This window comes from Cynocephalus volans, chromosome 1 (assembly GCF_027409185.1).
Source record: "Cynocephalus volans isolate mCynVol1 chromosome 1, mCynVol1.pri, whole genome shotgun sequence".
NCBI classification, from domain to species: domain Eukaryota; kingdom Metazoa; phylum Chordata; class Mammalia; order Dermoptera; family Cynocephalidae; genus Cynocephalus; species Cynocephalus volans.
In genome coordinates, this window is record NC_084460.1 from 104,541,562 (window position 1) to 104,613,650 (window position 72,089).

The window sequence follows — 72,089 nt, forward strand, 5'->3', positions numbered from 1 at the left end:
ATGTTGAAGGGACACCTGCACTCCCTTGTTTATTGCAGGTCTATTTCCAATAGCCAAGATATGAAAGCAACCTAAGTGTTCATTGATGGATGAATGGATAAGGAAAATGTGGTATATACACACCATGGAATACTACTCTGCCATAAAAAAGAATGAATTTCTGCCATTAGCAGCAACATGGATGAGCTTGGAGAAAATTATGTTGAGTGAAATAAGCCAGGCACAGAAGGGATAATATCACATTTCTTCACTCACAGGTGCGAGCTAAGAGAAAAATAAGGAAAGAAAGAAAGACCACAGTGGTGTGTTGGACTTGCAGAGGGAGAGAACATACCTAAGGCTGCAGGGGTTGGAGGAGGAAGGAGGTCAGGGATTAATTGGGTGTGGGACATGGGAATAATTGCAATTTGTGGTAATGAGCATGCTGATAGTATTGATTTGATCATCACATCTTGGGTACACGTGGTAATGGTCAGCTTTGTACCCCATGAATATGCATGATCAATAAAAAAAGAGTAAACCTTTACATGTAAAAAAGTGTCAATCTATAATATTTAAATATGAGTTTTAGAGTTATCCAAATTTTTTTATTTTTATTTTTTTGGTAGCTGGCCAGTAAGAAGTTATCCAATTCTTAACTCATTTATCCTCCATTCATTTGTAGGGTATTAATAAAGTCCCAAGTTACAGGCAGTTAGAATCATGTCTCGGATCCAGGTTTGGGTCCTGATCCTGCAGCTATTTCTCCTCTTATTTCTAACTTCAAATGCATCTTATTCAAAATTTAAGGATATTCAACAAGTACTTTCTGAACAGCAGACATGCTCCTGGCACTGTTTTGTCCTCTGAATCACACTGCTGTGTCGTTTCCTGCATTTCTTCATCTACAATATTGTTCATGCCAGACTAACTAATCCTTTCTGTGTCATGATTGAAACAAGAGTTACAGACAACTCTTTGTCAGTCTGTAAATACTCTAGGTTGAGGTGACAGAAATAAATGTGTGTTTTTTTTGTTTGTTTTTTCTATGTCTATCTTATCTGAAAGAGCACAGCAGCAGCTCTTAATCTTTTTGTCATTCCTTTTACGAATATTGCCCTATCCTGGCTCCACGTGGTCTTAATACCCTCTCTGCCTCGCTCTCCCCTTCATCCGTCCCTTCTCATCAGCCCCATCCCTCCACTGTCTGCTATCATAGACAGATTCTGGCCAGATGGGTCCAATGGCCCTAGGCAGAGCCCTATCACCCTGCCTCAGGAAAAATCAAAGAGCAATAGGGCTGCTGCTTAATCAAGTTCTTACTCGAGGAGGCAGTGTTATTCTCTTATGACTATTATGTATTGGTTACATTTTACAGCTTTAAAATACAAAATCAATGCAGTTTTTATCTTAGAATAGCAATCAACTCAAACTTTCACTTTGAAACTGAAGCTTTCATAATGGCCTGAAGCCCATGGCACTAAATTAAAAACTAAGAAGAGCCAAGGAAGATAAAATCTGCAAATTTAGCAGATAAAATGGATTACTGTGAAGTCATGCCAAACATCTATTCAATATGTGTTACAAATTAGAAGGGAGCCTACTCCAATAAATTCATACTGAGTAGATTGGGAATAATGAAGAAAAATAAGGAAAGGAACATTTGGCTTGAGATAAATGTTCAACGCAGAGTACTTTGGTGGTTTTTGTCTTCTTTTTCTTTTTAAAAAACATCTTTAAACCTAGATTAGCAAGCCTTGACACAAACTAATCACTGCCTCTAGTGATGATTCTGATGTCTGAAGACAGAGTCTCATTTACTCTTTTGTTAAAAAGATATTTATTGAGCTTTTTATCAATCCCTGTTTGGGCCATGGAGATACAGTGACGAAGCAGATACAGCCTCTGCCCCTGGGATGTGTTCATCTTTGGGGATTGTGTGTGCAGGGGGAAGCATGGAGTGCTGGAAGAATCACTGGAGCACGCACTCAGCCAAGGCTTGGGACTTTACCTGGTGTTTCCCATAGGAAGTAACATCTAAGCTAAATCCTGAAAGACTAATAAATTAATCTTATTCTCAGATCTTTGAAATTCCACAATCTTGGCAGTATTTTCCAGACATTTTAATATGTAAATAAAAGTTTTTATCTTTCCCTCATCATCACACTGATCAGCCCTAACCACTTTCCTTTTCTTCCTCCAAAAGTAGGAATAAGAAAGAAACAGAGATAAATGTGGGGAGAAGATTGGAAGTTTCTTGAACAGCTTTCTGAAGCAGATTGCACCTAACTATAGAGGAGCTCTGTACTAAACCACACAAACACACACACACACACACACACACACACACACACACACACACACACACACACACACACACACACACACACACACACCCCTTACTAATAGTCAAATGCCCATAAACTTACAAAGCTAAAGAGAAGAAATTCAACATTTAAATTGAACACTGGGTTCTTTGAGAGAATTATGTAAATGAGTGGTTGATCTCACAAATACAAACTATGATAGTTAATTTTATGCGTCAACTTGACCAGATGCCCAGATATTTGGTTAAACATTGTGCTGGGTGTGTACATGAGGGTGTTTTGGGATGAGATTAACATTTGTATTGATAGACCGAGTAAAGCAGATTGTCCTCTCTAATGTGAGTGGCTGTCATGCAATCTGTTGACGCCTGAATAGAACAAAAGACTCAGTAATGGAGACTTTGCTCTCTCTGTCTCACTATCTTTAAGCTTGAACACTGGTCTTTTCCTACTGTCAGACATAGACTGAGACTGGAACTTACACCAACAGCTCTCCTGATCCTCCGGCCTTCAGACTTGGACTGGAACTATACTCAGTGGGCAGAACTTTTAGCAGAGCACTTGGTTCACTTTGCTTGGAAGGAGAAATGGTCACTTGAAGTGAGAAGGAGGTACAAGATGTTGCCACCACTCTCCCATGAAAATGCCTTATATACAACATAAAACTCATCCTCTTTCTCCAAAAACCTGATATTCCTTTTATCCCTATCATTTTAAATTATTAAAGGCTTACTATGTGACAGGCACAGTTCTGGGCAGTGCAGACACAGCAATGTATTAGAAAACTAGCTGATATAACAACCAGCCCAAATTTCAGTGGCTTTAATCAATGAATATTAATTTCTCACACATTTAACAATCCAAGGAAAATCAATGTGGTAGGATAGTGGGGAAGTGGCTTTACCTGTCACTGTCATTTAGAGACACAGGCTTATTATATTTAATGGCTCTGACATCCCCTGCAACTGGAAGTTGAAGGAAGAGAGAGCGAGAGAAAGGAGCATGGTCCAGAAGTTTGTCACATCACTTCACCTAACTGAAAGGGAGGCTGGGAAATACAGTCCAGAGTGCCCAGGAAGAAGAGGAGATGGATGTGCTAGGTATCTAGCCAGTGCCTGCAAACATTCATGAACAAAACAAAGCTCCTACATGTAGCTTAAACTCTAGTGTGGAGATAGAAGACAATAAAGAAAATGTACAGCATCATATAAGATAGTGATGACTCCTGCAAAGAGAAATGATTCAGGAACACTAGAGAGAGCTAAGAGGTGCTATTGCATTTCATCAATTCTAAAAACTTTTTCCCCCACATTTTAACATCTCCAAAATAAGGATGCATCTTACAAAATTGTCATGTCTTTGATTAATTGCCCCCATCGTTTTCTTTGTGGTGCCCAAAATAATGGTGCATTTTACTAAAATAGCTTATTGTCTTAATCCATTTGTGTTGCTATAACAAAATACCATAAACTGGGTGGTTTATAAACAGAAGTTTATTTCTTACAGTAAGACAATTTCATTGCTCTTCTTTCTGTACTCTTTATGAATGAGATCATTAAACTATAGACAGATCTATCCCAATCCCACAAGAAGCAGAAAATGAAATGCTGTAATGGTCAGAGGCTGGGAGCAAGGAAGCCAGGGACCCCGGGCTGGCTCAGTGAGTTTAATCACTGTGTATCCTCTGGCAAGCTGTTTAACCCATTAATTTCTGTGCTTTTAAAATAAGAGAGTTAGACTAAATGTTACCTAAGGTACTCTCCAATAATTTTTGACTTTCAGCTCCTAATGGGTTGTCTTAGTGCTGAGAAGGGGTTAGCTGCAGAAGGCTTATGGGTCCTAGTAGATCAGTCATTACATCGACATAAAAGCTTTTTTAGTTGTGTATAAAAGATGAGGGTGTGCACATCCCTATGCACAAATGGTCAATTTTATAAGCTTGTTCATCTAAAAAAACAGTCCTATACTTTGCCTTACTAACCTACTTTGTGTAGGCTTTTTATAAAAAGATTTAGAGCTGTTAGAATAAGTAGGAATCCCTGTGTGCTGTAAATCTTTCATACAGATCATGTTTTAGAAAAAACTTTCAACTTAGTCTATGATCACAGGCCAAACTATGATCAAATATCAAACTCAAGTTCAGCAACATTACAGCCTTCTGGCATGACTGGTCAGAAATCATGAGTAATTTTATGAACCAATTTGGACATCAAATTGAAATAATTTTTGACTGACTATCCTCATAAATGAGTTTAAGATTTATACTACAAGTGATCATATATTCAATTTCTATTCTAATAGAGGCTAACATTTATTTCAGATATAGACATTCCAATCTGATTAAAGGAATCATCTGATTATGATGCCCAGAAGCAGGCAAGAAACAGAGCACACCTGGGCTCCTAGGTAGGAGCAGCAGCCTGCACCTGGAAGCAGGTAAGGAGCATGCCAAAAATACCACTTTTGCACAGGTGGCCCACCACAGCCACTGCCACAGGCATGGCTTCCCAAAAAGCAGCTCAATGCCACAGCAGTAGCCACAGCCACCATGCAGGTGGCCCACCAGACACTCAACTGTATTAATACAAGGAGAGTCACCAGTGGAGACCAGAAAAAGAAGAGGATGTCTCTCTCCTCAAAGCCCCCTCCAGAGTGATAGAATAAGCAACTACTCTACCAGATGAGCAGACATCAATGCAGGGATACTAGAAATATGAAAATCCTAGGGAATATGGCATCACCAAAAGAATACAGTACTTCTCAAATACCAGACCCTATAGAGCAGGACACCCTTAAAATGACTGAAAAGGAATTACAAGCAACCATCTTAGGAAAACTCACTGAGATAGATACAAAAGACTCAGACAACATAATCGAATGAGAAAAAAAAAATCCAGGATATGAAGGGGGAAATTTACAAAGAGATTAATACCTTGAAAAGAAATGTAGAAGAACTCATGGAACTGAAAGATTCTCTCAATGACATAAAAAAAACACAACTGATAGCTTAAGCAGCAGGCTAGAACAAGTAGAATAAAGAATTTCTGATCTCAGAGACAGTCTTTTGAGATAACTGAGGCAGACAAAGGAAAGGAAAAAAGAATTGTAAAAAATAAAGAATATCTAAGAGAGCTAGCAAACAACCTTAAGCACACAAACATTCAAATTATGGGTGTTCCAGAAGAGGAGGAGTAAGGAAAAGGCATTCAATGAAATAATAATGGAAAACTTCCCAGGTATAGGAAGAGACAAGAACCTTCAGATCCAGGAGGCTCAAAGATCCCCAGACATATTCAATACAAGATTCTCTCTAAGACACATTACATCAAGGTGGCAAAGCTCAAAGACAAAGAGAGAATCTTAAAAGAAGCAAGGGAAAAGTGTCAAGTCACCTATAAGGGAGCTCTCATCAGAATAACAGCAGACTTCTCAACAGAAACTCTACAAGCTGGAAGAAAATGGGATGATATATTCAAAATACTAAAAGAAAAAAACTGCAGGCCAAGAGTACTATACCCAGCAAGGCTATCCTTCAGTAATGAAGGAAAAGTAGTGTATTTTCCAGACAAACAGAAACTGTGGGAGTTCACCACCACACAACCAGCCCTACAAGATATCCTCAAGGAAGTCCTGCATCTGGAATCTGAAACAATGATCATCATTACCACAAATACACAATAAAGAACAAAACCCACTGGTAGAACAAAAATGCAAATGAGAAAGAGAAACTAAATCTTAACACCTCAAAAAAATATAATGACAATGTGTTTACAAGTACAGATTTTCCTCTAAGCACTGCATGAGCCCTGAATCCTATAAGATTTGATATGTTGTGCTGTGATTTTTGTCTCAAAGTGCTCTCTGGTTTCCCTGTGGTTTTTGTTTGACCCATTGTTTATTTAGGAGAGTGTTGTTTAATTTACACATATTTATGAATTTTCTAAATTTCCTTCTGTTATTGTGGTCAGACATCGTATTTCCTATGATCTTAGTATTTTTAAATGTATTAAGGTTTGGGTTTTGGCCAAAATAAACATAAAAAAATAAAAATAAAAATAAAATATCTTACCATTCTCTGACCTTTCCCCAACAAACTATATTGTGAAACATGTCTGTGGATACATTTATAGAAATGTTTATAAACAAAATTAATGTGACAGAAAACAATAATAAATTCGCATCCATGTACTGTGTTTTATTTATTTATTTATTTATTAGGGGTTTTTTAAACTGTACTTTTAAATTTTAACTTCACAATGTACAATGTAGTTGATTTTCATGTTGCTTTACCCATTCCTCTTTTCCCCCTCCTCCCCCATTCCCCCATTCCCCCATCTACATCATATCTGTTCCCTTGTCTTAACAAGTTTAAGGAATTGTTGTAATTGTTGTGTCTTCTTCCCCTACCATTTATTTGTTTGTATATTTATTTATTTTTAGCTCCCACATATAAGTGAGAACATGTACTATTTCTCTTTCTGTGCCTGCCTTGTGTCACTTAATATAATTTTCTCTAAGTCCATGTTGTTGCAAATGGTAGTATTTCATTCTTTTTTATAGCACAGTAATATTCCATTGTGTAGATGTACCACAATTTCTTTATCCACTCATCTGATGATGGACATCTGGGCTGGTTCCAACTCTTGGCTATTGTAAATAGTGCTGAAATAAACATGGGAGTACAGGTGTCCCTTCAGCATGGAATTTCCATTCCTCTGGATGTATTCCCAGCAGTGGAATAGCTAGGTCATAAGGTAGATCTATCTGTAATTGTTTGAGGAAACTCCATACCATTTTCCAAAAGGGCTGAACCATTTTGCAGTCCCACTAACAGTGTATGGGAGTTATTTTTTCTCCACAACCTTGTCAGCATTTATCATTCTCAGTCTTTTGGATATTAGCCATCCTAACTGGAGTGAGATGGTATCTCAAAGTAGTTTTGATTTGCATTTCCCGTATGCAGAGTGATGTTGAGCATTTTTTCATGTGTCTGTTGGCCATTCATATATCTTCCTTTGAGAAATGCCTATTCAGTTCCTTTGCCCATTTTTTAATTGGTTTATTTGGGGTTTTTTTTGTTTTTTTTGTTTTTTTTTGCTGTAAAGTTGTTTGAGTTCCTTCCATATTCTGGATATTGATCTTTTGTCAGATGTATACTTTACAAATATTCTCTTCCACTCTGTTTGTTGTCTTTTCACCATTTTAATTGTTTCTTTAGATGTGCAGAAGCTTTATAGTTTGATATAATCCCATTTTTCCTTTGGTTGCCTGTGCTTATGGAGTCATATTCATGAAGCCCATACCCAATCCTACTTCCTGAAGTGTTTCACCTATGTTTTCTTTAAGGAGTTTTATTGTTTCAGGATGTGTATTTAATTCTTTAATCCATTTTGAATTGATTTTGGTATACAGTAAGAGGTACAGATCTAGTTTCATTACCCTACATATGAATATCCAGTTTTCCCAGCACCACTTGCTGAAGAGGCAGTCTCTTCCCCAGTGTGTAGACTTGGTGCCTTTGTCAAAAATCAGATGGCTATAGGTGTATGGGTTGATTTCTAGATTCTCTATTCTATTCCATTGGTCTGTGTTTCTGTTTTTATGCTAGTACCATACTGTTTTGGTTATTATAGCTCTGTAGTATAGTTTAAAGCCAGGGAGTGTTATGCATCTGGCTTTATTTATTTTTGCTCAGGATTGCTTTGGTGATTTGTGGTCTTTTGTTATTCCATATAAATGTCTGGATAGTTTTTTCCATTTCTGAGAAAAATGTCATTGGAATTTTGATGGGGATTACATTGAAATATAGATAATTTCACAATGTTACTTCTTCTGATCCAAGAGCATGGGATATCTTTCCATCCTCTTATGTCCTCTTCATTATCTCTCAACAGTGGTTTGTAGTTCTCATCCTGTTTTATTTTTCCCATCCTGTTTAACTTTATTCCTAAGTATTTTTAAATTTTTTTGGTGTCTATTGTAAATGGACTAGCTTTCTTGATTTCTTTTTCTGCATGTTCACTATTAGAGTATAGAAATGCTACTAATTTTTGTGTGTTGATTTTGTATCCTGCAACTTTGCTGAAATCATTTATCAACTCTGTTTTTTTGTAGAGGCTTTAGGCTGTTCAATACATAGGACCATATCAACTGCAAACAGGGACAGTTTGACTTCATCTTTTCCAATCTGGATGCCCTTTATTTCCTTTCCTGCTCTGTTTGCTCTGGCTAGTACTTCCAACACTCTGTTGAATAGGAGTGGTGAGAGTGGGCATCCTTGTCTAGTTCCTGTTCAGGAACTAGATGAAATTGGCAGTAGTCTTATCATGTATGGCTTTAATTGTGTTCAGATACTTTCCATCTATACCTAACTTGTAGAGAGTCTTTATCACAAATGAATGTTGAATTTTTTCAAATGCTTTTTCAGCATCTATACAGATGATCTTATCATCTTTGTCTTTGATTTTATTGACATGGTGTATCACATTTATTGATTTGCATATGTTGAACCAACCTTGCATCTCTGGGTGAATCCCACTTGATCATGGTGGATAATTTTGGTATGTGTTGTTGTATTGCATTAGCTAGTATTTTATTGAGGATTTTTGCATCTATATTAAACAAGGATATCAGCAGCCTGTAATTTTCTTTTTGTTGTAACTTTGTCTAGTTTTGGCATCAGTCTTATGCTTGCCTCATAGAATGAGTTTGGGAGAATGGCCTCTGTTTCAATATTTTGGAATAGTTTGTAGAGAATTGGTATCAATTCCTCTTTGAAGGTTTGTAAAATTCTCCAGTGAATCTGTGTGGTCCTAGGTTTTTCTTTGTTGGGAGACTTCTGATAATAGCTTCAATCTCTTTTACTGTTATTAGTCTGTTCAGATTTCCTGTATCTTCTTCAGCTCAGTTTTGGTAATTTGTGTGTGTCCAGAAATTTCTCCATTTCATCCAGATTTTCAAATTTATTGGCATATAGTTATAGTAGTCGCTAATGATTCCTTGTATTTCTGAAGTATCAGTTGTAATATCACCTTTTTCAATTCTAATTTTTGTTATTTGGATCTTCTCTCTTCTTAGTTAGCCTTTCTCTGACCTTTTCCCAACAAACTATATTGTCAAACATGTCTGTAGATACATTTATAGAAATGTTTATAAACAAATTTAATGTGATAGAAAAAAACTAATAAATTTTCATCTATGTACTGTGTTTTAAAAGACTGTAAAAAGGTATATATATGTATATTAATTTTAAATGTACATTAATTTTAAATTTAATCCCAAGCTATTTTCATGACATGCTGAGTAGTCAAGTAGATTAGATTCCTATTTTTTACATTAACATGGTCAACCTCAGAAGGACACCCTTGAAAATGAAGAAAAAATTGTTCCAGACAATGTATACAAAAGGGGAAAAGAAAGTGAAAAATATGGAAAAATGAACTGGGTTGGTTTATCAGAGAAAATGTAAATAAATAAGTGGCTAACACTAAATTAACTGTTTCCCCCTGCATTTGATCATATGAGGGTACCCAAAAAGTTCGTGGAAAGACTTGTATTATCTCTTAATTCTATTTTCTTTCCATGAACTTTTTGAAGTACTCTTACATTTCTTGACTCCCTACCCCCATTCCCAATTCAGCAGCAAAAGTTTGAGAAGAAAAGAAGGGAAAAAAATAGTATTATTTCTGGCTTTTGAATTTCAAAACCTTGAAATCAGAGGACAAAAGGAAAGGATTATCATGAGGAAACAATTCATAAAAATCCTAGTAAAGCTCAAAGATTAAAAAATTACCTAGAGAATAATAAGTGTTTCTAAGATTAGAGAGATCAGAAGGAGGAGGCTCTGCCTGAACACCCAGGTCCAGGCAAGCATGGGTGATTCTGTGCCCCAATTACTGGGCAAACCCTGGAGAGGCAACAAAACTCCAAGGTCCTCACATCCCCCTGGGGGCACGAGCAGAAGAAATGGCTATGCAAAGTAGGTAGGCAGTCTTCAGATGGTCTCCTTGAGATCCCTATGACAATACAGGGCCCAAGAGCACAGACTGTTTCCTCTATTCCCAGAGCAGTACAGAAATGGTCCCAACAACCAGCTGCTTGGGGTGAAAATGAGGAAGGACCCGGCAGTTTCCACTGAGACCAAAGGGGAATAAGGTCATTCCATCAAATATTGGTGTGGTCAACTGACACTGTACAAGACCAGATGTGCTCTCCCAATGATTTGGTCCTATGTAAGTCGCCAAAAAGGAAAGTCAGATTGACTAAAATTCTGTTTCTACCTTTTCATTAAATTGAGTCTTGAATTGGAAATTTTAATTCCCACAGAAAAGTTGGTATTTCTTGTACAATTGGGTATTTTGGACTGAGATTTGTACCTGCTATATGGGATCAACCCTGTCTGATTCTGATTTAGTATATGCATTGTCCTCAGATAAGTGCCTAAATTGGTGGGTGGGGGCACCGGGCGGGGTGTCAAAGATTGGAGCAGAGGAGTAAAGGAGAGGAGCAGTGGTGATCCTGCTGTGATTCTGCAGATCTCATTCTGTCTTGATCTCAGAGCTTCTGCATGTGACTTTCATGTGTCTCTCGTTGGGCAGTAGCCAAATTTTGGCATAATCCTTTTACAGACCTCATCTCTTTCCTCACTGTAACCCTTTCCTCATTAATAGGGTAGAGATGAGGAAGAAGGTTCAAAAAGTTATATAATTATTTAAGTTCTCACCATTACTGAAGATTTGAATCTGATTCATCCTGGCTCTGAAGCCCATGCTATTTCTAACCCCCAGGTGGCCTCCAAGAGCAGGGTGCAGAGTCAGTTTTCAAGAAAATGTGACTGAGGGGAAAAAAAATACTGGAACTAGATATAAGGAGAATATCCTCCCCACTCTGCCCCCAAAAGTGTATAAAAAGGGACTTCTGATTTGTGGGTGTGATAATGCCAGGGAAGGGTTTATGTTAGTCCGTTTTCTATTACTTATAACAGAATACATGAAACTGGGTAATTTATAAAGAAAAGAAATTTATTTCCAACAGTTTTGGAAGCTGGGAAGTCCATGGTTGAAGGGGTGGGTTGCATCTGGTGAGGGCCTCTTCTTGGCAGGGACTCTGAAGAGGCCTAAGGCAGTACAGGGTATCACATAGCAAGAGGGCTGAGCGTGTTTGTGTGCTCTCCTTATAAAGCCACCAGTCCACTCCCAAAATAACCCATTAACCAGTATACCCATTAATCCATTAACGGACTAATCCATTTATTAGGGCATAGGTCTCATGATTCAGTCACCTCTTAAAGGCCTTTCCTTTCAAATACCATATTGGGCATTAAGCTTCAACATGAGCTTTGGAGGGGACAAACATTCCATAACAGAGTTTTTTTTCATCCACTCATTTATTCTACAAATATTTTTGAGCACCTATGATAAGCCAGGTACCATACACCAAAGAGAGTTACAACTGTAAGTCCCCTCTATGGAAGACACTGTAGTGCCAGACCCCTATTCAGAATGCATATTAAAAACCATGCACATCCCTCTTTCTCTCATTGCTCTGTTTCTGGAGACCAGAGCTGTTTTACAACACTTAGAGGGAGCAGACAGGGAGGAAAGGAAGCAGACTTACTGCTCTGAGGAATGAATATCTCCTAACTAGTCTTCCTGCCTCCAGTCTCTCCCTTTTTCCCATCCATTACTGCCAAGATTTTGTTTCCAATACATATATTTTACTAGTTACTCGCTTGCTTGCCAAAGCCCGTGTGATGAAGGTCACAGTCTTTAGCATGGGTTCAGGGCCTTCACTACCTGTCCTGACCTTCCTCCTCCCACCTGTCCTGCACTTCAGCTATACTGTACTACTCTCCATTTCCTCCAACTCTTTGTGCATGCTGTTCCCATTGCCTACAGTGCCCTTCTCAACCTTCTATTTTAATGACTGCTCAAATGTTTCTCAAATGCTAACTCATCTAGGAGATCTTTCAGGATCCCTCTCTTTGCTTATGAAATCAATCATTCCTCTCTGATTCCACACAGCAATTTCTTCACACTTCTACCACAGCACTTAGCACATTGGTTATGTCAAATAGGCAGTACTGATCAGAGGGAGAATTGGGGGAAAATCCACGGCACTAGAAGAAGAGAAAGTATCAGGGTTAGGAGAAATGGAATGTGTAAAGTCATTGAATTCAGAGGAACACATATAGGTCAACAAGACCTTGTGGAGGAACAGATCAAAAATTTAAAAAGAAGGAGAAGCTAAAGAATGTTTACAAATATATAACCAGAAGGTGCTCTAAGAACACTGTTGAACCTCATGGAGCAGCTGGGGCTAAAATTTTCAAGGTCCGTATTTATTCTTCTTGGTAATAAACTCCTTCACCATGTTACGGGTACTATAATGGAAAAATATATGCAAATAAATTTGAATTAGAGGTGGAGGTATATATGGTCTAATTATCTTCACCTTTTGGCAAAGGTCCAGGGAGAGATTTGAAAGAGATTTGTGCCAAAAACAATAATAAGATCATGAAGGATGAAATCTGGATTATATATCACAAAAGGGCTCACTTCAGTCTGAATACTGAAGATATTTTCTGGGAACAGTGCATAACTGTTGTTTTTCCATGCACATTTGTTGATGTGGATAATAAGTAAGCTACTTCTTCCAACCATAGTGTCTCACCTATTCTATTCATCTGCCCCAATGTCTACAAAAAACTTGAAGCCAGGTTGCATCTTAAGCATTTTACAGACATTATTTCTTTCCTTCCCACAACTGGGAAATAGCAGAAGTTCATTCTCCTGGTGACCTAAGTTACGTTGGGAAATGAAACAGTTACATCAGCCCACCACTTAGATTTCTCAAGGAGTCAATACATTGCTGGCACACAGGAAGGGGTAATTTGGTCTCTGCAGAGACACTAGTAATACAACTTGACCTGCAATGAGGGAAATGAAGGAAAACTAGAACAGGACTGGCACAAAAATGCAGGAATAGACTATCTCCATCATGGGATGTCAGAAAGGGATGCAACATCTAAACAAGTAAACATTTGATTTACTACAGTGACAGATTCAGAAATGGAGAGATATTTTCACACCCTGAAAGAATCCGAGACTATACAAATATGCATGAATGAACAGAATTTGGAAGTGAAGGAAAGGGTAAAAATGCCCAAGGGCTAGGTCCAGGGGGTCCATAAGTAAGGCTTGGCCAAGGCGATGAGTCCAAAAGGACCAAGGGAGAGAAGAAAGCTCGCAGAGATCTAGCAGATTCTTACAGCAAACTCTGCCCAGGACATTTTGGTATTGGAGACAACAGCGAAGTAGCTAGTGTAGAGAAAGTGGGAGCCATACCTTGTGTCAATGAGACTTGCAAGGACAAAACAAGAAAAGGGCTTTCCTCTTTTGTTCTGAGTCCCTAAGAAAAAGAGCAGTTGTAAATAGTAGTGTATCAATTATGACAAGCAGAAAATAGCTACCTTGTCTTTATGCCATGGCTGTTTCTGGGGTATCAGGATGATGAGTCAAAGATGATAACCAGCATGTCTAGCAGATGATGTAGTTTTTGTGTCTGGATTACTGGGCTTCCCTAACCAAAGACATCAAACATGAGGGTTTTGCTAAAGAGGATAGAAGGCACTTCAGAAGATTATCTTCCTGTTTGACAATGGCCCTGCCTTCAGAGGAACGTCGAAGAAGTCTCTGAGAATTGTCGGCCATAAAACGACTAAAAAACAAGGGAACTGGATGGATGCCAAAGGTTTTAAAAGGCGAGAGTAGAGAAATGCTGTGCTTTTATTGATCCTCTCCTAAGGAACAGCCTAAAAAAAGGTTGATTTCAAGTAAAATATTTCAAAGTAAAAAGTTTTGAAACTCCAAGTATAGTGATAGCATAAGACAAAATTTTAGTCTTTTTTAAAAAATTTTTTGAATGTGTGTGGCTCAAATGTCTGTCCTCACAGATAACAAACTCTAGCCTTCGAGACTCTGTGAATGTACTAAAGAATGAGAGCTAACTGGGTTCAAATTAATCTTCAGGATTTCATTGCTTTTAAATGGAAATATATCATTTCCTTTGGTAAAACTATAGCCAAAGTGTTTCTGAAACTTCTCTGTACAACAAACCAGGGAGAAAGAATAAGAATTTGTAAAGTTATGTATTTTTTCGTTTTCATGGACCATTTACTCTCAAGGACACTAAATTGAAATGATCTTGAAACAACTGATCTGTTGTTACAAATTGACTTGTGTTTTAAATCACTGTTTCTTTGAGTGTTTGGCTTAAGTTTGTTTTTAGAAAGGTGACCTAGATTAAAGAGGATATATTAGTCTGTTTCTGCTGCTTACAAAATACTTGAAACTGGGTAATTTATAAAGAAAATGAAATTTATTGCTTACAGTTTCTGAGACTGGGAAGTCCGAAGTCCATCTGGTGGTGGCAACAGTGACACAGGGGTTTCATATTGCAAGATGGTGGAAGCAGAGCAGAGAGGGCAGAGAGAAAGACAGACTCTCCTCTTCTTTTAAAGCCCTCAGAACCACGCCCCTGACCACCATTTTTAATCCATTCACTACAGCATGGTCCTACAATCCAATCACCTCTCCAAGGCCCCACCTTTCAATTACCATAATAGGATTTCCCACCCTCTTAACAGTCACAGTGGGGGCCCAGTTTCTAATACATAAAACTTGGGGAACACAATTCAAGCTTCAGTGAGTTTGGGGGGTACACAATTCAATCCACTACAGAGGAGTAACAAAAATTGGTAAAGGAATCATTGCATGTCATTATATGTTTAACAATTCTTATCCAAGAACTGTTCTTCAAGGCAGGGGAAAGTTATCTGGGGATTACTTTGGAATCTTGGTTTGAGGTTACAGAATCTTAGCTTCTGGCTGAAAATGGGTCCTGGACAGCTTTCTCACCATCTCTAATAAAATGTGATTTTTAAAAGATTAATAACTAAAAAACGGAAAGGTCCTTATTCGGAAAATTTAAACTATTAAAAATTTAAAACCTTTAAACTTAAAACCAAAGAATGTAAAGTTGGTAGAAATGTATGGTTCAACAAAATTAGATAGGTTAAATTTTTTCTTTTTAATTCGAAGATTTCTTTAGCTGATTTCCCAAGTTAAATAGATAAGGATCTTTTGGAAAGGGCAGAATAGATTAATTTGTACTGACTTTAATTTTTAAAGGAAATTATATAACTAACTTACACAGCAAACAAAATGACATAGACTGGATAATGCTGTACTCTGTAACAGTTTTGATTACAGCATACTCAATATAAATTAATATTCTCTGGTCAGGTTGCTTGAGATCAATTCATCTTGGTCTCCAGAAAAAAAAATTAAAATAAAAAACAATATAATAGAAAATCACTTTTAAAAAAATAATGATTGGACTTCTTCCAATCTGGAAATCAGATTAACAAAAACAATAATTCAACTACCACAATGGTCTCTTTAAGAGACCACAGAAGCCCACTCTGCATTGTCTGTACCTGTTAGTGGACCTTGGATTCCTGTGTTCTCCCAGTGGGAAGAGTCTTAAACTCAGCAGCTCAAACTTGTGACTCTCCTCTCTCAGCAGAAAGGTCTGAAACTTCCCACAGGTTCCAAGCTCTTCAGGTGCTGGGCAGCTGAATTTCACAGCAATCTGAAAACAGCTGCCATCTAAACTCAGACTGTCTGGCACCCTTCTAGTCTGTCCTTCCCCCGCACTCCACTCCCAACTGATAAGATTGCTTTCAGGGGTCCCTGCCCTCAAATACAACCCTACTATATCTTGCCCCTGGCTCCAGCTTGCTTCTCTCTAAGATGATGAGAGCATGGGGACTCTGTCCCCAACTTACGATATTCGACTTAATTTTTTGACTTTACGAGGAAGTGAAAGCAATACTCATTCAGCAGAAACTGTACTTCAAGTATTCATACAATCATTCTATTTTTCACTTTCAGTAAAGTATTCAATAAATTACATGAGATATTCAACACTATATAAAATATGCTTTGTGTTAGATGATTTTGCTCAACTGTAGGCTAATGTAAGTGTTCTGAACACATTTAAGGTTCAGAAACTAAAAACTCATAAAGCACAGTATTTATTTAGCCAATATTATGACTGCAACTGGGGAAATGCATAGATTAGGTAGGTCTCCCTGAGAAATGAACTCTGACAAAGGCCAGCAGAGCTCAGCATTTTATAATCACAAGAAGGGGGAAGAATCAAAGAATAGAGAAAAGGACAGCCACTTTCTAATCACAACTTCAGTTTTTCTATTGGTTGTACATGACGTATAGGTTGTTACTAGGTTACATTCTACAGGCCGGGACCTAGGATAAGGTTTACAAGAAGCATTCTAGGTTATTTTATGACCTCTGGCACCAGTCTGTCTGCTTCTAAGTTAAAATGGTCTTATGATAATGTCTTCCAGAACATGGGACATGACTACTCACTCATCCCAGGTCTCCCAAGGCACTATATATTAGCTGACTTGGTCAGAGCAGATTTCTTTTAGTTATCACAGGTAGGCTAGACTAAGCTATAATGTTTGGTAGGTTAGGTGTATTAAATACATTTTTAATTTATGATGAGCTTATCAGGATATAACCCCATCATAAATTGAGGAGCATCTGTGGATTATTACCCCGTCGTCACCTGCACAACTGCAATTGACCCTCATTATTCACAGATTCCACTTTTACAGATTCACCTACTGCTAAAATTTATTTGTAAACCCAAAATCAGTGCTCAAGGCTCTTCCCATGGTCATTCATGGACACGAACAGGATGGTGAAAAATTTGAGTGGATTGACATGTATGTTCCCAGCTGAGGCCAAATCAGAAAACTCTCTGTCTTCTTATTTTAGCTCTATGGTGTAAACAAGTGTCCTTTCTGTGGTCTATTTAGTGTCACGTTTTTCACATTGCTTTGATTTTTGTTGGTGATTTTGCTTTTTAAAATGACCCCCAAGCATAGTACTAAATTGCTGTCTAGTGTTCATAAGTGTAAGAAGGCTGTGATGTGCCTTTTGGAGAAAATACATGTGTTAGATAAGCTTTGTTCATGCTACTGGCCATGAATTTAATGTTAATGAATCAATAATATGGTACATCCAGAAAAAGAAATAGGAAATTTGTTGATTTGAACATGAAGCCACTCTGGAAGTGCTAAAGTAGCATCTGTACTGCATAATGAAGCTAGGAAAAGATAGAAAAGTAGGTAAATGTGTGGATTCATGAGATGATGACTGATTAAAACGCATAGTAGACAGCATTGTTGTGAGGCTGAAAGCCAAAGAAATTTACAATCATATTACCCAGGATCAGAAAAATGTTAAACCTTTTTTAGCTAGTGCTGGTTGGCTTGTATGTTTTAAAAGGCAATACAGAGTTTTAAAAAAAAAAATGTTAAACTTGCAGGAGATGCAGGCTCTGCAGATCAGAAATCTGGGGAAGAACTTAAAAATAACTGCTAAGGGCTGGCTGGTTACCTTAGCTGGTTAGAGCATGGTGTTGATAACCCCAAGGCCCACGGTTTGATCCCTGTATTGGCCAGCCACCCCCTCAGCCCCCCCAAAAAGAAAAAGAACTGCTAAGTGTTATACAGGTAAAAGGTTATATGGAGGAGCAGGTTTTCAGTGCTGATAAGACTGGCTTGTTTTACAAAGACATTGTCAAACAAGCCTATATAATGCAAATGGCATTTTGGATGATGAAAATGTGACCAGAGGTTCTCAGGAACCTCACTTTGTATTTCCCCTAAAAGCAATAGTTCCACATTCGGTGATTCAGTGTTTGTAGTGACTTTATAGAACGTTAATACTGCAAATAACAAGAATAAACTGTATCTGGATCAGTAAAGTAAGAAAATGTTTTTCACTTAAATGGAGAGTTGCTGAAATGGTCAATGTTTGGGGATCAACAGAAACAGAAGAGTTGCTGGGTTTAGTCTGCCTTTATGAAATGGAAACATTCCATCAACCTTGAGCTCTTCTCTCTGTTGGCTAATGGGTGTTTTTCAACCCTTTAACACTCAAAGAGATACACACACACATATGTTCAGATATTATACATACATAATACACAAGGGTACTTCAACAAGTTCACGGTAAAATAGAATTGAAAGATAATTTGAATCTTTCCATGAACTTTTTGAAATACACTTGTATGTATGTTCAGATATTTGAGGTGAAGCACAAACACTATACACACAAACACAAACACATTGAGTCTACTGACATGTCCACAGTATCGGAAAAGATGTGTGTGTGTGTGCACGCGCGTGTGTGCGTTCCACCCTATCAGCCTAGCAACCTCACTTGCTTAGTCTATTTTGTGCTGCTATAAGTGAGTACCACAGACTGGGTAATTTATAAACAGAAATGTATTGGCTCCCAGTTCTAAAGGCTGGGAAGTCCAATATCAAGGCACCAGCAGGCACAGCAATTCTGATTCCAATAAGATGTCTTGAACACTGTGTCTTCCAGAGAGAAAGAATACTTCATCCTTATATGGTGGAAGGCAGAAAGGCAAAGAGGCAAAAGGGGGCCAAACTCATGCTTTTATGACAGCATTAATCCCACTCATGAGGGCTCTGCCCTCTTAAAGTTCCTACATCTTAATACTGTTACAATGGCAATTAAATTTCACCATAAGTTTTGAAGGTAACAAAATGCAAACCATAGAACCCACACATGGCAGAGTGTAGGTAAATGCAGACTTTGTGCACCCTCTTCTTTACATTTGGTAATAAAAAGTAGAGGAGTTCATTACTTACCATTGCCCCCCCTACCTCCTGCAGAATGAGTATATCCCCCAAATTCATCATGAATGTACTTAAAATTATAAAGTTTAAATCTATGGGCTATGGCATAATGAAAAGATAAAAGTTTTCAGTTAGAAAAAGGAAGATTTAAATAATGACTTCACAATAAGAATTTTTGCTAAATTAAGAAATCTCTGTCAATCTCGGTATTAACATCTCTAAAAATCTAAGTACTACATTTCTGCTTTTGGACATGTTAAGCTTAAGATTATCATTAGACACCCAATTGGATATATGTGGTAGGCAAGTGAAATAATGAGTCTGAAGTAAGGGAACAGATCAGGGTTTAAAATATAAATTCGGGGATAGTCAGAATATAGATAGTGATATGGGACTTAATGCATGAGGTGATAGATACATGAACTATCTTAACCCTATTATTATGCAACATATATTTATGTATCAAAACATCAGACTGTACCCCATAAGTATGTATAAATACAATGTGTCAATTAAAATTAAAAAGTAAATTATTTTTTTTAAACCTACTGTATTTGAATATATGGCAAGATAATATTTGGATGATATATCATAAAAGGCATAAATAAAAATGTACCTATACTCTTCAAAAAATATATATGACATCTGTTAGACTGTGGATAGAGAAGAGGCCTTGGAAAAGAGCAGAGACACTCTAATATTTAGGGGTTGGGGGGATGAAAGAATCCAGCAAAGAAGATTTAGAAAGCAGTCCCTAAGGTAGGAAGACAACAAAAGGTTAGTGATGTCATGGAATGCAAATGAATAATGGAGTTTCAGAAGAGTCATCAAACATGACAAATGCTGCTGAGAGGTCAAACAAAAAGAGAACTGAAAACTGATCTCTGCATTTGGATATGTGGCAGTCATTGGTGATAAGCATTGGTGATGTTGACAAGAGTAATTTTGGTGGCAGGTGGGAACAAACGCCAGATTGGAGTGAAAGGGGAGGAAATAAGATGGCAAGTATGGACAACAATTTCAAAGAGTATTTTTGTAAAAGGCTGCAGAGAAATGGAGCAGAAGTGAGGTGAGGGCTTAAGGAAAGGTTTTTAAAGATGATAGATATAACAGTATAGTAATTATCTAAAAGAGATCAACACTAATGATGTAAGAGACAGAGAAGACAACTGCAGAAACAAGTCCCTGAGCAGATGAGAGGGATTATAATAGGAGACAGTTTGGCCCTGGAAAGAAGTACTGGCAGTTTACCCATTGTAATAGGAAGCAACAGGATGTTTGGACACAGATACAGATAGCTCATTTGATTTGGTGGTGGGTAGAGAGAAATTAAAGTATGCTTGAATTATTTAGTTTAGAAAAAGGATATACATATTTATTAACTCTGAATGTTAGTATGAAATATAAATTCGAATGTGTGTGACTTGAAATTAAAAGGTAATGTAACGTTTTTTAACTAGTAGAGGAGAAAATAGTTCTAAGAAAGTTTATTCAGTCAACAAAAGACAATATAAAATAATTCACTGAAATATATGATGATATCAATAAGTTACCAACTTATTTCTGAGACAATTATAATTTTGCTACCAAACTAGATGAAGACAGCATAATGAAAGACAAATCCATGAATGCAGAGGTAAACCTCTGAGATCAAATGTTAACAAATTGAATACATCCATAGAAGAATCATAAAGAATAGCCAAGTAGTGTTTATCCCATAAATGATAGAATAACTAAACATTACAAAATTTGTCATGCAAAACACTATAATAACAAACTGAAGGAAAAAATTATATAGCAGTTTAAATAGATATTTTTTTTTAAGTTGATAAAATTCAATCCCCAAATCATATTCTACAATTCTTAATAAACAAGAAAGGAAAGCAAATTTCTTAACTTTATACAGGGTAACCATCAGAAACTTCAGCAAACATTTATTTTACAGTGAAACTTAAAAGGCATCCCATTAAAGCCAGGAATAAGATCAGAATGACACAGTCATTCTACTGTGATAGAAGCTTCAGCTAATGCAATAGGATCTGGAGCAGGGAAGAGTGAATAAATAAATGAAGAGATTGTAGAAATATAAGGAGGAGACAAAACTGTCAATTTTTGCATACAATATAATGGTCAATATAAGAGAATAAAAGGACAAACCTATTCACAATAGCAACAGAAACCGTAAAGTACCTAAGAATGAACCTAACAAGAAAAGTACAAGACATTTACGGAGCAAACTGGAAAATTTTCCAAAACATATAAAAGAAGAGTTTGCTAAGTGGAAATATAACATATTCATAGATAAAAATATTTCTTATTAGCTTTTTCTTTTTTTCGCAGCTGGCTGTTACGGGGATCCAAACCCTTGACCTTAGTGTCATAACACTGTGCTCTGACCAACTGAGCTAACTGACCCAAAATTTCTTATTGGAAGGATATCAATACTCACAGCATTAATTTATAAATTCAATGCAATCCAATCAAAATGCCATGAGAGTTTTTATCGAGCTTTTGACAAACTGTTTTTTTAAAATTCAAAATGAAGAAGAAAAGTCATAATCATTTTAAGTACAAATAAGGGAGATACCTATCTACACCCACTGGCTATCAAGACAAGTTCTAAAACTAGAGTAATTAATATAATATGGTACTGGTGCAGGAACAAATAAATTAATGGTACACAACAGAGCATCCTGAGACAGAACCATGTATGTAAATAAGGGAATATAAAATATGATAAAGGTGCCACATCAAATCTTGTTAGTTCCCAACCTTTTAATATTCCCCCAGATATAAAAATATGAGAAAAACATAAGTCAATATATTTATGACTTTGAGGTAGGGATGATCTCCTACATAACAGGAAGAAAAGTCCTAAAGTTGAAAATTAATTTCGTGTTTTTAAAGATAGCATAGAGAAAGTCAAAAAACTAGGAGTAAATATTGCAACCTGCAATAATAGCCTAAGGATTAGTATCCTGAGTATATAAAGAACTTTTAAATCAGTAAGAAAAAGATAAAGAACATCCCCCACCCCCAAAATGAGCAGTTCACAGAACAGGATACATAAATGACAATACGCAGAGGAGAAAAAAAATCCCCAACCCCCCATTCAGAGAAATGCATATTAAAACAATTTACCAAACTGGAAAAATTAAACTTTTGCTATTAAGTATTAATAAGTATGTGTGAAGTGAGTAATATTACACACTGCTGATTGGAAGCCTTAATTGGTATATCCTGTAAGGAGGAATATTTTTAGTATTTGTTCAAATATAAAATGGAACACATTCTACATCTAAGCAATTGTCAGAATCTCACCTGGAAAGTTACACATGCTCTAGAAGATGTGCTCAAAGTTGTTCACAATAGATTGTGATAAAGAAGAATTGGAAATGACTTAAATGTATACCAGTAGGAAATAAGGACCATAAGGATCTTCCCACACTATGTAATATTATGCAGCAGTTAAAAACGAATCATAGATTAATTAGTATGAATTCAAATATATCTTTTCTAAGACATATTGTGAAGTCAAAGCAAGATGCAGATAAATACCAAAAAAAAAAAAGGAAAACTAGATTTCTATGAATGCATATATATTTGGTAAGTGCTGGGAAAGGGGTACTGGATAAGAATTTAAAGGCAGGCAAAATAAAGTTCCTGGAACTTGCAAATATGTTAAGTTACATGGCAAAGGGAAATTGAGATTGCAAGTGAAATTAAGATTGCTAATCATCTGACTTTAAAATAGGAAGATTACTATGGATTATTTTGTAAGGTCAATGTAATCACAAGGGTATTTAAAAGTGGAAGAGAAAGGCATAAGCCGGAGAACCATGAGAAGGATTCTGCTCCATTTTGCTGGTCTCAAAGATGAAGGAAGTCAAGGAACGTGGGCAGCTCCGAGAAACTGGACAAAGCAAGGAAATGTATTCTCCACTAGAGCTTCCAAAAAGAATGCAGTCAACACGTTGGGTTTACCCCAGTGAGACTTGTTCAGACTTCTGATCTCTAGAACTGCTAAGATAATGAATTTGTGGTGTTTATGTCACTAAGTTTATGGAAATTTGATATAGCAGCAAAAGGAAACTAATATAGGTGGTTAAAAAAAGAAGAAGGAAAAAAAAAGATCTTTCACTGTACTTACAATCCTTCAGTTTTTAAACAAAGAGTACTTATTTATGTGTAATTTCAAATTACTAAAATATCGGAAAAGAAAACATAGCAGCTAGATGCCACTGATTCCTGCTATTATTATTATTATTTTATGCTTGTTTTGTTTGTTCATTTAATGCAGCATGATAGAAATTGGCACTAACTGTCATAAAAGAGGAAAGTCAGCCAAACCAGTGAGGAGTTTTGAGGTCCACTCTGTGCATTCTCCAACAGATTGTAGTACAGCTCACCCATTCCCAATTGTGAATACAGCTTTTTGAAACTTCCCACCTCAATAGCTACTAGACAGAATTGTGTGAGGATTGAACTGGTACTGTATCTGTTAGTTTCTCTGAGGACAAAAACAAATTACCAGAAAATAAAAAAATAAAATTTAAAAAAACACATGCAGTTAAAGAGCATGAAGACATTTTGACTCATTTACCTTTTCTCAACATGTGCATGTTAAGCAAGAAACAAAGACTAATTCAGATCCAAATGCTTTAATAAACAAGTGGTGTTGATTTTTAGCATCAGCATGATCTATCCCCACTCTGAAGCTTTAACTTGAGTAGCTGCTGTGCTTTGTGAGGCTGCAACCTAATTCATTTGATAACTACAATTACCAAATCTGGGCTTTGCTGACTACACAGTTCAAAAAAACAGCATGGAAGGAAAACCTACTGGGAACCTTAGAATCTATCTATAAGCTCTTGAAGTAGTTTAAAGTAATAAACAATTTCAATTGGAAAAGCAATACAATGTGTCATTTGTGTTTTTAAGACTTCTATTGCCTTTATTTTCGAAGAGGACTTGAGAAAGGTCACAAATATGCAATCGGACACCTAAATTGCTAATATGTAGAAGAGTAATAGATGCTACTACTATGAACCACTTGAGAGGAGTTAATTAATGAAATTGGAAGCACTATGTCTTCTCTGGATTTTCTGGCAGCTACAACGAAAAGGGAAAAACTGAAATATATAATGACAGCATTAGAAATGTTCATTTCTTTCCAATATTTTTACTGTTTGGTATAAGAAACCATACAAGTCGCTTTCCAGAAATAAAATTTCATTGGCACTAATGTTAAGAAGAACTTGTGGCATATGTCTATAAATGAGAAATACTGGATAAATTAGTATATACTTTTGATAACCAAGTGAACTTCTATGAAATTAAGAGCATATCTAATACTAAATCTTTGCTCCATGAAATTATTTCTCCAGACTGTTGAGATAATACTGTTTTCTGATGATGTAACTTTAACCTAGATAGAGAAGGTAGACAATCTAGAGGAACAGAGAACTAGTTTGTTCACTAAAAACTTTCCTTTAAACATAAGATTCACAAATCAGTTTTGAGTACTCATGGCTAAATTCCCTTATTAGGGTCTTAAGTACCAATATTATGTCATGTGGACTACATAAGGCTTCAGATATTTTAGAGAACAAGTAGGTGGGACATAGAGCTCTTACTCATCTATGGCAATTTATGGGCATAACTGATGGTAGACAAACATCAATATGAGCACACGCTAACTTTGGAAGTAATTACAGTAAGCATTAATAATTTTCTTTAAAAAATATCTTCTGAAACTTCTGAGCCAGATATCTTCAGTATCTGATTAAAATCTCCACATTTTGTGCTATTTATGGAAGAAATCATTTTTGGAATGGACGGTGAACATCCCATTTTCCTTTCCCAACAGTCCCGGATAGCTCATTTCTATACCCATGTAGTTCTTTTTTTTTTTTTTTTTTTTTTTGTCTTTTTCGTGACCAGCACTCAGCCAGTGAGCGCACTGGCCATTCCTATATGGGATCCGAACCCGCGGCGGGAGAGTCGCCGCTCTCCCAGCGCAGCACTCTACCAAGTGTGCCACGGGCTCGGCCCTATACCCATGTAGTTCTAAGGATGCTTATTTTGCCATTTCCAACCCATGTAACTCAGGCTGGCCAATAAGCACTATCCGTTTTCCTGGCTATAATGATTGTTCAGGAATAGGCATGTGACCCAAGCCAGTCCAAATAGAGTGAACCTCAGATTTGCTTGTGTTACTAGAAATAATGTGATCTTCTCAAATCCCTTGAAGCTGTGAAGTGTGATTGTGAGACTTGAAACCATGATGTTCATTCCTACCCAACCTGAAGGTAAAACTGACAGAAGGAGGACAGAGTCAAAAGAACTGTAGAGAAATGGATCTGGAGACCTGATTACATCATAGACCTCTGAGTCAAACCATTCCATCATATCAAACAATTAGACTTTTCAGTTTCATGAGCAGTATATTACCTTATTTAACAAGATTTGTTAAGTTATATTTGCCGTTATTTGCAAACAAAAGCATTCTGCTAGTTTTTACTTGTTATCAAAAAACCCACCCTATCGATTAAAAGAAAAATTAAAAAACACTTTTTGTGGCCTGCTTTTAAATTGAACTACATTCTGATGGACCCACAAGGACATGTTAGAAAGAAAAAGCATTCTCAAGCAGCTTCAGGGTAGTTGGCGTTCTTTTGGATTGCCCATTCAGATATGAGAAAATGTATGACAAAATTTACTTACAGTATGGTTAAAGCTTGCTTGCTTTGCTCTGACAATAATTAGCCAAGAAATTCAGTTTCTTAAGAAGTTAGAATAACAAAGCTATATCATCAATATAGAAAAGATTGTTTACCTTTTTTTAACCATAGCAGATAACACGGTTTCTTTGCAACTAATAAATGAACCAAAGATTTGCAATTCTTTAAGGATTAATAGCAGTATTACTAAGAAATTGCCAATTTTCCCATGCCAAGTTCCCATTGAAATAGATAATGGAATAAACAAATTGTGCATCAACTTTGTAAAATAAATGTGAAAGCTACCTACATGCATGAAGGTTGAAAAAATCTCTATCAGAAACATACCAAAAGGACTGAGGAAGTCACTGAGATACACACACAAGACTCTACATTGAGAGGCTGTGGTGTATTCAAGATAAAAGCTAAAGAAATCCTGAAAGATACCCCACCATCCCTGACATCTCATAACTCTTATAAACCTTCAGTCTGAGCAAAAACACTGAAATACTAGAGTGATACTTGTAAGACCTAAAATTTCCTATGGATGTTGATGACCAACCCAAACATAGTAGAGATACACAAGGAATAAATGAATGATTATGAAAAAAGATCATGAATAACAGATTGGACACTGCAAAAATGAAAGTTAAGATTAAATTCAAGAAATTTCTCTGTCGCAGAGGAAAGGAGATAAAGACAAAAGAGAAAAGACAAATGACAAATGACTAGGAAATAAACATATAAATATCAACAATTATTGAAAAAGAAAACAGAGCAGAAAGAGCAGAAGCAAACCTCAAATAATAATGAAAAATCTTCAACGTAATTGAAAAAAATATGTTTCAGGAAAAAATGTTATTTACAACCAATGCCCTGATGTCTTTTAAAAAGGATTCTGAATTTGTTGAATAATGAATAATCCCAGAGAAAGCTAAATTCCTCTGCTCTAGGAAAGGGATAAAGAAAGACAAAGGGATTAGAAACTTTGCAGGAGGAAGGAAAGGCTAGAGCCAGTAAAATAGGGAAAACAAGCTGAGAAGAGGGAGAAGGAAAGATATTTCAAATGGGTATCTGGGGAGTAAAATGAGAACCTTCTATAATACAATGAGTCCTCCATTTCTCCCTAAAAAGTTTGGTAAAATTTATATTGTTCACTGATACTTGGTGGGGTACTTAGTATTAGGAGACAATACATTGTGCTCATATCCTGCCTCACTTATGAGCACAATGTATTTTCTCCTAATACTGAGGAACTTTCTTGCTCTAAAAAATACTTTGGCCTAAAATCTCTATCATGCTTGTGATAAGCTAACTGAAAAGAATAATATACCTAAGCCAATCCTATTGGAATTTTCAGACTTTCAAGAAAGAGAACCTTATAAGTTTTGAAAGGAAAAAAAATCAGATTATCCACAAAAGAAAATCTTGCCTGACCCAAACTACTCCACAACTCTAAGCAGTAGACTAACAATGTAGTAACATCTGTAGGGCTGTTTTGAGGGAGAAAAGGGATGTGCCTTAAGAATGAAAGAGCTAATAAGATATTCCTGGCTAGAAAAGAACTTATATGCTATAAAATTTCTTGCATGGGGTAATCACTATGAGTCTCAGTCTGAAAAAGCTTAATACGATGGCTGGACCTCAAAAACAGGCCTTGTCAAGAAAGCAAAGCACATAGGCATTTTTAGGTATTTTGAGGGGAAGAAGTGATCTTACAGATGACAATATTTCACATAAGGGGGAATGATCAAAAAGCTAAAAAAAGTCTTGATTCAAGTGAACAGATATGATGTAGGGGGTTAGGGGAGAGAAGGAGGGGAAGAGGAACAGGTAAAGGGTCATGAAAATCAACTGCAATGTATATTGAGAAGTTAAAATAAAATAAAAATAAAAATAAATAAATACATAAAAAATAAAATAATAAAAAAAATTTAAAAGTCTTGATTGTACATTAACTAATAAGAAAATGGGAACTATTTGAAGGCAGTAATTTCTCAAGATTAAGCTACTAAGGATGAACAGGAGTAGGTACAAACATAAGGCCCAAAAGACAATTCAAAGAGCTAAGGCATGATAATAAGACCTAAACCAAGACAGTGACAATGGGGGTATTTAAAAAGAGGTACAGGTGGAAATCATTTTGACATAAGATCTGGTGAAGCTTAGTGTTAGTATATAAAATGAAATATGGTAATAAATGAAATGCACCAGTTTTAGGATACAAGGAGGGATAGGAAAGCTGGTATGTGTTTGTACTACAAGTTATGACTCACAAATTCAACTTGAGTTTGTGCACTTGTAATAAGAAACTTCAAAAACTCCAAGCTCAGTAAACTAATAACACAATTGCTACTACCAGGCCCTTGATATTCAACCATTTTGTAATAATGATATTTGAGAAAGGCAGGAACTGGGAGGAAAAGTGACAATATGTTTACTGACAAATAGAAGAGGGTGAATGATAATCTCCAAAGGAGGAGTTGGCAAAAATTTAAGAGAGTATGTGCATGTGGGAGTTGTACAGCCAGAAATTACAAGAAAGAAGATGCAAGACCAAACAATTGTAGTAACATGGGAGAAGCAGATTCAAGGGCATGGGTTCGTAGTCTGTGTAAAGAAACATAATGGAGTTGCCAGCAGAATTCTTCCTGAGTTACCTAAACTGGAGTTTCCCTTAGAAGTGACTTGAAAGCAACTACTTAGATTAGTCTATGGAAAGGGGGAATTAAAGGTGTTCTGGCTACTGAAATCACCATTTCTGATTTATGGAGAGGACTGTGGAAAACCAGGACTATAAAAGGCAGTGAGTCAGGCAGTCTACCATTTTTAATTTTGTTGACAGGTAAGAGAGAAGAAACTAAAGACATTTCTGAGGTATAAATGTAAATGACTGGAAGAATAATGACGTCATTAACATAAATAGCAAGCTCCAGAAAGGAGTTTGATTTGTAGAGTAACATAAGTTTAAATTTAAACATGCTGAATGTGAAAAGGCAGCAGGACATCCAAGTGGAAATTTATCACAGGCCATTATTAACCTAGAACTAAAGCCCATAGGACAGGCCTGGACATTAGGTTAGCAACAGAGTTTTGGAAATCAGTTTCAAAGAGGGATATTTAAAGCCACGAGATTCCAAGGGCGGAAAAAAGTAAAAATAGAAGAGGGAGAAGGGAAAAAACCTGGGGAAAGTTCTACATAAGGTGCACAAAGAGGAAAATGAGTCTTACAGGAGACTGATAAAATATTTGAGAGGCATTAAGGGAACCAGAACGAAGACATCAATAAAGAAGCTTTTAAACATAGGAATAAGTGGATATGGTCAAAATACACTAAAAAGTCAAAGAGTGAAGATTGAAGAAAGCTCACTATATTAGTTTGGATATAGATACTTCTACTGTAATAGAGACCCAAATTAACAGTGGTTTAAACAAAATAGACATTTATTTCTCTCTCACTTAGTAGCCTGGGGTAGGGCAATTCTGCTTTACAAGGTTGCCAGGAACCCAGTCCCCTTTATTGCTCCATTATTCTAGGCTATTGCTCTCTTCTGTGTGGTTCAAGGCGGCCCCTCACAGCATTCACTTTCTAGGATGCCATATGGAGAAAGGAAAGGGAAGAGGCCATGACCCAGAGGTGGCACACATCATGTTTCTTCACATTCTATTGACTAACTAATAATTCTATTATAATGGAAGAAGGGGAGGGCAAATATTCACTGCCATTGACAGTGAATTCCTTGAACTACGGTCTGATTTAGATGACCATTCTCTATACTCCCGTAAGTATCTAGTCATAATATTTACCACACTGACCCAAATTATTTTGTTTAAACATTTCCCCTTTCAGACTATCAGCACCTCGAAGGCACGGACTCTGACTTACTCATTTTTATGTTCCTACTCCCAAAGACAGGACCTGATACTAATTTGTATGCTAAACAAATCAATAATATTTGACGAATGAATGGAAGAGACAACTTAAAAAATAGATCCAATATCAGTACAATTTTTGTAATTTAAGTGATAAAGGATGAAAAATTATTTCCTCTAGAGAATGTGAGAATGTTCTGGCATTCTTTCAGATACCACAAAAGGTTTCTGTTTTAAAATTGCTTTGAAATGATTAACGTAACAAGTACTGTGACTTAGATAAGGAAGAAAACAGTTTCAGAGGAGAAAGAACAACTAAATGAATTGATTGAAACAATAAGTAAGGAAAGTACAGGAAGCTCAAATCCATTATGTAGATACACACAGTAAAAACTTATGTCTGTGACTTGCACTTTTACTCATTTTGTGCTGAAAGCTGCCCCATCCAGTGTATTCTGAGCCTAGAAGTCCCCATTAGACTAAACCTCTCTAGGGCAAACGTGAGGGTTTAAGGGTATTTAGTTATTTATTCAGATATGATAGCATTTAACGTCTGTGAGACTTTTTTTTTTTTTAGTAAATGAGGCACCATGAAAGAGATATTTGTGATTAGGTAAAGTTAGAGATTTCAAATGTAAGGATCTCTGTTTATGATAAAAGCAGCTTTTCCCTATAATTCTGAGTTGCCTGGAAATCAGGAGGTGCTTCCAGGTAAACAGCTAACATAGCCAACACTTTGTTTTCAATTATTCCTTTGCCAGTTTGGTAACGCATACACTGAGCTCAAGGACTTTAAAAACAACTTGATGCCTCAGGAAAGACCTACCAGGGGATAAAATTAGGTTAAAGCCTGAGTCTCATAGAGAGAGAAAAATTCTTCTAGTTGATGGCAAGCTGTACAATGAATAAAAACAAAATTTATATGCAAACATCATCACTATTAGTATCCTTTCCTAATATTCTGAAGATTATGTTTCTCCAACCAGCAGCCAAAATCACACCTAATGTTGAAATATTAAAGTCAGTCTCATCAACATCCATAACAAACAAGGAAGTTCGGAAAAACACATTAAAATATTGGAAGAAAGTAACAAGAGTATAATTAATTGTAGAAAATAAGATTATATATCCAGGAAAAAAAACTTCGAACTAATAAGAAAGTTATGAAAAGTGGCTATGAATAAAACAAAATATATATATTTGTATGCATACACACATATTTAGATATAAACACACAAATACTACATATATGTCTATACACACACAGAATACAAAGTACTTCAAAAAGTTCGTGGAAATATTTGTATTATCTTTTAGGTCTATTTTTCCATGAATTTTTTGAAGTAACCCTCATATGATATATGTAATTTTACAATAAACCACTAATAACAAGTTAGAGAACAATAGAAATGGGACTTTTTATATAATAAACAAAACAAAATCCAAACCATATAATATACAATATTTAGGAGCAATCTTCATAAAATATATGAGATCTATATGAAGTTGGTAAAATATTGTCAAACAAGAGGGAAAAATATACCCTGTTTCTATACGGTAAATTTAGATATTATTGGCTATTACAAACGTATTAATTCTTAATTAATTAATTAATTGGTTTACTCTGGTTTAATATAATTTGGTTTAAGATAATTCTAGTTAAACTCTCAAAATTAAAGATATAACTCTTAAGTCAATAAAAATATAAAATAAAAATTAAATTAAATTTAAAAAGGCAAATTTTGTGTTGTAGATCTATCTGAACATAACTACCAAAAACAGAAGCCATAAAAGAAAAGATAGAAATGTAAAACTTCTATGTCAGAAATACCCAAAAAAGTAATGACAAAAGACAAATTGTAAAAAAGTCCTCAACACATGACTGACAAAGAGCAATATATTCTTATAGTAGACTTTGCTAATACCCATCCTATAACTACTTTCTGTTTCTTTCCTTTAGAAAAGAATCCATATTATGTTCAGGGCAGCAAGAGCCCGATCATTTTCCTTACTCTTATAGTAACTAAGTTTGGCTGATGAAATATAAGCAAAATTCTCTGGATGGGATTTCTAAGAAAGTTGTTTTCCTTATCAAAAGGAAGAGTCTAAGTTGACATGTACTATTGCTATCCATTCTTCCTCTCTTCCTTCCTGAAATATGGATTTGATGTCTAGAGGTGAAACAACCATCTGTTAACCATAAGAAAATAAAAGTCACATACTGGTAAGAGGGAAGCATCAAGAGAAAAAGAGTCTAGGTCCTTGAGTGCCTGTACCAGCCCTGAATACCATTGCTGAACTTGTTATGCAACAAAAATATATATATATATATTTATTTGGTTAAGCCACACTATTTGGTTTCTGTTACATAGACTTTAGCTAAAAAAAAATAATAATAATGGTCATATTTTTAAAACGAAATTTTTTAAAAGAAAAAGATGAATACCCTAATAAGGAAAAATGAACTAAACACACTAAATATAATTTTAAAACTACAAAAGTCAAACATAAAACAGTATTAAAAATCACTAAGAACAAAAAATGTTCTAAACAAGTTACCATTGTTAAATGATTAAGATGGAAAGATTTAAAAACAAAGGGTAATATTCAGTGTGGTGGATGTTGTGGAAACTTTGTCATACACTGCTGGTGGGATTGTAAATTAGAACAATATGGGTTCTTCATAAAACATATTTTTCATATGCCTCATTAGACTTTAAAATATGCATATTCTTTGGCTAATAGACCCAAATGTAAAACATAAAACTATAAAACTCCTGGAAGAAAACATAAGAGGAAATCTGTGTGAACTTGTGTTAGGTGATGAGTTATTAGGTACAACACTAAAAACGTACTCCATGAAGAAAAAAAAATCGATCAGTTGTACTTTACCTAAATTAAAAACTTTTGCTCTGTGAAAGACACTGTTAGAATGAAAAGTCAAGCCACAAGCCAGGAGAAAATATTTACAGATCATATATTTGATAAAGTTGTATCCATAACATATAAAGGACTCAACAATAAAAAACCAAATAATCCAAGAAAAAATAACAGGCAAAAGAGCTAAGTAGTCACGTTATCAAAGAAGATATATGGACGGCAAATGAACATACGAAAAGATGCTCGACATGGTCATCAGGGAAGCGCAAACTAAAACCACAATGAGGTACCAGTACACACTTATTAGAATGGCTGCGATAACAGAACAACACAAAAGGGTAACACCAACTGCTGGTGAGAGTGCAGAACAGAAAGAGTCTCATCTGTTGTAGGTAGAAATGGAAAATAATACAGTCACTTTGTAAAACAATTTCTTATACAGCTAAACACACACCTATCATGACCCTGAAATCTCAAGCACATTGAGAATGAATTAGAACCACATGCAACCAAATGGATAATAAATATAATTGTCAGGGAAAGAAGCCAGACACAAAAGAGTACACATGGTATTAAACCATTTATGTAAAGTTCTTAAACAGGCAAAACTAATCTGTGGTGTTAGAATGGCTATTACTCTACGGTATAGCGTAGGGAGGGGCATGATTTATATAGAAAGACTTTTGGAGCACTGGACATGTTTTGCTTCTTGATCTGGGGACTGGTTACACGAGTGTGTTCACTTGTGAAAACATAAGCGGTCCATATATAATTTATAAACTTTTTGTATGCATGTCCTTCTTCAATAAAAAGCTTACCAAAAGAAGGGAGAGGGAATTGATTTAATTGTTGTACATTTATGCAATGAAAGATTCTTCAACCATTACAAATATTAATAGGAATATATGCTAAATAAAAGTTAGGGAAGAAAGAAATTACAGAAGAATGCGGTATTTATAAAAAGCTTAAAAACTACACATATAAACAAGTATCTGGAAGGCTATACACTGAGATATTAATTTTGGTTGGCTCATGGATGCTTTGTGCTCTTTGTGCTAGTGTTTACTGCTTAATCCTTGTGTGATGAGCATATATTAATTTTATAAGAAAACATTTAAAAATTCACATGGAAAAACGTAAAAAAGTAACTCTTGCACTAAAAAATAACAAATATGATATAATAAGTAAATGGTATAGGAGTAAATTTATGAATAAGTGGAAGAGAATAAATAACCCAGACACAGACAAAATTTTTAACATGGTAAAGGTAGAATATGTGTAAAAAGGAGGAGTATTTGATAAAAAGTTCAGTAAAATATTTGAAGAACAATTAATTTATATCAACACCCCATGTAAAGGAATAAATTACTCAAAAATTTAGAGGTAAATGCTAAAAACAATCAACCAATAAAAGATATAAAACAGTAGAGGGACATATACTCTGATTGTGAAGGGATTTTATAAAAAGATTTTATATGGGTTTGACTACATGAAATGAAAGACTCTTGTTATCCGAACAAACCATTACCAAGATTAAAATGAAAACAATGAATAATGTTTGGGGATAATGTTTGGCAGAAATATTGCATACAAAGGGCATGTTTACAATCTCAGAGAAACTTGTAAGAAATACACATATATGCCAACAGGAAAATAGGAAAAGAGCATGAAAGTCATAAACCACACACAAAAAATGTGAATGTCTGACAAACAGAGAGAATATTGCTACATGAAGCTTAATCACAGACTATTTCTCCCCAAAACTAATGCTATGAACAAACTAAACAAAGGGAAAATGGCATGAAAGAAAACTGTTTTCAGTAGCATCAACCAAACAAGAAGATAATTATAACCTAAGAGCAGACAAGCACTTTTGCTTCTAGCCGAGGAGTAAGAGGAACCACATTTCCCCCACACTCTGCCTGAAACAATTAAAAACAGGGCAAAATATATGAATCAACAGTTTTCAAGATATCAGTTAACAGACCATGAAAGACATTGATTCCTGAGAAATGGGAAGAAAATGAGGTGAGTCTTAAACCTACTCCAGCTTACTGTCTTTTTTTTTTACTTATTATTTATTAGTACTATTAACTAAACTCCAAACTTCACGTGAATTTCACCAGTTTTTCCATTAATGTCCTTTTTCTGTCCCAGGATTCCATCGAGGATACCACATTGCATTTATTTACTTTTTTTTAATTTTATTTTTTTATTGTTATTTTCTCCAGGTAATTTTATACATATTTTTATTTATTTATTTATCTATTTATTTAGAATATTCATGAGATACAAAGCTAATTGTCACCTCTCCTGCCCATGATGTGAGGGCCAGATTCATACTGGGGGCATACCCATTACCAGAAATTACTATTGTATTCCTTGCCCCCACCCAATTATCCCCCAACCTCCCTCCCCCACCCCCTCTTCCCCCCCCCTCCAATTTGTATGCCTAGGAATGTTCCCTCCCTCTGTTATACCACAGCACTACTGTGGTCTTTCTTTCCTTCCTTCCTTTCTCTCTTAGCTCCCACATATGAGTGAGCACATGTGGTATTTATCCATCTGTGCTTTGCTTGTTTCACTCAACATAAGTTTCTCTAGGTTCATCCATGTTGTTGCAAATGGGAGTATTTCATTCTTTTTTATGGCAGAGTAGTATTCCATAGTATATATATACCACAGTTTCCTTATCCAATCATCCATCGATGGACATTTAAGTTGGTTCCATATCTTGGCTATTGTAAACAGAGCTGGGATGAACATGGGAATGCAGGTATCTCTTTGACATGATGATTTCCATTCCTCTGGATATATACCCAGAAGAGGGATTGCTGGATCATATGGAAAATCTATCTGTAATTGTTTGAGAAACCTCCATACTGTTTTCCATAGTTGTTGTATTAATTTACAGTCCCACCCACAGTGCAGTGGTGTACCCTTCTCTCCACACCCTTGCCAGCATTTGTTATTCACCCTCTTTTTGATTATAGCCAGTCTAACTGGAGTGAGCTGGTATCTCAATGTGGTTTTAATTTGCATTTCCCTGATGACTAGTGATGTTGAGCATTTTTCATGTATCTATTGGCCATTTGTATGTCTTCCTTTGAAAAATGTCTATTCAGCTCCTTTGCCCATTTTTTAATTGGGTCATTTGGTTTTTTGCTGCATAATTGCTTGAGTTCTATGTATATTCTGGATATTAATCCCTTGTTAGATGCATAGTTAGCAAAAATTTTCTCCCACTCTGTAGGTCATCTTTTCACTCTGTTGATTGTTTCCTTTGCTGTGCAGAAACTTTTTAGTTTGATATAGTCCCATTTGTTTATTTTTTCTTTTGCTGCTTGTGCTTTCGGGCTTATGTTCATAAAGCCTGTGCCCTGAACTAATTGCTGAAGTGTTTCACCTATATTTTCCCATAGTAATTTTACACTTTCGGGTCTTATACCTAGGTCTTTAATCCATTTTGAGTTGATTTTAGTATATAGTGAGAGATGCATATCTAGTTTCATTCTTCTGCATACGGATGTCCAGTTTTGCCAGCACTGCTTGTTGAAGAGGCAATCTTTTCCTCAATGTAGATTTTCTTGCCTTTGTCTAATATCAGACGGCTTTAAGCCTGAGGAGTGATTTCTGGGTTCTCTATTCTACTCCAATGGTCTGAATGTCTATTTTTATACCAGTACCATGCTGTTTTGGTTACAACAGCTTTGTAGTATAATTTGAAGTCAGGCAGTTATACCTCCGGCTTTGTTTTTTTTGCTCAGGATTGCTTTGTCTATTTGGGGTCTTTTGTTTTTCATATGAAAGGTAAGATTGTTTTTTCCATTTTCGTGAAGAATGTCATTGGTATTTTGATGGGGATTGCATTGAATCTACAGATCACTTTGGATAGTATAGACATTTTCACACTGTTATCTTCCAACCCAAGAGCATGAAATATCTTTGCATCTTTTTGTGTCTTCTTTAATTTCTTTCAGAAGTGGTTTGTAGTTCTCATTGTAGAGGTCTTTCATTTCCTTGGTTAAATTGATCCCTAAGTATCTTACTTTTTGTGTGACAATTGTAAATGGCATACTTTCTTTATTTCTCATTCTGTTAATTCATTATTTGAGTATATAAATTTGCTACTGATTGAGGGGCTTTTATTTTGTGTCCTGCAACGTTACTGAAGTTATTAATTCTAGGAGTTTTTTGATAGAGTCTTTGGGTATTTTTACATATAATATCATGTCATCTGGAAATAGAGAAAGTTTGACTCCATCTTTTCCAATCTGGATTCCCTTTACTTCTTTCTATTGCCTGATTGCTGTAGCTAGTATCTCCAGTATTATGTTGAATAGAAATGGTGAGAGTGGACATCCTTGTCTTGTTCCCATCCTTAAGTGAAAGGCCTTCAATTTTTCCCCATTCAGAATGATACTCATGGTGGGCTTGTCATAAATGCCTTTTATTTTGTTAAGATACTTTCTGTATATACCTAATTTGTTGAGAGTCTTTATCATGAAGGGGTCTTGGATTTTGCCAAATGCTTTTTCAGCATCTGAGAATAATCATATGGTCATTAAGATAATCATTGAGATAATCATATTGTCTTTGTCCTTGAGTTTGTTGATGTGATATATCACATTTATTGATTTTCCTATGTTAAACCATCCTTGCATCCCTGGGATGAATCCCACTTGAGCACAGTGCATGATTTTTTTAATGTGTTGCTGTATTCTGATTGCTAATATTTTGTTAAGGATTTTAGCATCTAGGTTCATAAAGGATGTTGGCCTATAATTTTCTTTTTTGTTGTGTCTTTATCTGGTTTTGGTAACAGAGTTATATTGGCTTCAGAATGAGTTTGGGAGAGTAGCATCTGTTTCAATTGTTTGACACAGTTTGAGGAGAATTAGTTTTAACTCCTCTTTAAAAGTTTGATAGAATTCAGCTGTAAAGCCATCTTGACCCAGACTTTTTTTTTGTTGGAAAATTGCTAATTATCGCTTCAATCTCCTTGCTTGTTATAGGTCTGTTCAGGTTTTCTATCTCTTCTTGGTTCAGTCTTGCTAATTTATATGTGTCTAGAAACTTATCCATATCTTCCAGATTTTCAAACTTGTTGTCATACAGTTTATAATAGTCTCTAATGATTCTTTGTATTTCTGTGGTATTGGTTGTAATGTCTCCCTTTTCATTTCTGATTTTTGTTATTTTGGTCTTCTCCCTTCTATTTTTTTTTTTTTTGTAACCTAGCTAATGGTTTGTCTATTTTATTTATCTTCTTGAAAAACCAACTTTTTGTTTTGTTGATCGTTTCTATTATTTTTTGAGTCTCTGTTTCATTTAGCTGTGCTCTGATCCTAATGATTTCTTTCCATCTACTACCTATAGGTTTGGATTGTTGTTGTTTTTCAAGTTCTTTGAGGCATAGTGCTAGGTAGTTTATTTGAAGTCTTTCCATTCTTTTGATATAAGCATTTATTGCAATAAATTTGCCTCTTAGCACTGCTTTTGCAGTATCTGACAGGTTTTGGTATGATGTATCTTTATTTTCATTAGTTTCTAGAAATTTTTTGATTTCCTGTTTAATTTCTTCTTGGACCCATAGGTCATTCAGGAGCCTATTATTCAGTTTCCATGTATTTGTATAGCTTCCAGTGTTTTGCTTATTGTTTATTTCCAGTTTTAGTCCATTGTGGTCTGAAAAGACAGTTGGAATGATTTCAATTTTGCAAAAGTTTGAGACTAGACTTGTGACCTAGTATGTGGTCTATCCTGGACAATGTACAATGAGCTGATGAGAAGAAAGTGTATTCTTTATCCATTGGGTGAAATGTTCTGTATATATCTGCCAAGTCCAGTTGGTTTAGGGTGTAGATTAAATCCTGCATCTCTTTGTTGACTTGTTGCCTGGAAGACCTATCCCTCACTGATAGGGTGTTCAGATCACCCACTATTAATGTATTTGGTCCTATCTCTTTCTTTAGGTCTAAGTGTGTTTGCTTAATATATCTGGGTGCTCTGGTATTGGTTGCATACATGTTTATGATTGTTATGTCTTCTAGCTGGATAGTTCCCTTCATCATTATATAGTGGCCTTCTTTGTCTTTTTTAATGTTTTTGGTTTAAAGTCTATTTTGTCTGATATAAGAAATAGCTACTCCTGCTCATTTTTGGTTTCCATTTTCACGGTGTATCTTTTTCCATCCCTTCACTTTTAGTCTATGTGTGTCTCTACAGGTGAGGTGGGTCTCTTGAAGACAGCATATACTTGGGTCTAGCTTTTTAATCCAGTCAGTCTGTGTCTTTTGAATGGGGAATTTACTCCATTCGCATTTAGAGTAGTTATTGACAAGTGTTGCTTAATTCCTGTCATATGATTGCTACTTTTTACATGGCTTAAATATCTTTTCATCATTATTTCTCCTTTTATTTCTCTTCTTCAATGTTAGTTGGGAATTTAAGGTGGAATGATTTAGCTTCTTTCTCTTTCTTGCTGGCATTTTTGTTTTACCTGTGGGTTTTTCTCTTGCTTGTGTGTTTGTGATAGTCATTACCAGTATTCAGATTCCAGATGAATGACCCCCTTGAGAATTTCTTGCAGGGCTGGTCATGTGGTGGTGAACTACCACAACTTTTGTTTGTCTGGGAAATGCACTATTTCTCCCTCATTTCTGAAGGAGGGCCTTGCTGGGTAAAGAATTCTTGGCTGGCAGTTTTTTTCTTTCAGTATTTTGAATATATCATTCCACTTTCTCCTGGCCTGTAGGGTTTCAGTTGAGAAGTCTGATGTTAGTCTGATGGGGGTTCCCCTGTAAGTGACCTGACACTTTTCTCTTGCTGTTTGTAGAATTCTCTCTTTGTCTTTGAGCTTTGCGAATTTAAGTATAATATGTGTTGGAGAGGATCTTTTTGGGTTGAATCTGTTTGGGGACCTTTGAGCTTCCTGGATTTGAAGGTCTGTATCCTGCCCTACACCTGGGAAGTTTTCTGTTAATATTTCCTTAAGTAGGCTTTCAATACATTTCCCTTTCTCCTCCCCTTCAGGAATACCCACAATTTGGATGTTAGAGCACTTGAGGTTGTCTGCTATCTCTCATAGATTTACCTCATTATTTTTAATTCTTCTTTCCTTTTTTTTGTCTGCCTGAGTTATTTCAAAAAGACCATCTTCATGCTCTGAAATTCTTTCTTCTGCTTGCTCTACCCTGCTGCTTAAGCTCTCAGTTGTGTTTTATTATTTCATTGAGTGAGTTTCATTTCTAGAAGTTCTGCTACATTCTTTTAAAAGGTATTAATCTCTTTGTAGATTTCCTCCTTCATATTCTGGATATTTTTTCTCATTTCATTGTGTTCCCTAATTGAGTCTTCCTTTATTTCTTCTAGTTTTCTTAATATCATTGCTCAAAATTCTTTTTCAGACATTTCAAGGATTCCCTGTTCCATGGAGTCTGACTTTGGAGCATTACTGTGTCTTTTTGGTGGTGTCATTTCTTCTTGATTCTTTGTACTTCTAGTGTTTTTTTGTTTGTTTTTTTGTTTTTTTGGCTGATGCTGGGTCATTTGGTAGAGGGTTTACTTCTATTACACTGAGGTTGGCTGTGGAGTGGCCCTGGTTGCTAGTGTGGAGGTGAATTGTCTTTGCTTGACAGTAGGTGCGGTGGTGGTTATGTTAAACCACCTTGGTTCCTGTTTCAGACTCTGTGGTTGTAGAATGAGCCCCTAGCCCTGTGCGATTCTGCAGGGCCAAACTCAGGGGGTTGGACCTGTAGGCTTGTGCTCCCCTCTGGGTCTGTAGTGGGGTGAGTGGCCACATCCAGCCATACAGTTCTGCTGGCTGTTGCTGTTGCCAGCCACCATAGGTAGGCTCACCTTGGCAATGCTGGGCTGGGGCCTGGGGGTGGGGCCTGATGCTCCCCATGTGCCTGGGTCTGAGGCAGCAGGGTGACGGGCCACATCCAGCCATGCAGTTCCACTGGCTGTTGCTGTTCCAGCCACTGTCTTGAGAGAGTTTCCAGGTTCCCAGGCAAGAACTGAGTTCAGCAAGGGGAACCCAAGGCAGAGCCTATAGATCTCCACAATTGAGAAGACAGAGCTGATATTCTAGAGAGAAAAAAGAACCTAGAGTTCTCAAGGCACAGAATACCATTAAGACAGCTTCACAGAGATTTCGAGACATCTTCAGAGGACACACTTTGAATCTTCAGCTTAGTACTGATCAATATTTGCTTAGAAGTGAACTACTTAATGCTGGGGACACCACCTCACAAAAATATTAGCGGGAAAAATCCCAGGAGCTCACACAAAGTGGAGAGTAGTTCTGGCTTCCAACAGTGAGAGTAAAAAATCTCATAAGTCATGGGGTATCCATCAGGGTACTCAAAAGGGTTTTGCCTCAGTAGTGGAGAAAATATTCCTGGACTAAACACTGCCGTGGTCCTATGTAATAAGGCTTAAATGCAAAACTGCAAAGGAATCCAATTGTTTTCAAGTAACTTAACTGCACCCCCAAACAAAGCTCAAGAATATGTGTAGGGATACAAAAATATACAGCACTCAAAAAGGTGAAATTTGTAATTTCTTGCCAGAGACCAGCTCCGCAGGATTCATTGGACCTGAATAGGTGGTGTGGATTCAGTGAAAAAAGAAACACACGGACCACAGATGTCTAGTGCAAGTGTGGACAACGACCACATGAATCTTGCTTTATTTATATGTTTTTGCTTAATCTTTCATATAATGATTTATCTTTTAATCAAAACATTTCCTATTTTATTTCTATTGAAAAGGAAAGGTCAAAATGTTCCAGAGCACTCATGCTTTGACAAAAACACCCACTCATGCAGCAATAGTTCACCCAAAGTCTGTGTCTTGTGGCCAGGAAACTATACAATAGCAGCATGCTTGGCTTTAAAGAGCATCAGACTTTTAGTTTGAACTGTAATTCTTTATTTATTTATTTATTTATTTATTTATTTTTGTGACCGGGAAGGGGATCGCAACCCTTGGCTTGGTGTCGCCCACACCATGCTCAGCCAGTGAGCGCACCGGCCATCCCTATATAGGATCTGAACCTGCGGCGGGAGCACCACTGCGCTCCCAGCGCCGCACTCTCCCGAGTAAGCCACAGGGCCGTCCCTGAACCGTAATTCTTAACCTTCTTAACTTATATGTAAACTTACATTCTAAATTTTTATCTAATCTTACTTATACTTATGTTTAGCAATTTAATAATGTTTATGTTTATATCAACTATGTTAATTCTTAACCAACTAAAACCATATTACTTATATCATGATTCTATATAATAAAATATAATAATAAATCTCTATTACTGTTAAATGATTCTAAATTATAAACTAACCTAAAACAAACCTGCTAATACCAAAACTTGTTTATATTCTTGTACTATTTTACTTATTTATCTCTATAACAAAATGTTTCATATCTCTGCCAACTGACTCCAGGAACAGCACAGGGAACAAAGTAAAAAGTTAAATGATCCCTCTCAAGTTTGTTAAGGTACACTGCATCATTCCAATCCCAGAATGATATGTTCTTGGTGAGTCAAGTGACACAATGGGAGTGAAGAAGGAACAAAGAAATCTGTAACTGGTTGTGATCAATTAATTGTAAACATCACTGCACTCAGACCCACTGTCTCCTAGGAGACATGGATAGAATTTTTAACACAATAACTTCATTCCACATGTACAAGAGCATGATCACAACTATAGAGCTAGTTATACTAAAATTATGGGTCGATGCACACACCACTAACAGGAAAGATCAACAACAAAATTAAATCAAGCCAACCCATACTGGGAACATGCATCAAAAACACCTTTAGTATTGACAATGCCCTTTAAATAAATCAATTAATTCTGATACATATTTAACATGTCCTTTGAGAAACTCCAGGGCCCTTGGAATTCCCCAAAGCCATGCCAAGCCAAAAGGCTGGGCTTTTTAATTTTGGAAAGCCTTGTCAAGTAATAAAAGGTGAACAGACAGGAAATTCCATGGAGCTGTGCCACACACGTGGGATCCCCCTGCAGCCTAGCTGAACAAGAAGTGTCGCTCCTCAGGCTCCCATGCCATTCCCTATAGCAGGATGGCTCTGGACAGTTTTTAGCATCCAATTTTCAGGCATGCAAAAAAGTAGAAAAATATAACCCATAATGAGAAGAAAAAAATCAATCAATCAAAACCAGCTGAGGAACAATGATACACAAGATTGTCCCGCGCAACCGTCTCGCCAGCAAGAACGACGCGGCACACACAGGATCCTTCTGCAGTAAAGCTTTAATGCGTCTTGAGAGGCAGAGCACAAGCTTATCGGGGTGGAGACCCCAAGTACAGAAGCCCGTTCCCTTTTATAGAAAACTGTCCCTCGCCTAGGACGTGTCCCCCTCTGACTGGCGGTCGTGCATCAGCCCAGATGACGCCACGGGAGAGGCAGAGACTAGAGGTGGGGAAATTCCCAGCACATGAACTCTAGACTTGTTTTTGCCGATTGTCAGTGTCGGCCGGCGCCATCTTGTAATGGCGATTACGGTGTAACGTGGGCAGCTCCCCACATCTCCCCCTTTCTTATTACATTAAGAGGCTGGAGCAAGCTCATTGGCCACAACATGTCTAGCCAGTAGTCCTGTCTTAGGTCGACCCACCTCAGGCCGTGACCTTACCCATCAAAGGTTAACCCTATCGCCACCGGGCACCATGTCTTAGGTCGGCACACGTCCGGGGGGAAGTTGCCCGTCTCTGGACCTACTGGAACGGACTCTGAATTGTGAGTTGTGGGCCAGCACGAGCCAGGGCGAACCCCACTGACCAGTTTTCAGGGAGGCCAGCCGAAAAGAAGGGGGACTAGTCTTTGAGCATAGATAGCCAAATATCGGGATTGGCTCCTTGCTCCAGAGCCACAAGTGCTTGGGCAACGACCACCTTGTCTCTTTGTGTTTGGGCTTTCAGCCTACAGACCAGCCACAGAAGGAACACTAGTCCACAGCAAAGGGCCGCTCCAAACAATCCCACCCCCACCCATTCCTTGAAATGTGACATAGCAGTTGTGATCCAGGAGGACAATCCAGCTGCAAAAGAGGCATCCACTCTTGTCGAATTCACAGCCACGATGGCAGAGCGCAGGTCCCGCATCAGGCCGTCAAAGTCTCCTGTCCAGTTTCCTAAAAGATACTCAGACAAGCGATGAGACAAGTTTGCTGCCCTGGTATAATTTTCATATTGGATGCTAGTTACACATAATCCTGAATATTTCCATTGACATCCCAGTTGTGCAATTTGCCATAGAACCTCTATTTGTTCTTGGACTAAATCTACCCTTTGATTGACCACCATCAATCCTCCCCTTAACTGAGAATTTATTGCAGTTTGTGTGTTCAGGGCCTGGGCCACAGAAGAAGACAAATTATTCAATGTGGAGGCAGTCTGGACCGTGGTGCCCAAAGACACAGCCGCAGCTGTGGCTGCAGCTGCCGCCAAGGAGACAGCGGTAACAATGGCTGCGGTGAAACCAAAATCCCTCTTTTGCCTGAATAAGGACATAGCATTAGGGGCCTCCACAGGAACGGGAACCCACCTAGGCATTCGCGCAATCACAGCCAATTTAAACCCAGTAGCATTCCAACACTGTGCATAAAAGCAGGATTCATTGGTGCAAGTAATCTGATTTTCCTGTACTGCATCCTGAACTAAAATAAACACGAAAGGGGGGAAAAGGCAGACTGGTATTGATGGTACAGACGTATTTTGTCCGTACCTTTGGACAGAAACAGAAGACTCAAAAGTCTCGGACGTATTCCACTCAAAGGTGGCATGCCCCCAGCTTCCTCCTTTAAGAAAAGCAAACGGTGACAGATCTGTGCAGCTGCCATTTACTCCACATAGCAGCCAGACATTAAATGGGTTAGAATAGGCCGCCATCGCAGGATTTTGATATGTCCAATTGAAACCTGGAGAGGTCGCATTATACTGGGTGCCCATATAAGGGGAAAAGGTAAATCTGTCTTTTTTCGCCCACCCTGTCTTTTTAGACTGACAGCCCGTCCAGGGTGGGGTATCCCCTTCTAATCTGGTCCCCCGGCAAAATGGGGTCCATTTTGGTTGTGAAGGAATAGTGCCATTCCCTTTGGGCTCAAACGCGGGCCAAACTCCAGATATCCAAGTGGCATTGGATTGACCCGGCCCAGTTGTTGGGTGGTCAAACCAAGCGGCAGTTTGATTATACAATTTTATACAAGGATGCTCTGATAAAGATCGATTGGAAACCAGCAGGAAACAAAGACTACCCTCAAGAGTGATATTCCTATCCTTCCCGATACCAGCTACCTCCTCATATAGAGGCAAGTAAGGTAGATCTAGAGTCTTATTAGTACTGAAAAATCGAGGGAATAATTGTGCATCATGGTGGAGTGGCATTGGCAGGGGGAACACCGTCAGGATTCCCCAACGTGGGTCCCCCATAGCAAATATGACCTGGTGCAGTATCATCAGGGTTAGGAGGCTCCTCCGTCCTGGTGGGCACGTCATCTTGCGTCGATTCCAAGATTGTCCTGGTCAGTCTTTCTGGGACCCAGAAAGGATTCTCTTCCCCCTGCGGAAAAACACAAACAGCTCCCCTGGATCTTATCAAAATAGGATCCGGTCCTTTCCATTGTCCTGTTAACACATCCTTCCATTTGACCATTTGTTTTGGTGTATCTGACTCTAAGCAATGACGCTCAGCCGCAGTACGGCCTTGAGCATCAAGGTTTAAAAAATTAAGGGTGAAGAGTGCCATGGAGACGGCCACTCTCGGTACTGAGGGTAGAGCCTCCTCGACTCCCCCTTTTTGTTTGATGAAATAGGACTTGAGAGTGCGATGTGCACGCTCAACAATACCTTGTCCTTGAGGATTATATGGGAGACCAGTCAGATGAGTTACATCCATCTGGCGGCAGAACTGTTGAAACTTTTGAGAGGTATAGGCTGGCCCATTATCTGTCTTAAGGATCTTGGGTTTACCCCAAGAACTCCACGCCTCGAGGCAGTGTTGAATTACATGTGAGGCCTTTTCCCCTGTTAAGGGTGTGGCAAACATGATGCCAGAACATGTATCAATAGAAACATGTAGGTACTGAAGTCTTCCAAAAGAAGAGACATGAGTAACATCCATTTGCCAGATCTGTAGTGGTCGGATTCCTCGTGGATTAACCCCTACACAGGGAGCAGGCAGGAACTGGCAACAATTTTGGCATTGGGTAACTATCTCCCTAGCTTCTCTTCTCGTTAAGGCAAATCGGCGGCGCAAGGTTTCAGCTGTCACATGAAATTGATTATGAAATTCTTTTGCTAACTCTAATTGAGGGGAAAGGACAACCGCCATGACCCTTGTAGCCTGATCTGCTAGGTTGTTCCCACGAGACATTGGACCAGGAAGGCCCGAATGAGCTCTAATATGTGTTATATATACAGGGAAGCTTCTATTAAAAAGGGTGGATTGAATCAGGCGGAAGATGTGAGCAAGCTTGCTAGAAGGCTTAATAATTCCAGCCACTTCAAGAACTTTAACGGCATTAACCACATAGGAGGAATCCGACACAATGTTAAGCGGGCCCGGGAAGGCCCTGAGGACTTCTAGTACCACTAGACATTCTACAACTTGGGGTGAGGTTTCATTAAATTGTTTGGAGACTATTTTACTATTAGTTACATAGGCCCCTACACCAGTTTTTGACCCATCTGTATACACCACAACCCCATTGGCAAGTGGTTTTTGAGATATTATGTGTGGGAACACAATGGCTTGGCTTAAGGCAAATTGAAGGATGGGATGTTTTGGATAGTGATTATCAATCTGTCCTGTAAACGAGGTGACCAACACGGCCCAATCATTTGAAGTAGCAGCTAATGTTAGAACTTGAGTAGTTGTATAAGGGACTATCAACATCTGGGGCTCTCTTCCAAAATGAATAATAGCTGTTTTTAGCCCACGGAGTGCAAGTCGAGCCACTGCGTCGGGATACCAATCAATAATCTTAGCAGGAGACGCATTGGGATGGACCCATAATAAAGGCCCATTTTGCCATAAAACAGCTGTTGGTAAGTGCATAGTTTTAAAAACACATAAATCAAAAGGTTTTGTTTCATCAATGCGCTGTAACTGAGCATTTTGTAAGGCACTTTCAACCACCTGTAAGGCTTGATCTGCTGCAGGAGTTAATACTCTCGGGGAGGAGATATGAGAGTCCCCTTCCAATACGTCAAACAGAGGTTTTAACTCAGCAGAGGGGATTTTTAAAAATGGTCTCAGCCAATTTATATCTCCCAATAACTTTTGAAAATCATTTAAAGTATGTAAATGATCTCTACGAATCTGTAATTTTTGAGGGACTATTTTATCAGGATGAATAACCGATCCCAAAAACAAGCCAATTCCAGTAACTTGGACCTTTTCTGTAGCAATGTGAAGTCCCCATTGCTCTAATGTCTTGAGCAAAATTGGATATGCCCTCTGTAGAGTCTCTAGATGTTTGTGGCACATTAAAACGTCATCCATATAATGGATCAAAAGCAAGGATGGAAATTGTTTTCTAATAGGTTCAAGGGCTAATTGGACATATAACTGACACATGGTAGGGCTATTAGCCATGCCCTGAGGCAAGACCTTCCATTGAAACTCAACAGGGGCATGGACCCGTCCTCCCTCGGAAGTCTCAAAGACCGGAAAGGTCATGGTCAGTCTTTTCCTCACCCTTTCAGGGATCAGCGAGAAGGCGGATGAGCGTGACGCATAGGGAGGCGGCGCCAGAGGCGGCGCCGTGGGCGGCGGCCGCGTTAACCTTTCTGCGTCACTTCTCCAATATTCATCAGGGTGATATCTCTCTTCCTCATATCTAGCCGCTTCTTCCTCTAGTTCTGACTCATCACTAAGACCGAGGGAATCAGAGCCCGAATCCCCTAAGTTTAGGGCTCCCAGCTCCCTCAGGGGATAGAGGCTGTCCCTTTTTTCCTGAAAATCACTTGGGCGCTGACTTTCTCCCTCGTTAGCAGACTCGCCGGGAGGGCCCTTTTTCTTTTTCACTCCCTTGTCAGCAGACTTACCGGGAGGGCCGTTTACCTTTTTGGAGACGTCTCTCCTTTTGCGGGTACCCATCCTCTCACTCCGTTCAGTTTCTGACATGCTGTCTTGGACTTCCTCTAATATATTTTGTCCTTCTGTCACTACCGGTTTACAGCCTTCATCCTCCAAACAATTCTTAATGAACTTCCAAATGGTCTTGGTGCCCTGATGTAGGTCTCCCTCTGCGTACTTGCGGTCAAGGTCTTTGCCCAATTTGTTCCAAGAGCTCAAGGTTAGGGAGCCGGAACAAGCAAACCATGGGGCTACGCGATCGATCTCTTTCACAAAATTTCTGAGTACACGGCCCCCTACTTTGATCTCACGTTGTCTCAGCACAGCCTCTAACGCGGTAACCATAGACTGCGTAGAACCCATAACGCGCCCTGCTTTAGGAGGCGCTGTGAGACACACCGCTCCCTTATGTACGAGAGGCTCACACGGGTCTCAGGTGCAGCTGCTTATCTACGTCAGTCTGACCACACCAAGGGATGAGTCTAAAACCTTGTAATCTAACCGAATTCACCCCAGACCAAGAACAGACACACCTCTCTGAACTTACCCTCCTGCAGTTCTGAATCCTCCCTGCCACCAGGGGGTCTCCGAAGGTGCTGACGATGTCACAAGTTTCCCGGGTTTCGGCACCAGATGTCCCGCGCAACCGTCTCGCCAGCAAGAACGACGCGGCACACACAGGATCCTTCTGCAGTAAAGCTTTAATGCGTCTTGAGAGGCAGAGCACAAGCTTATCGGGGCGGAGACCCCAAGTACAGAAGCCCGTTCCCTTTTATAGAAAACTGTCCCTCGCCTAGGACGTGTCCCCCTCTGACTGGCGGTCGTGCATCAGCCCAGATGACGCCACGGGAGAGGCAGAGACTAGAGGTGGGGAAATTCCCAGCACATGCGCTCTAGACTTGTTTTTGCCGATTGTCAGTGTCGGCCGGCGCCATCTTGTAATGGCGATTACGGTGTAACGTGGGCAGCTCCCCACACAAGATAGAATTAGTAGACAAGGTAATCAAAATGATTATTTTGAGTATATTGTATATGTTCAAGAATCAAGAGAAAAAATAATACATTAATTGGTAACATTTTGTATATACAGGTATATATGTACACATACATAAATATATATAATATATGTCATGCTACTAACAAAATATTAGACATTACAAAAGAAAAGATTAGTGAACTTGAGTATATAGCAAAAGGAATTAACCAAAATAAACATGGCAAGGAAAAAAACTGAAAACAAAAGGAACAAGGAATCAGTAAGGTTAATGATTAAATATATTTAAAGAAATAATGGCTGAAAAATTTCCAAATATGATGAAAACTATAAACCCAAAGACCCAAAAATCTCAAGGTACCCCAAGCAAAAGAAGTATGCAGGGAACTACACTGACGCACCTCATAATAAAATTGATTAAAACCAGTGATAAGATCAGTCAGAGGAAAAAGATATATGACATACAGAGAAGAAAATATAATGATGACAGAAGATTTCTTATCAGAAACACACAAGCCAGAAGAGAATAAAACAACCCCTTCAAGGTAATGAAAGTAAAGAAAATGTCACCACAAACTTCTATTCGTGGGGCAGTAGGAGAGGGGAGACTTTCAAAAATGATGGAAAAATAAATGCTTTTACAGACACACAAAAGCTGAAAGAATTCATCAGCAATAGACCAGAACTACAAAAAATATGAAAGGAAGCTCTCCAGACAGAAGGAAAATAATGCCAGTTGGAAATCTGGAATCTTCAGAAAAGAATGAAGAATGCTGGAGATCATAACTATGTGGCTTAATATAAAAAAATTTTTTTTTATTATTTTAATCTTGTTAAAAGTTAACCAATTATTTTAAGCAAAAATAATAACAATACATTTTAGATTTATAACGTACATAGATATAAGATGAAAATAGCAATAGCACAAAAGCATGTAGGAAAGACATAGAAATTTGCTGTTATAAAGTTCTTATATTACATAGGAAGTAGTGTAATATTGGGTAATAAGTTAAAGTTGTATATTACAAACCCTAAAGCAACTACTAAAATAAAACAAAGTATCATAAAAAATAAATTCAACAAAGGAGATAAAATTGAATCATAAAAAATACTCAATCTAAAAGAAAGCAAAAAAAAGCAGAAGAGAAATACAAAGGACAGTTGAAACAAATAAAAAATAAATAGCAATTAGTAGCTTTAAACCCAACTATATTCATAATTATATTAAATGTAAGTGATCTAAACAGCCCAAATAAAAGTCAAAGACTGACATATTAGATAAAAAATACGAGAAACACACTTTAAATATAAAGACATAAATAGGTAATAGTAAAACAATGGCAAAAGATATATCAAAGTGGTTATATTCATATCAGATGAAATAGGTGTCAGAACAAAGAATATTAATAGGGATAAAAAGCATCATTTCATAGTGATAAAGGGGTCAATAAATCAAGAGGAAAATATATATGCACCAAAAACAATGCATAAAGTAAAATCTAACAGTACTGCAAGCAGAAATAGAAAATTCAGAATAATAGCCAGAGATTTAAACCATCTTTCAATAGATAGAATAGGAGGGCAGAAAGTCAACAACTGTATTGATGACTTAAATATTGCTACCAATCAACTTGACCTAACTGACATTTATAGAAAATTCTACAATAACAATAGAATATACATTCTTTTCCAGTGCATATGCACATTTATCAAGATAAACCATATTCTGAGCCATAGGATGTCTCAATGAATTTAAAAGATTGTAGGCATACAAAGTTTATTCTCTGACCACAGTGGAATAAACTTAGAAACCAATAACAAAAAGCTCTCTGGAAAATCCCCAGATATTTAGAAACAAAACAACATATTTCTAAATCACTCATGAATTAAAGATGCTAAAGAGGAATTGGAAAGCAGTTTACACAGAATGAAAATTAAAATATACCAAAATTACAGAATGCAGCTAAAGTAGAGATTAAAGGAAAATTTACAGCACTAAATATCTACATTGAAAAAAGTCTCAAATTAATGATCTCAGCTCACATTTAAAAATTCATAAAATGGAGATGTCTAGCAGAGGAGGTGGAAGCTCCACAGAGACCACACTCCCTGCAGTGCCAGCACACGACCCAGCAGCCAAGTGTGTGCAGAGCAGGGAGACCTCCAGCAAGGGAGGCAGAAGCTCCACAGAGATCACACTCCCTGTGGTGCTGGCATGCGACTCAGCAGCTGAGTGTGTGCGGAGCAGTGAAACGTCCAGCAGGGAAGGTGGAAGCTCCACAGAGACCACATGCCCTGCAGAGCTGGTGCATGACCAAGCAGCCCAACTGAGTGCATGCTGACCAGAGAGACAGGTCCCTAGAAAGGCCCAAGATCCGAGGCAACAATGCACACAAGGCACTAGTGGCCAACTGAGGAGACACTGAGGTAGCCATACCAAATTGGCAAACCCAGCAACATCCTAGCCAGACAATAGTGTCAAACCAGTAGAATGTGACACCACCTGCCACAATGACTAAACATCAAAGAAAAGACACCAGAAATGTGAAAAATCAAGAAAGCACACCACAAAAAGGAAATAACCCTCAAGCTCTAGATCCTATAGAACAAGAAGCCCTTAAAATGTCTGACAAGGAATTTCAAGTGATAATTTTAAGGAAACTGAATGAGATACAAGAAAACTCAGTTAGACAACATGACAAAATGAGGAAAAGTATACAGGACCTGAAAGAAGAAATGTACAAGAAAATCAAGGCTGAAAAAGAACGTAGCAGAGCTTGCTAGGCTGAACAATTCATTCAACGAAATAAAAAAGACAACAGAGAGTTTAATGAGCAGGCTTGCAGAAGCAGAAGAGAGATCATTGGACCTTGAAGATGGGCTGTTTGAAATAACACAGGCAGACAAAAGAAAAAGAAAAAAGAATTCAAAGCATTGAAGAAAATCGAAGAGAGATATCAAACAACCTTAAGTGCTCAAATATCCGAGTCATGGGTATTCCAGAAGAGGAGGAAAATGTATATTACATTGAAAATATATTCAACAAAATGGTGGCAGAAGAGTTCCCAGTTATTGGAAAAGACACAGATCTTCAGATTCAGAAAACTCAAAGAACCCCAACCATATTCAACCCAAAAGGGTCTTCTCCAAGACATGTTATAGTCAAATTTGCAAAGCTCAAAGACAAAGAGAGAATCTTAAAAGCTACAGGAGAGAAGCTTCAAATCACCTATAAGGGAGCCCCAATCAGACTAACATCAGGCTTTTCATCACAAACCCTAAAAGCCAGAAAGGAATGGGATGATATATTCAAAATACTAAATACCTCTGCAAGGCTATCCTTCCAAAATGAAGGGCAAATAGTATATTTCTCAGACAAACAAAAACTGTGGGAGTTCACAACCACAAGACCATCCTTACAAGAAATTCTCAAGGGAGTACTGGGTTTGGTACCTGAAAAACAACTACCACTTCCATAAAAACCCAAGAAAAATCAAAACCCACTAGTATAATAAAAATGGCATCTATGAAGAGAAAACAAACAAACAAAAAAAGGCTATCTACAACCCACGGAACCAACAAATACAGAAAACAAACAGTAAATCAGAAAGAAAGGAACAAAAGACACTTAAGACATCCAAACAAAAATCAAAAAAATGCTAGGATTAAATCAACACTTTTCAATAACAACTCTTAATGTAAAAGGCTTAAATTCCCCAATCAAAAGACACAGACTGGCGACTGGATTAAAAAGGAGGACCCAACTATATGCTGCCTTCAAGAGACCCACTTCACCCATAAAGACTCACATAGACTAAGAGTGAAAGGATGGAAAAAGATTTACCATGCAAACAGAAATGAAAAATGAGCTGGGGTAGATATTATTATATCTAATAAAATAGACTTTAAACTAAAAACCATAAAAAGAGATAATGAGGGCCACTACATAATGATAAAAGGATTGATCCATCAAGAAGACATCACAATCACAAATATACACGCACCCAATGTTGGAGCAGCCAGATTTATAAAGCAAACTCTATGAGACCTAAAGAAGGAAATAGAAACTAATACCATAATAGCAGGGGACCTGAACACCCCACTGTCAATATTGGACAGATCATCTAAGCAAAGAATCAGCAGAGAATCACAAGATCTAAACAACACCAATTACACTTGGCAGATGTCTACAGAACTTTCCATCCAACAACCTCAGAATATTCATTCTTCTCATCAGCACATGGATCATTCTCCAGGATAGATCACATATTAGGTCACAAATCAAGTCTCAACAAATTCAAAAAAATTGGAATTATCCCATGTATTTTCTCAGACCACAATGGATTAAAATTAGAAATCAATAACAAATGAAATTCTGGAAACTATACAAACACATGGAAATTAAACAGCATTCTATTTAATGACATATGGGTCCAAGAAGAAATCAAACAAAAAATAAAAAAAATTATTGAAACTAATGAAAACAATGATACATCATACCAAAATCTGTGGGATACTGCAAAAGCAGTACTAAGGGGGAAATTTATCACATTAAATGCTTACTTCAGAAGACTGGAAAGAAGGCAAGTGAACAACCTAACACTTCACCTTAAAGAACTAGAAAAACAAGAAAAATCCAAACCCAAAGTTAGCAAACGGAAAGAAATCATTAAGATCAGAGCAGAACCTAATGAAATGAAACCCAAAAAACAATACAAAAGAACAATGAATCAAAAAGTTAGTTTTTTGAAAAGATAAATAAAATTGACAAACCATTATCACGACTAACTAAAAAAAGAAAAGAGAAGATCCAAATAACAAAAATTAGAAATGAAAAGTGGGATATTACAACTGATACATCTGAAATACAAGGAATAATTCAAGACTACTATAAACAACTGTATGCCAACAAATTTAAAAATCTGTAGGAAATGGATAAATTTCTGAACACACACAAGCTACCAAAACTGAGCCAAAAAGATGTCGAAATCTGAACAGACCAATAACAATAAGGGAGATTGAAGCTGTTATCAGAAGGCTCCCAACAAAGAAAAGCCCAGGACCAGATGGATTCACAGCAAAATTCTACCAAACTTTCAAGGGCAATTGACACCAATTCTTTACAAACTATTCCAAAAGATTGAAACAGAGGCAATTCTCCCAAACGCATTTTATGAAGCAAACATCACCCTCATACCAAAGATACAACTAAAAAAGAAAACTACAGGCCGATATCCTTGATGAACATAGATGCAAAAATCCTCAATAAAATACTAGCTAACAGAATACAGCAACACATACATAAAATTATACACCATGATCAAGTGGGATTCATCCCAGGGGTGCAAGGTTGGTTCAACATACGCAAATCAATAAATATGATACACTATATTAATAAAATCAAACACAAAAACCATATGATCATCTGTATAGATGCTGAAAATGCATTTGAAAAAATTCAACATTCATTCATGACAAAGACCCTCTATAAGTTAGGTATAGATGGAAAGTATCTCAACATAATTAAAGCCATATACGATAAACCCACTGCCAACATCATCCTGATATCACAACTAGATATGACAAGAATAGAAAACAATAGACCAATATGCACTCTGAACAGTGACACAAACATTAACAAAACTATAATAATGAAATCTAACGACATAAAAAATTTATAAAAAGGACAAATATACGATGTCCAATTTGTGTTTGTCTCAAAAATGCAAGATAGGTTTAACATTCAAAAATTAAACAATGCAATGCACCGTATTAACAGACTAAAATTATCATTTCTTCCTAAACTGACCCACAGATTAAATGCAATTTCATTCAAAATACCAATAGGTAACATTTCCAAAAACAGAAGAATAAAGTTGGGAAACTAACACTACTTGATTTCAAGATTTATTATAAAGTTACATCAAACAGGTGAATGGAACAGAGTACAGAAATAGGCCCGCATAGATACTGACAACTGACAATTGATCTTCACCTAAGGTCCCAGGGCAATTCAAGGGAGAAAGGGTAATATTTTCAACAAATGGTGCCAAAACAATTGGATATCCATATGCAAAGAAAAAAAGAAAAAAGAACTTTAACTCATGCCTTACTGAAAAAATAATGTTCACACCAGGAAAGAACCAGTGATGCAAAAAGCTAGGGGAGAGCCATTCCAGGCAAAGAGAACAGCATGTACAAAGGCCATTGGTTAAGAAAGAGTCTGGCATATTTAAAAAAGTGAAAGAAGGTCATTTCAGCTGGAGCTTAAGATATGAATGACAGAGAAAAAGAGAGATAGAAAGAGAGAGAGAGGCAAGAAAATGCAGAACTTAAATTTTGTTCTAAGTACAGTTGGAAGGTATTGATGAGTTTTAAGAAGTGAGCTGATTTGCTTCATTTTTTTAATCTTCTACTGGATTGTTCCCATCAGTACAACAATGTTCCTTCTGCCATTTTAAAATGACAGCAGACCAATCAAATAAAACAACAACAAAAACCCTTCTCTTGATCTTACTTCTGCTGTCAAGTAGTGAACCATTTCATCATTCTCTGTCACAACAATGCTCCTCAAAACAGATGTCTAATCACTATTTCTAATTCCCCTCTTCCCATTCTCCCTATATATCTCTTCTTAAAGCTTCTTATGAAAAAATACCAAATGAATTCAAAACAAAGGAAAACAGAATAATGAACCCCCATGTATTCATCACCAGCTTCAACAATTATAAACTTCTTAATTTTATAATTCTTGCTTCATCTATATTGCTACTCATTCCCCCTCAGGATTATTTTGAAGCCAATCTCCAGTATATCATTCCATCTATAGATATCTATATAAATCTATTAAAACATCATCACAACATAATTTCGCCTCAAAACATTGACCATAATTCCCTAATATCATCACACAGGTCATCAGCGTTCCAAATTTTCCCAAATGTCTCACAAACAAAAATTTATTTTACAGTCTATTGTTTGAGTAAAATGAAGCCCATACTTGCATTTGCTTGTTATGTATCTTAAATAGGGTAACTTTGTGATTTATTATCCAAAGTGGAACACAACTGAGAGTGAAAGGTAGCACTATTAATAATTATATCAGAAAATAAACATAAACCAGGATAATGACAGGCAAGCTGAAAAAGATGGTCACCATATTCTCAAATCTGTTTTGATTTACAGTAGTCACCCCATATCCACAGTCAAGCTTTCTGTGGTTTAAGTTACCCGTGGTCAACAATGGTCTGAAAATATTAAATGGAAAATTCCAGAAATAAGCAATTCATATGTTTTAAGTCTCATGCCGTTCTGAGTAGGGTGATGAAATCTGGCACCAGCTGCAGGGGACGTGAAACATCCCTTTGACGAGTGTATGCATGCTATATCCGATACTGGTGGTCTAGGTTATCAGGTTGATCTTCATGGTATCACAGTGCTTGTGTTCAGGCAACCCTTATTTTACTTAATAATGTCCCCACAAAGCAAGAGCAATGATGCTGGCAATTTGGATATGCCAAAGAGAAGTCATCAAGTGCTTCATTCAAGAGAAAATGTGAAAGTTCTCAACTTAATAAGGAAAGAAAAAAATTGTATGCTGAGGTTGCATAGAACGAATACTCTATCCATGAAATTGTGAAGAAGGAAAAATATTCATGTTAGCTTTCCTGCCCCACCTCAAACTGCAAAAGTTACAGCCACAGTGCATGACAAGTGTTTAGTTAATTAAAATGGAAAAGGCATTAAATTTGTGGGTGGAAGACATGAATAGAAGTGTGTTCTGATTGACAGCAATCAGGTTTAGAACTATCCAGTGGGGGTCTTGGGATGTATCCCCTGTGGATAAGGGGGGACTACTATATATGATTCCTCTTCCTTTTTATCTCTTCACCTTTCCCCAGTTTATCACTTTGCCTCCTTGGAATTTTATTACAGCAGGAGGTAAAATTCTCATAAATTTTCAGACAAATCAGGCCAACCCATTTACACACTTAACCACTCAAGTGGGTAACAACCTACAAGAAGTGCTAGACGAATTGAGTAATGTGTATCCAAAGTTGCCTTTTGAATAAAGAGAGCAGGGTAGGTATGTTGTGCTGGTAATAGCACCAAGTAGTTCCATCTTAGCATCATAGAATCTAAGGAGTGGTGAGAATATTGAAGGAATATCCTAGAAAGAGAAAATACATGGCATGAACAGCTATTCTAATCAATCACAGCACTCTTTCGTTGTGAACTTGGATAGTTTCAGAGGCCCAGTGTTCTAGGCAGCCCTTACAAGTTGATTACACTTGGCACAAGAACTGAACCCATTGGCATCCCTATCCCAAGTACCATCCCAATCCCATCTCCTTGTTTAATCCTCTCTATTTTCCCTCTACAAGAACATAAATAGTCATTTAGCTCTGCTTCCACAAGGATAGGGAACTTCTCAAGCCAAAAGCTGATTCCCACTACCTTTCACTCCCTAGAAGTTATTGAAGCCCTAAGAGTCACCATCATCTTTTTTGTCCCCACATGTCAACCTTTCAGATATTAGAACACAGCTATTATGTTTCCCTGGAACTCTTTCCAGTAGAAACAGCTTTAGCATCTTTATCAGAGGTCCCTAATATTACATAGTTTCTAGTCCCATACCATTTCATTCAATATACTGCACTCTCATGTGACTGAAACACATACACACCTCTTTATGTGTTCAGAATGAACTGGAAAACTGGAATGCTGGCTCTACATAACAAAGAGAAGAACATCTATTTCTAACTTACATGTAGTCTCAGATGCCAGATGCTAGAAAATTTCCCCCAAGGACAGTGAGAGAATGAGAACAAGTCTAAAGGGCTCCATGGGGATAAAGAGAGATCATGCAAAGTAGGCGTATGTTCCAGCTGTTGGAACTTCAGCAGTCTGACTACTGAGCAGAACAGATGACACATTCCCAGGACTTTTTTCCCTTGGGCCATGTGGATTTTAGGATTGAAATATCTAGCAGAATAAAAATAGGTTCCAAATAAAATTATAACATGTTGAAGATGAATACATTTGGCTCCAGTAGCCTAATAAAACATACTTCATTATCTTTTAGCCGATTTTTACAAAAAGAAAGCAGTATTATCAACCCCCCTTAATCATTTCAGAGGAAAAATATTTACTTGGTTTCTTATGAGTTACTTTATTACAGTTTTGTGGGAAAATGATTAAAACAAAAGCATTATATTTTATTTCCAAATAGATTTTAAACTCCTTAAAAGCAAGGGTGGTCCTTTTTTTTGTATTTTATCCAGTGATTGGGATATAAAGGATACTCAAATTATGTGCATATTAACATAAAACAATAAATAAAAATATATTGTAAGTGTAGGAAATGTCTTAAACTTTTAATTAGTCTTTACTGCTGAGTCTGCAGAAATAACCAAAAATTTCAAACTGTTCTTTGAAATTTATATTTCTCTCATGTATCCCACTAATACAAGCAGTTTATATGAATCATATTAAAAAGCATTGAGGGAGCTACCGCCGAGCTCCCAGGACCCGAGGCAGCAACAAAGCCACAGAGTTTCCACCATGCTCCACATGCATGGGACCCCCAGGCCACCAGCCAGGTGAGTCCCCCCCAACCGAGAGAGGCCACAGCTGCCACTGACCCCCCAGAACCGTAAGCAGCAACAGGCAGCTAAGCATCAACAAAACTCTCTAATATTGCTCCAGACACCAGGGTGGAACAAGTAGACTGTGATAGCCTTACCCACAATGACTAACCACCAATGGAGAGAGAAAAGAAATATGAAAAACCAAGAAAGTATGACACATCCAAAGTAATACAAAAGCTCTCAAGTTCTAGACCCTATAGAACAGGAAGTCCTTGAAACAACAAAGGAATTTTGAGCAACAATCCTAAGGAAACTAAATGAGATACAATAAGACTCAGTTAGACAACACAACAAAATTTAAAAAGTATACAGGACCAATGCCCTGAAAAAGATTGTAGCAGAACTTGTGGAGCTGAAGAACTAATTCAATGAAATAAAAAACACAACAGAGAGCTAAACTAGCAGGCTAGATCAAGCAGAAGAGAGAATATCTGACCTTGAGGATGGCTTCTTCGAAATAACACAGGCAAACCAAAAAAAAGAAAGCAGAATTTAAAAACTTGAAGAAAATCTAAGAGAGATAACAGACAACCTGAAGCGCTCCAATATCTGAATCATAGGTATTAAAAAGGGGGAGGAAAAAGGAAATGGCATTGAAAACATATTCAATGAAACAATAGCAGAAAACTTGCCAGGTATAGGGAGAGATACAGATCTTCAGCTCAGGAAGCTCGAAAATCTCCCAACATATTCAACCCAAAAAGGTCCTCTCCAAGACATATTACAGTCAAATTGGCAAAACTCAAAGACAAAGAGAGAATCTTAAAAGCTGCAAGAGAGAAGCATCAAGTCACTTATAAGGGAACCCCTATCAGACTAACATCAGACTTTTCATCAGAAACCCTAAAAGCCAGAAAAGAATGGGATGATATATTCAGAATACTAAAAGACAATTATTGCCAGCCAATAATATTTTACCCAGTAAGGCTATCCTTCCAAAATGAAGGACAAATAGTATATTTCCCAGATAAGCAAAAACTGTGGGAATTTACTACCTCATGACCAGCTTTACAAGAAATTCTCAAGGGAGTACTGGGTCTGGTACCTAAAAAACAACCATCACTACCATGAATACTTAAAATAGAACAAAACCCCCCAGTAAAATAAAATGTTAACAATAAAGAAAAAAAAAGTTTTATCCACTATTCCAAGAAACCAACAAACACAGAAGACAATCGGTAAATCAGAAAGAAAGGAACAAAAGATACTTAAAACATCCAAACAAAAATCAGTATAAGGCCAGGAGTAAATCAATACCTTTCAATAATAACTCAATGTAAAAGGTTTGAATTCCCCACTCAAAAGACAGACTGACCGACAGGATTAAAAAGATAGACCCAACAATATGCTGCCTTCAAGAAACCCACCTCACTTGTAAAGATAGACACAGACTAAGAGTGAAAGGATGGAAAAAGATATATCATGCAAACAGAAATGAAAAAAAGAGCTGGAGTACTATTCTTATATCAGATAAAAATAGACTTAAACCAAAAACCACAAAAAAAGATAAAGAAGGCCATTATATCATGATAAAAGGATCTATCCAACAAGAAGACATAACAATCAAATATCAATGCACCCAACTTCAGAGCACCCAAATTTATAAAGCAAACACTATTAGACCTAAAGAAAGAGATAGACACTAATACCAAATAGTTGGGGATCTGAACACACCATTCTCCACATTGGACAGATCATCTAGGCAAAAAATCAGCAGAGAAACACAAGACCTAAATAACAGTTTAGACCAATTGGACTTGGCAGATATATAAAGAACATTTCATGCAACAATGTCAGAATATTCATTCTCTTCTTCAGCACATGGAGCATTCTCCAGGATAGACCACATGTTAGGTCACAAATCAACTCTCAACAAATTCAAAATAATTGGAATTATTCCATGTATTTTTTCTGACCAAAATGGATTAAAACTAGAAATCAATAACAAATGAAACTTTGGAAATGATACAAATGCATGGAAATTAAACAACATTCTACTTATTGACATATGAGTCCAAGAAGAAATTAAACAGGAAATCAAAAAATTTATTGAAACTTATGCAAATAATGACACATCATACCAAAACCAATGGGATACTACAAAAGCAGTGTTAAGGTGGGAATTTATTTCACTAAATGCTTACCTCAAAAGAATTGAAAGATGGCCAGTAAACAACCTAACACTTCACCTTAAAGAACTAGAAAAACAAGAATAATCCAAACCCAAATTTAGTAGAAGGAAAATAATAATTAAGATCAGAGCAGAACTAAATGAAATAGAAACCAAAAAAATGATACAACAGACCAATGAAACAAAAAGTTGGTTTTTTGAAAAGATAGAATTGATAAACCATTAGCAAGGCTAACTAAAAAAAGAAGAGAGAAGACACAAATAACAAAATTAGAAATGAAAAAGGTGATATTACAACTGATACTTCAGAAATACAAGGAATCATTAGAGACTACTATAAACAACTGTATGCCAACAAATTTGAAAATCTGGAGGTAATGGATAAATTTTTGGACACACACAAACTACCAAGACTGAGCCAAGAAGACACAGAAAATCTGAACAGAAACAATAACAATAGAGATTGACGCTGTTATCAGCAGTCTCCCAACAAAGAAAAGCCCAGGACTGCATGGCTTCACTGCAGAATTCTACCAAACACTTAAAGAAGAATTAATACCAATTCTCTATAAACTATTCAAAAAAATTGAAACAGAGGCCACTCTCCCAAACTCATTCTATGAGGCAAACGTCACCCTGATACCAAAACCAGACAAAGATGCAACAGAAAAAGAAAACTACAGGCCAATATCATTGATGAATATAGATACAAAAATCCTCAATAAAATACTAGCTAATAGAATACAGCAACACGTACATAAAATTATATACCATGATCAAGTGGGATTCATCCCAGGGATGCAAGATTGGTTCAACATTTGCAAATCAATAAATGTGATACACCATATCAATAAAATCGAAGACAAAAACCATATGATCATCTCTATAGACACTGAAAAAGCATTTGAAAAAATTGAACATTTGTTCATGATAAAGACTCTCTATAAATTGGGTATAGAAGGAAAGTATCTCAACACAATTAAAGCCATATATGACAATCCCACTGCCAATATCATTGGGAATGGAGAAAAATTGAAAGCCTTTCCCTTAAGAACAGGAACAAGACAAGGACACCCACTTTTGCTAATCCTATTCAACGTATTGTTGGAAGTATTAGCCAGAACAATCAGAAAAGAGAAGGAAATAAAGGGCATCCAGATTGGAAAAGATGAAGTCAGACTGTCCCTGTCTGCAGATGACATGATCCTATATATAGAACACCCTAAAGACTCTACAAAAAAACTCTTAGAGTTAATAAATGATTTTAGCAAAGTTGCAGGATACAAAATCAACACGCAAAAATCATTAGCATTTCTATATTCTAACAATGAACTGGCAGAAAAAGAAATCAAGAAAGCTAGCCCATTTACAACAGCCACCAAAAAAATAAAATACCTAGGAATAAATTCAAGCAAGGATGTGACAAATCTCTATGATGAGAACTACAAACCACTGTTGAGAGAAATTAAAGAGGACACAAGAAGATGGAAATATATCCCATGCTCTTGGATTAGAAGAATTAACATTGTGAAAATGTTCATATTACCCGACACAATCTACAGATTCAATGCAATCCCCATGAAAATTCCAATCACAGTTTTCTCAGAATTAGAAAAAACATTCCTAACATTCATGTAGAAAAACAAAAGACCATGAATAGCCAAACCAATCCTGAGCAAAAAAAAAAAAAAAAGCCAGATGCATAACACCACCTGACTTTAAATGATACTACCAAGTGATAGTAACCAAAACAGCACAGTACTGGCATAAAAACAGACACATGGACCACCAGAACAGAATAGAGAATCCCAGAAATCAACACATGCACCTACAGCCATCTGATTTTTGACAAAGGCTCCAAGACCACACACTGGGGAAGAGACTGTCTCTTCAGTAAATGGTACTGGGAAAATTGGACATTCATATGTAAGAGAATGAAACTAGACCTGTACCTCTTACCATAAATCAAAGTCAACTCAAAATGGATTAAAGAAATAAATATATGTCCTGATTAAAGAAAACATAGGGGGGGACACTCCAGGAAGTAGGATTGGGTACAGACTTTACAAATATGACTCCCAAAGCACAGGCAACCAAAGGAAAAATAAACAAATGGGATTATGTCAAACCAAAAAGCTTCTGCACAGTAAAAGAAACAATTAACAGAGAAAAAAGACATCTAACAGAGTGGGAGAAAATATTTGCAAAATATATATCAGACAAAGGATTAATATCCAGAACATATAAGGAACTCAAACAACCTAATAGTAAAAAAACAAGTAACCCAATTAAAAATGGGCAAAGAGGCTGCATAGGCATTTCTCAAAGAAAGATATACGAATGGCCAACAGACACATAAAAAGTGCTCAACATCACTCAGCATACGGGAAATGCAAATCAAAACCACTTAGATACCATCTCACTCCAGTTAGGATGGCTAGTATCCAAAAGACTGAGAATAACAAATGCTGGCAAAGGAGTGGAGAAAAGGAACCCTCCTACACTGTTGGTGGGACTGTAAAATGGTGCGGCCTTTATGGAAAATAGTATGGAGGTTCCTCAAAAAACTACAGATAGATCTACCATATGACCCAGCTATTCCACTGCTGAATATATACCCAGAGGAATGGTAATCATCATGTCGAAGAGATACCTGTACTCCCATGTTTATTGCAGGACTATTTACAACAGCCAAGAGTTGGAACGGCCTAAATGCCCATCATTGGATGAGTGGATAAGGAAAATGTGGTACATCTACACAAAGAAATACTGCTCTGCTCTAAAAAAAAAAAAGAAGAAGAAATACTACCATTAGCAGCAACATGGATGGACTTAGAGAAAATTATATTAAGTGAAATAAGCCAGGCACAGAAAGAGAAATACCACATGTTCTCACTATTTGTGGGACCTAATAAAAGTAAATAAGTAAATAAACAAATGAACAGGAGGGTAGAAGAAGACACAACAATCACAACAATTCCTTGATCTTATAAAGACAAGTGAACAGATATGATGTTGACAGGAGGGATGGCGAAGAGGGAGGAAAAGGAGGAATTGATAAAGGGACACAAAAATCAACTATATTGCACATTTATAAATTAAAATTAAAAAATAATTAAAAATAAATAAATATAAAGCACTGAGGTCTTCCATTTCCAAAACGAGATTAAGACCTTATGTTTTTACTTGGTTTTCTCTTCCTTGGCTTTCCCATCTTTGCTAGTAGCTTTATGATCATTGGCAGTTTCTCTTAAATAACATTCTACTACCTGGACACCTCAACCGTAATCACCTCTTTGTAGGACTTCCTGAATATTTTAGTTGGTTTAGGTTGAGAGTTTTCCAGCCTTGCTTTTTCATTTTCTCTTTCTTTAATCTGTGCTTGACCCCGTTGTTTCAGTTTCTGGTAAGTCTTGTCACTTCCAGTAATAAGAAAGAATGGCCTCACACTGCCTTAAATCCCACACTTCATAAGGCACAGGTCTCCCGGCCATACCTAAAGCTTTAAATTCATAAAGCTTCTTGCATAAGATGTTGTCAAAATAACATTATCAGTGGTTGAGTAATTTGAAAATTAAAATAAAATACCTCCTAAGGGTGAGTTGAGGGAATCTTGGCTTTGATCTTTCTGAGAGAAATACTTATCAAAATGAAAAATCCTTAGGATAAAGTACTTTCCAACTATGCGCGAGAAGGTAGGGAAAGATTTTTTTATACTCTTAAGGACACAGGGATACAGAGCGAAGGATGTACTTATTTTTGAGTAAATAGAGTTTGAACTTTAGTTATACGAATTGCTACATCACTTTTTGCTGGAAGACTCTCCTTGTAAACATATGTTATTATGTTCTTGTATTCAGTAAAGACAAAAATACTTTGTCAGTTGGATATCTCTTCAATTTTATGTCACTCACTCCAGTTTTATTAAAATTTTTCATGATAATCCTTATTACACTATATATGTGTGCGTGTGTGTGAGTATGCACATATCCATTTGGATCTACCCTTGTGAGATGTGATCTTCTTTTCTTGATTCTTTATAAACCAAAGGGAATCATGCTTTTTCCTCAAAAGTAAGACAAAGAGAATCATGACATTTCAGTCCTGCAAAATTCCCAAGAGATCATATAGTTCAACATCTTCATTTTACAGATGAAGTAACTGAAGCCCAGAGGTTATATGACTAGGGAACTGTTATCAAGCACAATTTAAATGGCTTTGCAAGACTCAAAGCAGCTCATTCAGTGGCCTGCAATGACGCTGGTCCTCTCTCACCTGGCCTAAAATTACCATTACACAATGCCTGGCACTTACTTATATCAATTAATCAATAGAGATTAGGTAAGTGAAATCATTGTTCTTTTATGGACATTATTAAAATTGGAGCTGGAGTGAAGAAAAATATGAACTAAGAACAATTTGTGTTTGATAACCCTTTTACCTCTTTCTTATCCTCTTACTTTTTTCTTTTCCTGCCTCAGAGGCCTTTCTAGTTTCTGAGGTCTGCTCCTAGCATCATTCCTGTTGGGGTTATTAATTCTCAGTAGTGATGAAGATTTTTCTACATTACTTCACTGACTAGCCAAACTTATTTAACTTGCATTCTATTCATCTACATAACCAGGCCCTTCTATGGTAAATGACAATCTAGAGGCCACTACCATTTTCCCCAATCCTTCAAAATACTCACCTGTTAACTTGCTAACATTTCAAATATTGAGGCATGAGTAGGGTAGGATATAAGGTTCCCCACATCTCACAGCATTAGATATTGACCCTTTTAATGGAGTCTGAAACAGCACTGATTCGTGGGTATGTATATCTCTTCCCCTCAGCAGTGTACCATCATAATTCCTATAGTTATTTCCTTTGTTTTACAACTGCCCCTAGCTGTCTCCACCGAAACCTATCAACACCTTTTTCTCCTTGAAATTCTCCTATGTCAATAACAGGACTTCAAGATTTGTCGATTTTTATCAAAAAAAAAAGAAGCTAGTGAAGTTTTTCTCTTGCTAATCTAATGGTCTCTATTTTAGAGAACTAATACGTCATTCATCCCTCCCAAGATTATGCTTTGTTTTGTTTTTTAAGGTCAGCTGAAGTCTCTTGATCTGAATAATGTAGACAATCATTCTCACTTTGTAACAGTGACAAGAATAATTACAGTAAACATTTCGTAACTACTTCTTATGTATCAGGCAGTTTGCTAAATAAACACTTTACGGGCTTTGTCTCATGTAATCATTTTAACAACACTTTAATCTATATGCTAGTAATATCTCTTGATTTGTTGATGTGGAAAAATTGCTGGATATGTGATTTTGGGCAAATTATTTACCTTTCTGGGTGTCTCTAAAATGAGAATGATGATAATAATACCTACTTCATTGAAGATTCAATTAAATAATTCATATGAGATGTTTATCACAGTGACTAACTTATAGTAAGTGCTCCATAAATGTTAGCATTTATTGAGTAACTTGTCCTACATCGTACAGATAGAAGGTGGTAGAGCCAGGGATCAAAGTTAGGCTGTCAGCTTCCAGAGATAAACTCTGCTATTTCTAAAATGGTATTCATAAAGAACTTAAATGATGGTTAGTATCGAATGAGTAGCATAGATTCTGAAGCATGAAAACAGCCATCTCCTTACAGTTTGCTTTTCCTAAATGAACTTTGTTGATACCTTAAATTTCATTTTTAATTTTGCTATCTCCTTTAACAAATGTAAAATTTCACAGCAGCAGTTTTATGTTTATCTAATGCATTCATTGTTAAGGGCTGACATATACATGTTGTCAAAGGTAAATCTAAGTCCAAAACAAAATTAACAAAGGATTTTTATTCATAAACTTGTAGCAAGGAAACCCATCTTTTGTTTCAGCAGGAATTCAAGAGCTTTAGAAAGGATACTACATTTTATAGAGAAAATATGGAGATAAACTCTAATTGGCAAGTGTTCTATTAAGGTGGGAATTTTAGAAGTAGGGAAGACTTTCTAACTGGTCTTCAGATAAATTGGCAGTTCTTGGTTAACTATAAAAAGGTGAGCAGCAGTTTGGGAATGTTTCAAAATTAATACGGAGTGTTTGATGTTTCGAGCAGAGGATTTTTGTGGCTGGCTGTTTCCTGGAACAAGAGGAGTTTGATGATGGCTGTTATGGTGAGTCATTTCTCAATATTCCCATGCAATCCTCCTCAGAACCCTGTGAGGAAGACAGGGCAGCCATTACTATGCCCTGCATTGCTAGGGAAGACACAGTAGCTGATAAATTAAGTTCTCCTAAGACCACACGTATGAGGAACCTGAACTAGAATCTAGGTTTTCTCACTTCCTGTTCATTATTCTTTTCACCATGTCACATTAATTCCTATCTCTTTTGCCAATTAGACATTCAATTAAAAGAACTCTAGCAATCCTTTATTTTAATATGGAATCAAAAGGTATTTTCACCAGGTACTACAGAAGCGATTTAGAAATTGTTTTAACCGCACTGACCATTAGAAGGGAGTTTACCTTCAGAATATGAAAGCCAAATGCAATGATATTTAAAGAGTTTCTCCTGTGGACCTCTGGAAGAAAGATTTGCTAATCCGGATGATATTTTACCTCCCCTAAATATCTCTTACAACCATGCATGAACTAGGCAAGCACATCCATTTTATACATAAATATGTTTTATATATAAGATATATTTTTCTTATCTTTAACCTTTTATAAGGCTTATTCTGCTCTTATTTCATCTTTGAGCTAAAGCTATAGAGTGAGGAGAAATCTTATAACTGCTGAAATAGTCAGTTAAACACATAGGAACTTTTTTCCTCTACATAAATCTCTTCTCTGTTTTTGTAAACGCTAGCCTCAAGCAATTTCTCCGTGCTCAAAAAATAGCATGACATAGTGGGAAGCCCTGAATGGATTTAGGTCATTTATGTGCCTGAACAGCAACGCCAGGTAACTTGTATAACCAGTTTTAATGAATATTTTAAAAATACATTTGCAGAGTTCGTATTCTAAAACCTTTTGTAAGGTTCAAACAATTAGCCTTAGAAACTGTAGAAGAAAATGCAGTGCTTGGACCACCACAGTCTCCATTACTTCATCCTCTTTCTCTTCCCTACCTCTAGCCTCACCCATGTAAAGATTATTGATGCGTGAATTAAAATAATTCATGTCAGCATTCACAGGAAAATTAGATCCATTTTCATTATTGAAATTAGTGGTAATTACTGTAATCCATCTTTGGTATTACAGATACATTTTCTGGAAATTGCGAAGAAAATGTAGATTAAGATTTAAATTAAAAATCTACAAAGTAAGGCTAGTATAACCTCTGAGGATTGTTAACTCAATTGCTTAGTTTTTAGAAAGGAATATGTTTATAGTTTGCTGTTAGCATGCATTTGTCGGGAGCCATATTTAACAGTAGCCGCCATTTTTAACAAATAACAGCCATTTTATGTAAGCCTTTCTCCTCCTCCTCAGAAAAGCCCGCGCTCGCCAAGCCAACACTCCTCCCCACCTCCTCTTCTCATACCACGCCACTATCACCCCCCTGCCTTTCCGCCTATCATAAGTTGCCACACTCTGTGACAGCCTGCCCCTTCTTCACTATGTATATAAGCAATTGCCTAACAATAAAATTTTGAGGCTTGATCAGAATTTTGTCTTGCCTCCATTCTGTGTGTCTCCTGTCCCTCCCCCTTTTCACCAGCTACAGGTAGTCCTCCTCAAGCCCACGTTCTTATCTGTCCCGCAGGCCGGGACATTCTGGCGCCCAAACGTGGGGCCCGAGGCACGGAACAACGTTGCTGGCACCTACTCGGAAGACGCCTGGCCAGGCATACCCTGAGCTCCTGAGCTCGTTTCGAGCCCGTGGGCGATCAATCCTCGGGACAAGACTCGATTTTGATTGTCGCTGGACTAGCCGCCCCAGCGGACATCGGACCGGTGAGTAGGTGATTATCATGGGACAGGAATTGAGCTCTCACGAGCTCTTCCTTAAGGGGCTTAAGGATTCCCTCAAGATGCGCAGAATTAAGGCTAAAAAGAAAGATCTCCGAAGTTTTTTCAATTTCTTAACTGATGTATGCCCCTGGTTTCCTCAAGAGGGTACCATTGATCATAAATACTAAAAACGGGTTGGTGACTGTCTCAATGATTACTATCGTACTTTTGGCCCCAGCAAGGTCCCTGTGTCTACCTTTTCCTACTGGAATTTAATTAATGACATTTTACAAACCCATTCTCAGGACCCGGATATCAAAAACATAATACAAGTGGGGGAGACAGCCCTTAAGGACGGTTCTCGCCCCCCCTCAACTTGCCCCTCTGTCGTAATAGGCATGCCGGAGGGACTTAACAGCCATGATGCTGATCCCCCTGAAAAAACCCTTCAGACAATCTGCCCTGAAACTAACCCCTCTAAAAAGACTCGTAAAACAGCTCCAAAATTATACCCCTCCCTTACTTCCTTCGCCCCTCATAACGATCAACTCCCCCCCCCCCCGCCCCCCCCCCCCCCCCCCCCCCCCCCCGAGGACCAAGAGACCTTAGATGAACAGGCAGCTCATTATCATGATAACGAGGATTCCTGGCAGCTTACTGCGCCAGTTCTTCATCCGCCGCCCTCCGCTCCCCACCAACTCCCCCCTCATCCCCTCCCTCAACCACTTCCTCCCTTTGTGGGCCCCCTATGCCCTGTGCCTGAGAAACTCCTTCAAGACAACCCCCTACAACAAATAAATTCTTCCCTAACCCAACAAATTTCCTCCCTCAAATCCACGCTTCAACAAAAACGACAACACCTCCAATTAGTCAAAGAAATAAAAGCCCTTGACCATGAACTTAGTTTGCTCCTTCTAAAAGATGCCACACCCAAAAAACGAAAGACACCCAGTCCACCAGTCTTAACTTTTCCCGTCACACGCAGCCACGCCCTCATAAATTCCAGTCAAGATAAGGGCGAAACCAAAGATCAAAATGATCCTGACACCCAAGACCCCCTCTCCACCGAGGAGGCCTCCGATACGGAGGAACCTGAGGTTGAAACCCTGAGTAACTTCTCCCAAGGACAAAAATATCGTAGACTCAATCTTAAACATCTTAAAGATTTAAAAGCTGCAGTTGGTTTATATGGACCCACTGCACCCTACACCCTAGCACTTCTCGAGGGCCTCAGTGATCGGTGGCTAACACCAAATGATTGGTTTTCCCTAGCTAGGGCCACCCTCTCCGGGGGCGACTTTGTTCTCTGGCGCACAGACTTTGTTGAAAACTGCCGGGAAACGGCACAGCGTAATACAGAGAATAAAACTTCTAAAACTTGGACTAGGGACAAGATGTTAGGGAGACCTCCTTATCAAACTAATGAAATTCAGGCTGCTTTTCCCCCAGGATTGTTGTCCCAAATTCAGGTCGCCGGCCTAAAAGCCTGGCGCCGACTCCCACCCAAAGGGTCCGCCACCACTTCCTTGGCTAAAGTTCGTCAAAAACCAGACGAACCATATTGTGATTTTATTAGCAGACTAACTGATGCAGCAGAACGATTGGTTGGGGAAGGTGAAAACGAAAGTGCCTTCATTAAGCATCTAGCTTACGAAAATGCCAACCCCACCTGTCAGGAAACTATCCGCCCACACCGCGGCGGTTCTCTTGCTGATTATATTAAGCTTTGCTCTGGGGTTGGGGCCTCCCACACCCTCGGTCTTGCTATTGGAGCTGCCCTAAAACCCTTTGTTGCCGCAACAACCAACAAAGGACAACAATCCAAGGCTTGTTTTACATGCAAACAGCCCGGTCACTTCTCGCGAGAATGTCCAGCCAAGGCTCAGGCTGCTCTACAGACTGATGCCAAACCATCTCGACCTCCCGCCTCCACCGTCTGCCCTCGCTGCAGATGGGGAAAACATTGGGCATCTGATTGCTATTCCAAGACTGACATTGACGGGAATTCCCTACCTAAAAAACAGGGAAACTCCCAAAGGGGCCAACCCCTGGCCCCATCCTCGGGATAGAACCTAGGGGCTGTACGGTTCGTCCCCCCGAAACAAGTTCTCCCCGCCCAGGAGTTAGCTCCCTCCTACGAGCCACCCCTGGAAGCGCAGGATTGGACCTCTGTTCCGCCACCGACACAATATTAATTCCTGAACACGGTGTGCAAGTGCTCTCCACAACTGTTTATGGCCCCATGCCCCCTGGCACCTTTGGACTCGTCCTTGGGAGGGGGAGTTCTTCCCTCGCTGGTTTAACCGTAGTCCCCGGAGTTATAGACAATGATTTTACAGGACAAATCAAAATCCTAGTGTCAGCAATCTCGGGACCAGTCCCTATTAAAACAGGCCAATGCCTAGCTCAATTACTTATATTACCCTTAAATACACAAAATCACCACAATTCATCCCATCCCCGATCAGATTCTACCTTTGGCTCTTCGGATGCCTACTGGATCCAACAAATTACTCCTGAACGGCCCTTACTCACCTTACATTTAGAAGGAAAAAAATTTGAGGGACTAGTAGACACGGGGGCTGATGCTACTGTTATCTCTGAAAAACATTGGCCTTCTTCTTGGCCTTCTAATGTCTCTTATACCCACCTCCAGGGTATAGGACAGTCTACCAACCCAAAACAAAGTTCTAAAATCTTAACTTGGACAGATATGGAAGGAAATTCAGGAAAAGTACAACCCTATATTATCTCAGGAATACCTGTTAATCTTTGGGGGAGAGACATACTGTCACAATTAAAAGTCATCATGTGTAGCCCAAATGAAATAGTAACCAGTCAAATGCTAAATCAAGGGTTTCTCCCTGGTAAAGGACTTGGAAAAAATAACCAGGGCATTAAAGAACCTATTTCGGTCACACCTAACACCAACCGACAAGGGTTAGGAAATCAAAATTTATTCTAATGGCCATTGATCTTCCTGCACCCCACGCGGAAAAAATAAAATGGAAAACAGACACCCCCGTTTGGGTAGATCAATGGCCACTAACTGAAACTAAATTAACTGCGGCCACTATGTTAGTGCAGGAACAACTTAATGCTGGCCACATTGAACCTACCACGTCACCATGGAACACTCCTATATTTGTCATTAAAAAAAAATCAGGCACATGGAGATTACTCCAGGACTTACGAGAGATCAATAAAACCATGTTTTCTATGGGAGCCTTACAACCTGGGCTCCCCTCCCCTGTAGCTATTCCCTCCAATTATTCCAAAATCATTATTGACCTTAAGGATTGTTTTTTTACCATTCCCTTACACCCCCAGGACAGAGAACGTTTTGCATTTAGCCTCCCAGTAACCAACTTTAAAGGGCCAATGCAAAGGTTCCAGTGGAAAGTTCTTCCACAAGGAATGGCCAACAGCCCCACACTATGCCAAAAATATGTGGCACAAGCTATAGATCCCCTTCGGGACAAATGGCCTCATATTTATATTATTCATTACATGGATGATATTCTCTTGGCAGGAAAAACCGCCCCTGAGGTACTCAATTGTTGTGCCCAATTACAGGAGGCACTCACCACCCTTGGGTTACAAATTGCACCCAATAAAATTCAGTTAAAAAGATCCCTATTATTACTTAGGCTTTGAGCTCAATTCGACTGTCATCACCACTCAAAAGGTTCAATTAAA